At 34.0% G+C, this 72,089-nt stretch overlaps 5 protein-coding genes and 1 non-coding gene across 6 annotated transcripts in view; all 6 read left to right on the forward strand.

Annotated features, from left to right (window-relative positions):
* The window catches only part of LOC110719633 (hydroxyproline O-galactosyltransferase HPGT1-like), a 7,689-nt gene extending 7,514 nt beyond the window's left edge, over positions 1-175 (forward strand). Inside the window, exon 12 of the mRNA XM_021898607.1 lies at positions 1-175. This exon is cut by the window's left edge and continues 335 nt beyond it. The gene's annotated coding sequence lies outside the window, so the exon portion shown is untranslated.
* A 10,275-nt stretch (positions 176-10,450) lies between these two features.
* On the forward strand, positions 10,451-19,227 carry LOC110719635 (putative glucose-6-phosphate 1-epimerase). The gene is made up of 8 exons (XM_021898610.1): positions 10,451-11,199; positions 11,361-11,435; positions 11,753-11,809; positions 11,939-12,102; positions 12,201-12,335; positions 18,128-18,230; positions 18,391-18,490; positions 18,699-19,227. The coding sequence occupies exons 1-8, from the start codon at positions 11,047-11,049 to the stop codon at positions 18,866-18,868; spliced, it is 957 nt and encodes a 318-aa protein (XP_021754302.1). The 5' UTR covers positions 10,451-11,046; the 3' UTR covers positions 18,869-19,227.
* A 5,118-nt stretch (positions 19,228-24,345) lies between these two features.
* On the forward strand, positions 24,346-24,417 carry TRNAM-CAU. Its single transcript has one exon. It is a non-coding gene; the product is annotated as a tRNA-Met (tRNA).
* Positions 24,418-30,332: 5,915 nt separating this feature from the next.
* On the forward strand, positions 30,333-34,173 carry LOC110719636 (probable inactive receptor kinase At4g23740). The gene is made up of 3 exons (XM_021898611.1): positions 30,333-30,877; positions 31,253-32,571; positions 33,276-34,173. Exons 2-3 carry the CDS (start codon positions 31,329-31,331, stop codon positions 33,893-33,895), a joined length of 1,863 nt encoding a protein of 620 aa, XP_021754303.1. The 5' UTR covers positions 30,333-30,877; positions 31,253-31,328; the 3' UTR covers positions 33,896-34,173.
* A 2,270-nt stretch (positions 34,174-36,443) lies between these two features.
* LOC110719637 (ubiquitin-conjugating enzyme E2-17 kDa-like) lies at positions 36,444-45,879 on the forward strand. The gene is made up of 4 exons (XM_021898612.1): positions 36,444-36,643; positions 37,648-37,775; positions 44,196-44,300; positions 45,520-45,879. The coding sequence occupies exons 1-4, from the start codon at positions 36,574-36,576 to the stop codon at positions 45,661-45,663; spliced, it is 447 nt and encodes a 148-aa protein (XP_021754304.1). The 5' UTR covers positions 36,444-36,573; the 3' UTR covers positions 45,664-45,879.
* Positions 45,880-55,612: 9,733 nt separating this feature from the next.
* LOC110719638 (ethylene-responsive transcription factor CRF2-like) lies at positions 55,613-58,473 on the forward strand. Its single transcript, XM_021898614.1, has one exon. It carries the CDS (start codon positions 57,156-57,158, stop codon positions 58,260-58,262), a length of 1,107 nt encoding a protein of 368 aa, XP_021754306.1. The 5' UTR covers positions 55,613-57,155; the 3' UTR covers positions 58,263-58,473.
* Positions 58,474-72,089: the final 13,616 nt, after the last annotated feature.

A 72,089-nucleotide genomic window follows, 5' to 3' on the forward strand; every position in this document is an offset into this window, starting at 1 on the left:
CATGACACGTACAGAAAGAAAATGCCCCCCCCCCTCCCCCCACCACCCCCCCCCCACCCCCCCCCCCCCAAAAAAAAAAAAAAGATTCATTACAGTGTAATTTGTGCTAAGTGTGGGACTGATAAATCAATCTATTTTTGCTCCATTAGATACATGATCATTTAACTTCTTTTGAGGCTTTTCCTTGTGATGCTCACTTTTTATCTTGCTTAGAACTGTAATTTCTGATCAACTGAGAAGATGTTACTAGTTGATCATAACATACAGTCTATATGCAGAAGAAGATTTTATTAGGTTTTCGATTACTATTAGCCCTGATCCAGAACATATTTGTGCTGGGTAGCTATCACTTTTAAACTGTTTATGAACCACATTCTCAAAATTGGATTACAAGTGTTGCCACCGCCCTTTTGCTTGTGTGCCTAATTTTTTAACTGGTAGGTCAAAATAGAAAAGATTCCAGCATTTGGCTTCAGCAACTCACTCTTCTTATGACTAATTTGTTGAATGGTCTTTTTCAGTATTCTAAGTTTGGTGCATTTGGATTCTGTGGTGCCATTTGCTGATAAGCCAGCTACCAAACTCCTTCTGAGAGTCTATCCTTGGACATGGTTTGTTTTAAGTCATTTTACTTATTTTGGATTTTCTATTTTTGAAAGTAACCCCTCTCTATACGATAAGTCCATTATCACCAAGCTAGTCTTATTGTATTGATAGGCATGTGAAAAATTTTCAGTCACGAGTTGACCTTGCTATCGGGCTTGCCTGTGGTGGCCTATGTGCCAAGAGTGCACAACAAACCAGACCTGGGACATTCTTAAGTTTGCAGTCCAAAGCATGACATGGACTGGCTCGTAACGTCCCTTAAGGGTCCCTTGAACGTTTTATAGATAAAAATTAGTGAGATATCCTTGGTGCCAATATTTGAAAATGTTTTCGTTACTTAGGATACTCTACAATATTCAAAATAGCAACAGGCTGGTGCAGTGGTGCTGCCTGCTCATGCTCAACTCTAGTCTTACTAGGACTCTTAGGAGAAAAATCTGTGTCTACCCCTGCTCTTGAGTTTGGGCTTGTTTTGCCCATTCCCTTCATCCGCATACAGATATTATGGGTTCGTAGAGAATGCCATGCCCTCTTTCGAGCTTACCGATCTAAGGGCTCTCTTGTCCTAAATCATTAGTTAGATCCATTTCATTACCATAAGTTACATACCATAATTTAAATCAAATTATTAAATAGAATCATAATTTGGCAACCAAGGTGCAAAGCGAAGGAAAGAGGAAATGGGGTTGGTTGTTGAGGAATAATTTGCTCCTTCGTAGAAGGAATTTGTAGAAGCGGTGAATGCCGTTTTGCACGATCATGCATGCGTGCAACTGATGTATCTAATTGAATTTGGACTGGTATGGTGATGGAAGCACTATAATTCATTTAATTAAGTTGAAAGCTACATTTTACTTGGGAAATAATCAAATTGAATGTGACATCTTATTAGTTTATTGTCAAGGGGAACGGCTATATGGATTATGGACTAATGTTATTCCATACAAACTTAGTCCAATTACTATTATCAGAAAATGGGAATATTTTTTGTTGATGTGCACTTTCCAAGTATGAAATACATGCTACGGAGTACTCTTTTTTTTTTTTAATTATTCGATTGTTGCATTGAAAGGTTGTTATGTAGTGAATACAAGAGCGCAATTAAGAGTGTGTTCGACATAACAGGTTGTTAGAAGTTAGATATTTCAAATTTAGCTTACCGAACATCGAAGAACGGGTCATGAAGTCGGATCTTTCACCGTACTTCAATTTTTTTTATGTATTAGCTGAAATATTCTCCAAACAAATCTAAAAAAAATGTTCCTATGCTATCAGGATACCTAATTTGACATCCAATAGTTGATTCCAGATTTATCTTAGAAAATTCGTCTCGTCACCCCTAAAAAAGGAAAGAAAATAAAGCACAAAGTGTAGCTTTCAGTGGACAGTGCCCATTTTCATAACATTAAGTTAATCTGACCACAAAAGTAATTTGTGTCTGGTAGTTAAGTCATTACCCTGAGTCACTGCATACGTGTTGTAACTATTAAGCCTAATTATAAAGCATGGATTAGGCTAATCACAATTAGAGTAATTATTTATCTCTCAACTGACCAGTTTCTTCTCAATAGATTTTTGCACCTAAATGGCTAAACTTCTGGAAACTTTGCTATCATCAATATATAAAATAAAATAAATTAACAAATATTGCTAGCATGAATCTTGAGATTTAGCCATTCCATTCTCTTTCAATATGCAAAATTAATACTCGTATTTTAAATTCAACTAGGTTTTTTTTTTTTTCCTCAAATTTAACAAGTTTGGGTGAAACTGTTTTACACTAATTCATTATGTGTCGTTAACATTTTTCAAAAAGAGAAAAATAAAAATAAAAACTCCCTTCATCAAAACAAAAAATGTTTATACGTTCTTAAACATTGTTTACACTTTTATTTTGAGAACGATCCATTTTATATTTACATGTAATTCTCTTCTCCTTGCACTTCTCATCATTTCATTCAATCAAAATAAATATCCTCATCACATCTATTTTTCTGATAAAATAACAATAGATAACGAAATAATCATTTATCAACCCTTATATACCAGTAATATCGTGAGAAGTCGAAAGAGTTATCAGCTTATCACAATGTGTCAATGTTCTAATAACTTACTGTATTTCAACACACAAATAAAAAACAATAACAATCGTAAGTCTACCTCATCTAAGCTATCATCTTTTTATTTAATTGGATTAGATATTTACAAGTAGATTATTCCTTTATTAGATTTGTTGCATCTGGAATTTGGATTGTAAGAGATGCAGTGAATTGTTGATTTGTATGGAATGTTCGATCTCCTTTCTTAAAAAGATTTCTTACTGCATGGTCTAAAATTATTAGATTATCTTTTTATCTCCTTTTTTATTATTTTTTTGAGATATACGTATTTTTCAGTTTTTCTCAATAATATTGGTCCCCTTCTTGTTCTTGTTCCATTGTTGAAGCGCATTTATCGCTGATAATTCTTTTGCAATTATGTAGCACGGGTCTATGCACGACTTATTTTGTCTCATCCTTCTACAAAAAATCCTACTAAGAATTAATAAATGCAAACTAAACAAATATGAAGTACTTCGTAATTTCGTATATAATATAATTCGTAAATAATACAGAGTAATATGAGAGGAAATATATCAATTTAAAATCTACCTCTCTTCCTTTTTATTTTCAACAAAAAGATATTTGAAGTGAGATAAAAAAAAACAATAAAAAAAAGGTATGTAGTTGTTACTCGAATTAATTTTTGTCATTTATTTGAACTTATACGCCTGTAATCCTGTATAAATTATTTATGGGGACTACAAGTACTATTTGCATTTTTTAAAATAAAAATGAAAATAAATATTTGTGGAAGAAAAAAGCCTTTAGACAATTTCAAGGGCCAAAATAATAAATATCAACATGACTTAAGTAGCTGGATGCAACAACATTAGTTATTGAAATCTGTTTTTATCATTTATGTTTATGTCATCAAACCTTAGACCAAAATATAATATGCAACAGACAATTAATAAGTAAAATCAATTACTCAGTAAAATCTAAACCCAGTGATTGCAAATTTGCAATGCATTCTTGCTTAGTTCCAGATCTGCCGACTTCACCTAATAATAGTACGTAACATCTAAACTAACAAACTATATAAGGGACCATTTATGTTTACAGACTTTAGTACGAGTATACATTCTAGGAGACGGTAGTAAAATGGGCCTGACCAATAGTAAGACTAACTACCATAGCACAAAAGACGAGGACAGATGGATCATATATGTACATGTTCAAGTGGATATTTTACGATATTAATACTACGTATTGTTTCTGTTTTTTATTAATTGCAATAAAATTTTAATTTTCTTTTTTAATCTTCTTGAATGTGCAGTACGTGATAGTATACATATACAGTTATGCACTATAACATGTATCGTATTATTTTTAACAACTCTTTGATTTAAGAACTTGATATTTTAGACAATTGAAGGGCGTATCAAATTGCATTCCTGACGTCCACTTTAGCATTGACTACCCTCATCGATCATGAGTAGCCAACAATAGCATTTCTCCCATATTTGACTCTTGTTAAGATGGTATTAATGTGCTAGGTAACCGAGTGGCGGATTGGCTCGCAAATCAAAATGTAATCCAGAACAAAAAATTGAAATTGAGTTGATTAAAGTCCCCCCTAACTCTTGGTAGTATTATGCATGAGGATATTGTAGGTGTGGCTTGGCCACGTTTAGTTCCTCTGTAGTTTGTTTTTAGTTTTGTTTTGTTGGGGCTATGCCTATCTTTTGCATAAAAAAAAATTAAAAAAATAAAAAATATACGGAGAAATATCTTTGAAACTAATACTCAATACTGAGGATTGAATTCTGTTTACATCGGTAAGTTTTTTTTATTGCCTTTCATTCATCCATTCATTCATTTCCCACTAATGACAATTTGGGTGGAGGGGATTTCCTTACCTTCTCCCCCTCCCTCCCCACCCACACACACACCCACTCTCCCAAATTGTCTAGCCTACTAATTCAGACCAAGTTGATCCTTCCGATTCAGTACAACTCTTCATCTTATCTACCCAAAAAGAATAAAAATTTAAAATACAGAGATTTATATTTATGAAAGTACTTGTATACCTTTCAACTAAATATTACTAGGATTAGTAGGATATATGGGTTGAGATGGAATTAAACAAATTTATATAAATACAAGTAAAAAATTAAATAAATAATATCGTAGAATGAAGAAAATAAAGGATGTGTATGAATGTATAATGCATCTTCCCTAGGATTCTCACGCGTATTTTTAGCTTGGTCCTTGGTGCTTTGTGAAGGAATTTACAGGTAAAATGTATCACATGATCCCACCATATGAATCCATATCTACATTTGTAGGATCTTTCACATTTTCTTTCTCACAAATTTCCAATATCAACGGTTTTGGACCTTTGTTAGACTTTTAGCTATTGTGTTATGTGTAGAGACACCAGCACAAATACAAATATATATAGATTATATAGTTTGTACTTTTATTCATAAACCACATATATTTTCTTAAAATACATAAATTTGAAAATATAGAAATAAAATATTGGCTTCACCTAAAATCAACATAGTCCTTCCATTTCAAACCCAAAATGTGTGGTTAATGGTGTTTGTCAACTAGTAACCCCCAACTCCTTGATTGATGAATAATATCTAACCCTATTAGGCTTTTATTGAATAGTTATGAAAAAAGCTCTCTATTTTCTTTCATATTTTTAAAATAAAAACACGTATATTATGGAAAAATACTAAAGTCGCATCAATTTCTCCCTAGGGCTTAATTTTAATAGTAGGAAATTAGGATTAATAAAAAAAAAGTGGATAATCAGTTTTTTTTTTTTTTTTTAATGTCCGAATGAGCACAATACCATTAAATTGGGTGTTCAAAAACAACTGGTCAAGATCAAACCGTAGGAAACTAGTTCGATATCTGGGTTGAGAGATTAAATTTTTTGATCTTTGATTCGATTCGATCCTATTCAAAACCCTTTAAAAACGGATCTTGGATTAGAGTCATCATCATTTTAGTTTTTGTTTAATATTATGCATAAAAACTTCTAGATCGAATGCTTAATTTTAACCTTCATTATGTTAGGTATATTTATATGTGTGAGTTATATACTTATATGACACTCTCTTTATTTTTACCAAATCTAAAACCAGCACTATATGGGTTTTGGATTTGAATCGGTATTACCGATCCAGTCCTAGTATGGTTCTTGCGCAATTGGCCCAATTTTCGAATCTATTTTCAATTTATGTCTACTTTATTCCAATTATAGACTAATAGAGATCAAATATGTGACCTATTGTACGTTAGACTACTAACTAGCGATAGTGGTTGTTAGCTTGTAAATTAGTATTTGATGGAAGATTTTTTAAGGAGAAAGAGAATATTATAGATTTATTAACATTAACTAATAAAAAGTAATGATAACTCTTATGAAAATAATTCTCCCAATGCTGAATCTTCCTATACGGTTCACCACCTCCACTTATTATTGAGTTTGACCTATCCACCGACTCTTGAAGCAATAATCACATTGATATAATAGGATAGTAAAATAAGGATAGTACAAAAGAATCAAATTTATTCTGTCTATTCGTAGGAAAAGGGTACAATTTTGAAAACTTTATGTAATATCAAACTATCAAATTAAATTACTCCTTTTCTATTATATTATGCTTGTATGCACATGGTTGTAAACTTGTAATATATATTGAATTAAATTGATAAGCAAATGCATATAATAATTATGGAGTTCATATATACTCTCCATAAAAAAATCATAAAATAATTTACTCACACATTATGTTTGATCCAATAATCGACACCTTTATTCCAAAATAAGTTTATTAATATTCATCAAATTAAAATGATACTCTTTTTTAATTACTCCGTTTTTCTAAATTGTCCATTTCCTTATTAGTATCCCATTTTACATATCTTATTTTTTATTAAACTATTAACCTACGTACTAACACTTATTTATAATTTTAATTCTCAACAAACCTAATTTACATGGCCAATATATACTATACCCAGTTCAACTCATGCATCTTTCTAAAAAGTATTGTTTGTTAAATTGCACCAATATAAAAAACAAATCAAAGGGAGTGATTTTTGTCTTTGTTTATTTAGCTTACGTGATCTATCGATCTAAAAATGACACGAAATAGCGAGCTAAAGATCAGAAGAATGGATCATGTATATTTACCCATAAACTTGGCATGGAACGACACAAGCATGCACAACGGCACAAATATGCCCTAGCCATCTTTGATAGAACAACATAGGAAATTATTAACGAAATTTGTATTTTATGCAAGTATATCTCAAATTTGAATACTAATATTAGTGTGGTGGGGTCATAAGGAACTAATTCTTTGCCATATCCATCTAATATTTGACTGGCCGTTAAATAAGGAAAATCTCATATCATCGTCACATATCATTAATTATGTTTAACATGTTTGCTTACATGCATACAACAATGTCTTTTATAACCCCCTGATCAAGTCAAATGTATGTATAAAAAAGTCAAGCACCTTTTCTTTTATTCACACTATTTTAAGTTTTTAACCTCATTTCAACTTTTAAAAGCCAACTTTTCTTGCCTAGTCTCCCACGGTACGTATGACATACTCAATTTAGGACATTCCCGTCAAAAATGACTTTTCTAGACAGTAAATAAAAAAAAAAACAAAAAAAAAAAACAACTTGACAAATCCATATCATCATATTTTCATAAATAAAAAATAATACAGAACATTTTATGGATGGTGTTAATACCCTCAAATACTTTTTGTTGTTTCCGTTTTGATTTTTTTTTTTTTTAATCTCATAAAAATAATTAAATGAGAAGAATAAAAAGGATCAAGAAGAGTAATAATGAATGCAAGAACAAGAATATTACTAGGGAGCCAAGTAAATCCATAACTGAATTATGTATTGTAATTTATTTGATTTCCATCACTTGCTATATAAAGCCCTTTATTTGGGCTTGAAATGTGGATGCAGCGGATTTGTTAAAACCTAAGAATATGTTTTATACTCTATCAGTGGCCTCCAAATGTTAAAATTTTATACTCCGTATATTGTAGAATTACTATGTAGGTTACTACTAAGTTGGGAATTGTTTACAAATAAAATGACTACATGCACACACACCTAAAAAAAGGATGGTAATCTTGTTGGTTGGGAATTAAATTTGGGATCTTCCTCTTCTCCTCGAATGCCTTGGTAACCTAATTATTTACGAAAAATTGATCAAGTAATATTGTTATATTAATGTAACCTTCATATGATTCACATACATGGCGGTATTTTTGGGAATGTTTAGAACAAATGTACAGTGTACCCTAATTAAGCATTCATTTCCATTTATTGGCTAGGGATTGGAATGTGGTAATTGTTGAAACTTAAGTAGATAATGGACTTTACACAACCATATAAATTACACATTTTTAAGTAATAACAAATCTTTAGGTATATGAGCTTAATTGTAGTTAGAGAACCCATTTAGTTACAAAGGCTGTTTTAGATCAATTTAGATCCTTCTATTGATCTATGTATCAAGTAGTACACTATCAGACACAGTCATCTTGACATATGACGACTTTCAGAAGCTTGGATATATGACATGTTTGGTTAGCACGTGGCATGGTCTTATTAGATATCAAGGCCTTGAATTAGGGTTTCAAGCCATGCAAAATTATGCTGTAACATACTAACATTTGCCACATGTCATAAATTGATTGAATCACATGAAGTCGATGTGGCTAGGTGTCGCCATGCAATTAGAATATGTGGCACCATTATATGGTTTAGCCACATCATTACCAGTCTTGCTTCAACATGTATGTTAATACAACCAATTTCTTTTGTCCAAATATTTGTCATTCTATAAATAATATAAAATACTACGTACAATGCTTCATAAATTTGATGTAATACATATTATTCTTCGTACGTAACTTTATGTTTGTACAAACTTTAATAATGTAATTTGTTCAGTTTATTATTTTGAATTATTTTTAAATAAACAATGTTTAAGCAAGATCAAACAAACAATTTCAATTAAAATCATTAGTCAAAAAAAGTTTCAATGATTTCATATAACTTAAACAAAATAAGTTACTGCATTTAAGAAAAAAAATTCACATAACTTTAGGTAAGATTGTATTAATTCATACATGTTCAAAAAGATCAAATTTGGCTAAATGAAGACACGATAATGTTGATAAATAGATAATAAAAATGGACTATAAAAAAAACACATATTAGGAGTAGGAGTTACACATATATTAGGAGAAATCACAAATTCATAATTTATAACCCGAAAGACATTAATCCAAAAGAATTGCATTAGTAGATTTTCATATGAATACCAAAAAATAAAAAAAAAATAAAAAAATAAAAAAAAAAAAACTCATCAATGAAAGATCAATACTTACAGTAATAATCAATTATAGTTAATAACACATTAGAAAATTAAAATATTAATATTAGCCTTTCTTTTTCACTCGATAGTACACATTGATACAATTTTAATCATAGATATCGTTAATGATACAAAAAAATTCCATAAATAATCCACACAACTAGCTTTAGCCATATAAAAACAATACATATATAAGAGATTTTATAAATTCTTTAATTCTGCGGCTACCTGCAAAAATCCAAAATTTTAAAAATAAAATAGTTTCACAAATCACAAATAGGAAGATAATTAAGGATTCTCGATCATTAGAGAAAAAAATATTGTTTGATTACACGTCGGGTATATCCACATATCCCCATTATCCAAGTAGGATCTCACAATGACAACATAGTTTATATCAAATAATCTACAACTCCAATCATTCCGAACAACCAAACAAAAATTTCATCACCAACTCATCATACTAATTAATTTAACAATATGATGTAAAATGTTTATGTTTCATACTTTTCTCTTATTCCCTTTTGTTGTTTTCCTAAGCTAGCTAATCAAATGATATAAATTAAAGTATATTAACCCTATAAATGAATCCTATAATTCTCTAAAGTTGACCCTTCGAGTATCCACTTTCTAATTTACTATTTCTCTTAATCAATTGTTATTACATACTCCCCTGTCCCACGGTATCTCACCTAGTCATCTGTTTTCTTTGAGCACGTTTGCAAATGCACACCTTTGACCATTAATAACTTGAAACACTTTGTATCTATTTTTAAAAAAAAATTATTTATAAAAATTTAATATTTATAAAGTATACATTAAGACCAATTTATAACTATATACTAAAAGTGAATAAAAATGAGACATATCATCATCTCATTAAAAAATTTCACGCCTAAAATTACTTCAATTCTCTTTTTTGATTATTTTTGTTTATTTTAATTTATTTTAATAACCTATAATCTTTTCGTTCCATATTGCAAGATACCGAGTACGAGTATATATTAATATTCAAGGTTTTTTTAATTTAATTTTAAAATATGAGTATAATTTTTTGGTAGATTATGAATTAACATTATAATTCATTATAAAATTTTATAAAAATTGTGCGTGGTATGGAACTAATCTAGTATAATGTAAAAAGTCAAAACATGTAAAGTATTATAAATCGGAGGAAATAATAAAAGAGAAGGTCATAATCAACCCACAAAAAATGATATGAAATTAAAAGGGTTGGGGGAATTCTAATGTGCAATGATAAGAGTTCCTGACCCTTCTTAACCTTCCTCTATATATATCTTTCATTTTACACCAAATTTTTTATATATTTTTCTCATATAATTTTTATTCTATGGACTATAGTTTTCGTAAGAGTCTCGCTAAATTCAAGCTCTTCACAATTCGCACAATTCAGAATTTGTGATCTTTGGATCTCCTTTTCTTGTGTCAATTTTTTTTTTCACACACATAATTTTGTGCACAATCATAATATCCTATCTTTTTGCCACCTGTACACCAATAATTATTTTTGTTCGCATTTTCATTAAATTTTTATTTTTAATTTTTGGGGTTTTTGGGTAGTATTTATAGCATTCAAAGATTTATTTTTAGTCAGAAGAAAAATAATTAAAAGGGTTTGTTTTTAGTTGGAGTAAAAGTTAGTTAAAGTGGTTGTTGGAAGTCTTTGTTCTCCTTAGAAAAATTTATGTACAAAAAAGTAAGAGAGAGTCCAATTTTCTAAACTTTATTTTAATTTAATTGGCGGCTTCCCTTATATATATATATATATTCAAAGTTCAAGGCTTTACTTCTTATTTCTATCCTCTGAAAATTTTCCACAAAATTATTCTCTCATTAAATTCAATTCCTCTGCCTCATTATTCATAGTATTTTATTTTGGCTGGTGAATTATTTCTCCAAAGTTTATAAATATACAACTTGTATCATAAACTTTGCATGGTATTATCTCTCTTAGTTGTTGAGAAAAATAAAATGACTAATTGTGAAGAAATTTCCTTGGATTCAAGACCTGCATCATATGAAGAAATCAAAGACAAAAATGGTATTACTCAAATCATTCTTCAAAATCTACGAGGCGCTTCCGTTCGAGTAAGTCAATATATCTCTATTGTTATCAGTATGTTAATTCCTCCCTGCGTCCCTTAAAGATCTTTTCACTTAGTTTTCATTTTTCATCCATTTTTTCAAGTTCTTCCCACTTTGCGCGGTTTTATTTCTATAAATCAATATTGATTTGGTGTTTGATTTAGATAAGCTTGTATGGTGGTCAAGTTCTTTCATGGAAGAATGAACAAGGAGATGAATTATTGTTCATGAGCAGCAAGGTATGCCAGGCCACCCCATTTCTCTTCAATTATTTTTAATTTATTTTATTTTCATTGAAACTTCTGATATTTTTCATTTGATTATTTTTAATAACAAGGAAGGTTCCTGATAATAATATCTTTGATTTTTTCTGTAGTCTAAGAAATAATTAGTACTAATTATCATATTTTAGACTTTTCGATATCAGTTAGAGGCCAGGTGGGGTTGTTGTCAAGAATTGGTCGAATAGTATTGATTTATAGGTAATTATATATATTAATCATATGCTTTGCAGTTAATTATTTATAATAATCATCCTTAAATTTGACTGATTCAGGCTACGTTTAAGCCGCCAAATGCAGTTAGAGGGGGAATCCCCATATGTTTTCCTCAGGTAAATTAAAATCTAATTACTAATTTTTATAAAAGCTACAAAAACAAAAAAATATTATTAGACCAACATAAATTTCATTGTTAGCTGATTACTGTAATTTTGTGCATCTACCCTTGGATTGATCTGAAGTTTGGAAGCCGTGGCCTGTTAGAGCAACATGGATTCGCGAGGAATAGAATGTGGGTGATCGACAATCAGCCTCCTTCACCACGTACTAATAAATCGAAAGGCTGTGCCACGGTCAATTTGTTGTTAAAACCTTCTGATGAAGATCTTAAAGTGTGGCCTAACAAGTATGTACTAATGAGTACCTAGTAATATGTTACCTGAATAAGTCTTTTAACAATTTTACTAGTTGATTTAAGGTCTAACAACAAATTCTCTGTTTCAGATTTGAGATTCGAGTCAGGGTTACACTATCCGAGGATGGCAATCTTATATTAAGATCGCGTGTTAAGAATGCAAATGGAAAGCCCTTGAGTTTCAATATTGCATTCCGTACATATTTTGCAATCTCCGATATCAGGTGTTTCGGCAAAAAATGAGCTAACCGAGCCTTGGAGGGGTGTCTGAGAACCTCGAATTTGGGCCTTGAATGGACCTGCAAAATGAACCCCGAGCCCCGGGGGTTGAACCCGAAGCGGAGCCTCCGACGCCCAAGTTAGTTGCCAAACAATGCATATTTTGAGAGGAGTTTAGGGGAGAGAGTGGAGGAGTATGGTCATCTTAGATGATAAGAGTGACCTCCTTTTACCTTATGCCCTTTGAGGGGTATTTATATGAGTACATAAGTGGGTTTATGAGCCCTAAAATTACATATGTGGGCCGTTGAAGGCCATATTGATGTATTTGACTTATTTGGGGCCTTTTATACCTTTTTTATGCCATTTGGGCTTATATGGGTAGAGTTACCCAAGACTAAAATGGGTATGACCATTTTAGTACCCAAACAATTAGCCCCCGAGACCCAATTCTATTTGAAAAAATGAGTTGGGTTTTGTTTCAATTTCCCAAATAATTCGTTCATAGAAATTGAGTCGAAGGACTTTATTTGTTCAGGTTTATGCAAGGCAACACTCTTGATCCGAGGATTGTAAGAGTTATTACTCTTGATCCGAGGACTGAAAGAGTTCATCCGAGGCAACACACTCTTGATCCAAGGATTGAAAGAGTTAATTACTCTTGATCCGAGGACTAAAAGAGTTCATCTGAGGCAACACTCTTGATCCAAGGATTGAAAGAGTTAATTACTCTTGATCCGAGGACTGAAAGAGTTCATCCGAGGCAACACTCTTGATCCAAGGATTGAAAGAGTTAATTACTCTTGATCCGAGGACTGAAAGAGTTTATCTGAGGCAACACTCTTGATCCAAGGATTGAAAGAGCTAATTACTCTTGATCCGAGGAATGAAAGAGTTCATACGAGGCAACACTCTTGATTCAAGGTTTGATCCGAGGACTGAAAGAGTTCATCCGAGGCAACACTCTTGATCCAAGGATTGAAAGAGTTAATTACTCTTGATCCGAGGAATGAAAGAGTTCATATGAGGCAACACTCTTGATCCAAGGTTTGATCCGAGGATTGTAAGAGTTTAATACTCTTGATCCGAGGATTGTAAGAGTTAATTACTCTTGATCCGAGGATAGAAAGAGTTTAATACTCTTGATCCGAGGATAAAAAGAGTTTATTACTCTTGATCCGAGGATAGAAAGAGTTTATTACTGTTGATCCGGGGATAGAAAGAGGTTACTCTTGATCCGAGGATAGAAAGAGTTTACTCTTGATCCGAGGATAGAAAGAGTTTACCCTTAATCCGAGGATAGAAAGAGTTTATTACTCTTGATCCGGGGATAGAAAGAGTTTACTCTTGATCCTAGGATAAAAAGAGTTTATTACTCTTGATCCGAGGATAGAAAGAGTTTACCCTTAATCCGAGGATAGAAATAGTTTACTCTTGATCCCAGGATAGAAAGAATTATTACTCTTGATACGAAGATAGAAAGAGTTTTACTCTTGATCCGAGGATAGAAAGAGTTTATTACTCTTGATCCGGGGATAGAAAGAGGTTACTCTTGATCCGAGGATAGAAAGAGTTTACTCTTGATCCGAGGATAGAAAGAGTTTACCCTTAATCCGAGGATAGAAAGAGTTTATTACTCTTGATCCGGGGATAGAAAGAGTTTACTCTTGATCCTAGGATAAAAAGAGTTTATTACTCTTGATCCGAGGATAGAAAGAGTTTACCCTTAATCCGAGGATAGAAAGAGTTTACTCTTGATCCGAGGATAGAAAGAGTTTATTACTCTTGATCCGAAGATAGAAAGAGTTTTACTCTTAATCCGAGGATAAAAAGAGTTTATTACTCTTGATCCGGGGATAGAAAGAGTTTTACTCTTGATCCGAGGATAGAAAGAGGTTACTCTTGATCCGAGGATAGAAAGAGTTTATTACTCTTGATCCGGGGATAGAAAGAGGTTACTCTTGATCCGAGGATAGAAAGAGTTTACTCTTGATCCGAGGATAGAAAGAGTTTACCCTTAATCCGAGGATAGAAAGAGTTTATTACTCTTGATCCGGGGATAGAAAGAGTTTACTCTTGATCCTAGGATAAAAAGAGTTTATTACTCTTGATCCGAGGATAGAAAGAGTTTACCCTTAATCCGAGGATAGAAAGAGTTTACTCTTGATCCGAGGATAGAAAGAGTTTATTACTCTTGATCCGAAGATAGAAAGAGTTTTACTCTTAATCCGAGGATAAAAAGAGTTTATTACTCTTGATCCGGGGATAGAAAGAGTTTTACTCTTGATCCGAGGATAGAAAGAGGTTACTCTTGATCCGAGGATAGAAAGAGTTTATTACTCTTGATCCGAGGATAGAAAGAGTTTATTACTCTTGATCCGAGGATAGAAAGAGTTTACCCTTAATCCGAGGATAGAAAGAGTTTATTACTCTTGATCCGGGGATAGAAAGAGGTTACTCTTGATCCGAGGATAGAAAGAGTTTATTACTCTTGATCCGGGGATAGAAAGAGTTTTACTCTTGATCCGAGGATAGAAAGAGGTTACTCTTGATCCGAGGACAGAAAGAGTTTATTACTCTTGATCCGAGGATAGAAAGAGTTTACCCTTAATCTGAGGATAGAAAGAGTTTATTACTCTTGATCCGGGGATAGAAAGAGGTTACTCTTGATCCGAGGATAGAAAGAGTTTACTACTCTTGATCCGAGGATAGAAAGAGTTTACCCTTAATCCGAGGATAGAAAGAGTTTATTACTCTTGATCCGGGGATAGAAAGAGGTTACTCTTGATCCGAGGATAGAAAGAGTTTACTCTTGATCCGAGGATAGAAAGAGTTTACCCTTAATCCGAGGATAGAAAGAGGTTACTCTTGATCCGAGGATAGAAAGAGTTTATTACTCTTGATCCGGGGATAGAAAGAGTTTTACTCTTGATCCGAGGATAGAAAGAGGTTACTCTTGATCCGAGGACAGAAAGAGTTTATTACTCTTGATCCGAGGATAGAAAGAGTTTACCCTTAATCCGAGGATAGAAAGAGTTTATTACTCTTGATCCGGGGATAGAAAGAGGTTACTCTTGATCCGAGGATAGAAAGAGTTTATTACTCTTGATCCGGGGATAGAAAGAGTTTTACTTTTGATCCGAGGATAGAAAGAGGTTACTCTTGATCCGAGGACAGAAAGAGTTTATTACTCTTGATCCGAGGATAGAAAGAGTTTACCCTTAATCCGAGGATAGAAAGAGTTTATTACTCTTGATCCGGGGATAGAAAGAGGTTACTCTTGATCCGAGGATAGAAAGAGTTTATTACTCTTGATCCGAGGATAGAAAGAGTTTACCCTTAATCCGAGGATAGAATGAGTTTATTACTCTTGATCCGGGGATAGAAAGAGGTTACTCTTGATCCGAGGATAGAAAGAGTTTACTACTCTTGATCCGAGGATAGAAAGAGTTTACCCTTAATCCGAGGATAGAAAGAGTTTATTACTCTTGATCCGGGGATAGAAAGAGGTTACTCTTGATCCGAGGATAGAAAGAGTTTACTCTTGATCCGAGGATAGAAAGAGATAGAAAGAGGTTACTCTTGATCCGAGGATAGAAAGAGTTTATTACTCTTGATTCGAGGATAGAAAGAGTTTACCCTTAATCCGAGGATAGAAAGAGTTTATTACTCTTGATCCGGGGATAGAAAGAGTTTTACTCTTGATCCGAGGATAGAAAGAGTTTACCCTTGATCCGAGGATAGAAAGAGTTGTTTTTTTTTTTTTTTAATCATCATCATCGTGAGGAAGATTGATGAATAATTTTATCATCGTCATCGTGAGGATAGTTGATGATATTTTTTTTTTTGAGGAAAATATTGACTCAATTAAGAGCCATTTTTCTTTGCTGAAGCAATTTGATAGATGGGCTTTGATGAAAGTGGGCCTGAAGCCATTTACTTGATAAAAGTATTAGCCGCAGGTAAGAAAGCTTCTGGCCATCTACCCTGACAAAGATAGTTTTTTTTTTTTATGGCTTATAGCTCTTTGAAAATGGTCAAAAGGTAAATTTTTCTTCTGACTTATTATCATCAGATTTGGTGTAGGTTGAGGTCGGGTACAATTTGAGCCAATTGCACTTGACTGCCGAAGCTAATTGCTTTGGTTGCTCTAGCATTAGCTCGTATGAGCTTCGGTTCAGACAAACCATCTTCGGCAGCACCCTCGGCTCATATGGTTGTGAGCTTCGGCCGGGAGCTCGAATCTCGGCGAAGGTAAACCTCGGCTGGGCTCGGCTTCGGCTATGGCTAGCCTCGGCCAGGAGATAAGAGGTGAGCTTTGGCTCGACAATGGTTACCGACCTTAACTTGGGAGCGGTAAACTGTACCACCCTTGGTTTCTGCTGAACACCTTCGACTCGCCCAGAAACGCCTTCGGCTTGGGCTGAAACTCCTTCGGATAGCCTCGGCTCGATGAGCTTCGGATTCCTTTTGCTTATCCGAGCTATTTGCTTCGGATTTTTAGATTGGTGATAGTTTGAGCTTTTTTAAGCTTCAACAACGGTAGACAACCTCGGATCTTCTTCGGCTGCTACTTTAGATGTGATGTGAAGAGATTTGGCTCACTTCACAATACTAGCCTTGACCCCATTGACCTCGGCATGTGTTGCCTAGGATGAAATGGTGAGTCATTCTAGTGGTGGAGTTGTGAGCCTTGAAGCTTGTGATGAAGACAATGGCAATTTCCTTCGGCAAGCATTGAATTTACATAAACTTGATTGATTTTTTATGTATGTTTCATGCCACCTGATGCCTCTTCAACTTGGTGGTGTGAATGAAAGGCTTGCTTTTGTGAGCTTTCCATTAGAGCCACGTAGATCTAGCTTTTATTCTTCTTCAAGAATAATTAAGGTTTGACCATATTCATGGAATATTTCCCAATTTTTTTGTAAAGGCACGAAGTATCTTGTTAGTAGTGGTTAGATTGGCGACAAATCAAAATGTTTATCTATCATCTCCACCATTTGCAAGAATGATTACCCCTTTTGACAGGAGTAATAATTTTGGGTTAAATTTGCTAGAAATTTTGACCCTTTTTCGTGTTAGAACACAGTAGCCATGAATTAGTGGATTTTCATGGGTAGTAGTACTCGTCTCCCCACAGACGGCGCCAAATTGTTTCGGAAAAAAATGAGCTAACCGGGCCTTGGAGGGGTGTCTGAGAACCTCGAATTTGGGCCTTGAATGGACCTGCAAAATGAACCCCGAGCCCCGGGGGTTGAACCCGGGGCGGAGCCTCCGACGCCCAAGTTAGTTGCCAAACAATGCATATTTTGAGAGGAGTTTAGGGGAGAGAGTGGAGGAGTATGGTCATCTTAGATGATAAGAGTGACCTCCTTTTACCTTATGCCCTTTGAGGGGTATTTATATGAGTACATAAGTGGGTTTATGAGCCCTAAAATTACATATGTGGGCCGTTGAAGGCCATATTGATGTATTTGACTTATTTGGGGCCTTTTATACCTTTTTTATGCCCTTTGGGCTTATATGGGTAGAGTTACCCAAGACTAAAATGGGTATGACCATTTTAGTACCCAAACATCAGGTAATACCTCTTTCTTTGTCGATGCTAACACTTTCCCTTTTTGTTCGTTTTGAATTAAGTCAAGAAACCATTTTATAAAGCGTGTCACTACTCAATGTTAACATATAGGGTCAGGTCTTGTTAGAAAATTGAATTGTTTATGTTATGCATCTAGCTACAAGTTGTTTCTATGATGTTCGAGTCTGATGATCAATTTTCGGGCTAATGATACAGTGAAGTTCGAGTGGAGGGGTTGGAAACTCTGGACTATCTCGACTGTTTACAGGACAGGCAGCGATTTACAGAACAAGGAGATGCCTTAACATTTGAATCAGAGGTGCATAACATAACCCAGATTACTGATATATAACATATATTGCATTATTGGACTTATTGAGGTACTAATTAGGAATTTTTTTGACAACACAAATAAATTTAAACCATACTGCCTCTCTGTATATACAGAATTCAAACTAATGAATTATATATTCGTGCAGGTTGATCGAATTTATCTGAGCTCATCAGATGTAGTCGCGCTTTTTGATCATGGAAGCAAAAGAACATTTCAGATAAGAAAGCAAGGGCTTCCTGATGTTGGTAAGTTTTATTCTGTTAAGTCAGTTTTGTTTACTACAGAGTAGCTAGACAAGTAGTGATTAGTTTTTTTATGTAACGAAGATGCATTGCATAATTGTAACATTATTGGCGTTACAATTGCATAATTATAAGCTTTATAGACGGAGTACTAGCAAGTAGTACTACTAGATACAAGTTTTGCTGACAATAACTAGTAAATATCTTTCAGCGGTGTGGAATCCGTGGGAAAAGAAGGCAAAGGCATTGGCAGATCTAGGAGACGACGAATATAAGAAAATGTTATGTGTTGATGGATCCGCAATTGAGAAGCCCCTCACCCTTAAGCCAGGAGAAGAATGGAATGGACAATTGGAGTTCACAGTACTCTCTTCATGCTAACAAAGGAAAAAACAAAGACTTTAGATGATGATGATCAAATTTAGAAAATAATCATAAATGTTGCTTATTTTTCATGGCAACATTTTGTTTATATATTCTGACTGCTAAGTATTATCTGCAGGTTCAGCAAACCATTTAGAAGAGATAAAAAAAAAATTTCCTTTTTTATTTTGAGGGGGGGAAGAAGTTTTATTTATTTACATTCTATTTTTTGGTTTATGCGAGCATATTTAATTTGTTGAAGTTGGCAAATTGTAATTTAATTACACTGTATTTTGTATATCATTTATGCTCTTTGATCCAAAAAAAAAATAACTTCATGGGTCAACGAGATTGTAAAACTTGTATTATTGCTTCTATTAGTGATGTTTGTACTAACCAACATACTATGTTACACTTTTTTTTTTTTATGATTTGTTGTTATCATTTAATTTGGGAGTATGTGACAATATATTTAGCTCATCTTTCAAAAAAAAAGAATAAGATGAATATTTCATTGGCTAGTGGCTCTTTCTTGTACAAAGGAAAAAAGCATGAAATAGGAGCATAATTTAGGGGACAAAATTAGAAATTTTTCAAGGGTGATAGATCAAGATCAAACACAAGTATTGAATATAACTTAACTTACAGACAAATCAAGTCTTTATCAAGGTGAATTTATCCTACTTGCGTTATTATCTCATACATTCAATCTATTGTTCAAGGAACTTTTAAGATTAAAATATACTTGAACATAACCTTAATACTTCATAGTGTTTTGAGCACCTATTCTCTTAAGTATAAAACATGATCAAGGTTCACTCTTGTATAAAAGGAGTACGGTTTTAGAACTTTGACACTAACTGACCCAATTCAATCAGACTCGACCAATCCAAAATTTATTCTCTATAACCACAATAATTATATTTAGCATGACTCAAATCCAATTACACTTGAAACAAATCCAACCCAATGGCCCAAATTGACATCTCGGGTTGTGTAGCTTTATAGATTCTATTATACTTAAAACAATTTATAACCTAAAGTTTCAATGTTAGCCATGCCATCAAAATAGCTAGATGAAAGACTTCTGTATTTCATATTGCTATACCCTTGTAGCCTTGTAGGTCCAAACAAAAAAAAATGCTTGACAAACAAGGGTGCTAATGAGCTCTCAAATAAGTCGGATAAGAGCACCTAACTTGGGCACATCGACCGGCCTATAAGCTAGTAGGTCATTCTTGAGTACCAAGTATTATGTAGAAATTAGACCATCTCTATGGGTGAGACTCAATTTTGAGTATTAAAATACAACATGAGTTGTTTTTCACACTCAATGGTAATACCCAAAGCCACTTCTCAATTTAGCAACTCATGTGATATGTAATTTCCCAATTGTGAGACTCTCTTAACTATAATAATGTCATTTTCTAATATGTCCCACTACATCCAATTGAATAAACAATTTTAAGTTTTTATAAAAACATTAACAGTTAAGTCAATATAAAATTGATAAAGGCCCACTTTTTTTGTCAATTGAGACTCAAACTTGAGTATCTAAACTTAGCAGCTTTTCATTTGACTATCTAAGTTTAGATACCAACTTATTGGTATCCTTTAAAAAAAAAAATACTCTTTCTCTCCTAAAAAAACTCCAATGAGTCTCACCATTAGAGATGGTCTTACAACATGATACAATAAGAGACAAACTAATGATTTTATCATTTACGTCTGAGGATTGGATTGTCGCTAAAATTTAATTGTAATATTAAAAATAAATAAATAAATAAATAAAATAAAAAATAAAAAAAATCAAACATTGCAATTAAAATGTATTTAAGAACTCAATCAAAGAGCCAAAAGGATTAAAACCTCGATTTTACATATATTTAATGTCAAGGGGTATCAATTCTACTCACTAAAAATAAGAGGTAGACCACTTATAAACACGGGTGAAATTTCTACGATGTCAAAACTTATGTAAGTTATATGTGCACATTTTAAACACGATCTTTACATTTTGTAGCAAACCAAACAAATTACTCCATGCCAATAACATGACAAAAAATAGAGAAAAAAAATTGATCAATAATACGCGTGTGAAAGAAGAGGTAGACCACTCTTAAGCATAGGTGATGTTTCATTTTAAAATCGATTGTTTGATGGCGAATAAAGAGTACTAATAAATTGATTATTACCTCTCATCTCTATGATTGATTTCAAATTACTTACACAAGTAACATGTGCATTTCTCAATCTCGATTTTTTTTTTAAAAAAAAAGGTATAAAAACTTATCAGTAATTCTCCAATCTACTGATTATGAACAATAAAGAATGTCTCTAAATGGGAAGTACGTCCCACGAGAAGAGACTATAATGAAATTATTAAAGAGCTTATTAATTAGCTTAGGAGAGATAATTTAAATTCAACGGTCCATATATAATTGTACATTCAATTGAAATCCATGATTTGTAACTTTCTTGGAATGTCATAATCATGGTGTCTCGAGAATAATTACATATGTCCATTTCCTCTTTTTTTTTTTCTTTTTTTTTTTTTGTTGAAAATGTCAATTTCTTATGAATTGGCAATATGAATTTGAAATGTACAAGTAAACTTCCATTCCTCACACTCTTTAAGCTTCTTCCCTTTAGCTTCAACCCGATTTACGTAAGTGTCTTCTGGGCTTGCGAGAGGGCTTTGACTACTGCCTTTCTGGTTTCAGGAGAAAGACGTAGGAGGTCGTACATCGAAATGATGGCAGGAATAGAATTGAGTCACCAGGTCATAGTCGAACGATTCGTTCAGACTAGGTGGATTGCTCCCTCTGGCGAGCTCTTTTCTTTTGTAGCTCCTCGCTGCTCTAGTAAGTATATAACTCCTATTAATGAAGCGCGCAGCACTCCGCGATCTCAGGGCTTGGAAGACCCTTCGCCAAAAGGCGTCGTTGCTTCTTTTTGCGTGACTACTGATAGTGATGACCTACTTCACTCCCCACCTTCTTACATCCGGCATTCTTCGGGATTTCACTTTATCTGTCAATATGACCTTATAAGTTACTCCATAAATATTGGTTCATATCTTAAATTCGATAACCAAGTAAAATTGTTCCACATACTTGTAATCTTATCTCTATGTGCCATTCAATGCGGAGAACCTTTTTTCAACCATTAGGGGAATGAATACCTTCTAGAATGATAAATTGTGTTTTGAATTTCAACCATAGTTTCATTACTCGGTTTAATTAGTCGTTTTAAATAAAGTGTAAATGGTATTTTCACCAAGAAAAAAAAAAAAAAAAGTGTAATGGTATTGCTTAAGTCAACTTAACTTTGTATCATTTGCATCATGATTATGTGTGAGGGTGTGACATTGTAACTAGATAGTTGCATTACTCTTTCTCTTTTTAAAATCCGGCTATATTGTAACTAGATAGTTGCACTACTATTTCTCTTTTTAAAATCCGACTTTAAAATTTTTGACTATAAATTTTCATTAATATTTAAAGGAAATATATTTAAGTTAATCTTGTTCATCTATATAAACTTTCAATATATTAGCAATTTTATAAATTTAACCCATACGCAGTTTAATATATGTTAGGAAATAAGGGTGTAATTGTGTTTGATTAACGCGGAACAAGTCAATGAAAAATAAGAACGAGAAAAGCAATAAAGAAGATAAACAAAGAACACAAGGATTTACGTGGTTCGGTCAAAATTAGACCTACATCCATGGGTGGGGGATTCGAGAGCTTCTTCACTATAATAGAGAAAGAACGAGAGAATAATACAAGGAGTCCTAAATCTAATGGCTCAAAAGGTATGATCGAATTGATCAACTAAAGGGTCCTTCTATAACATAAGAAAACCCTAATTAAACCCTAAAATTGTTCTCCAAGTATACTCAAATAGCCGTCATAGAAAAAATATAATTTTAGGAAATTATCCCTTAAATTATTTATGCTAAAACCAGACCAAAAAAACTGAAATATCAACTAGGCATGGGCGTGCCTAGTCGCGTACTTCGTTAGCATATTTTCAGCAGCGTCAGTTTTTCGTAACACGATCATAACTTTCTCGTTTCTTATCAGAATTGGACATATGACCTATCGTTGGAAAGCTCTTGAACCAATCTATCACCTCTAACTTGAATCGCCTCAAAATCACTTGTATATTGAGAGATATATGCATTCAAAATTTGCCTACTAGATCTCGAGTCACAATTTAACAATATACTATGATCAAATAAGTACATCAGAGATCATGAAAAAGGAAATACGAAGTAGTATAAGTAGTAATGGATGAAGAATAAAATATAAGTTCCAACATAAATGATGAATCATATATATATATTTGGTAATGGTCTCTTTAATCCATAGTATTTACTTTGTTCCAATTTACTTAATATATGGTCATTTGCACAAGATTTTATGCAAGTGAAAAGATAGAGGGAAAAAGATGAGTGGAAAAAATAGAGAGAATATTTGTAAAAGGTGAATATGGAGCAAGTTAATTGGGACACTCACAGTAGAAAAATGGATCAAATAATTTGAGACGGATGTAGTGTCATTCTAATGAAACTAAGGAATTTTAAAACTTGATGGTTGGATTATGTTTTATCCCTCTCTAGATATGAAATCTCTTTCCAAAACACTCATTTGTGATCCTTGATCCCTATTTTCCCCCCTCTTTCATGAGAGTATACTTTCCACTAATTAATCTTTTTATTATTTAATCTAAATTTCATCCTAAATTTTTTCGCAGGATCCAACACATTAGCTAGGCTTGATAAATGATAAGCCAATACACAATATATGAGCTGAGGTAAACATATCAAGTTTTGTTCTCGAAATAATTTTCTACGTTTCCTTTTTGGTTGTAACATACAACCGATTGTTCAATATAAATTGCATACTTTTTTTATAATGTGAAATTGAAATCTTCTACCACTTCCATACACTTAGGGTGGATTCTTTCATCTTTCTTCTTTCTTAAAAATAAAAGTTTCAACTTCAACAAGTTCAGATAAGTTCAATCAATTCCAATATGTTCCAATAGATTTACTCTCCAGCAAACACTAAAACAGGTCCAATACTCCAATCAATTCCGATCTCCCAATGATTCCATGTCTAAGGCTTGATAGCTTACTTTCACCTCTCCCGATAATTGGAAATCACCGTCATTGGAGTAAATTACTTGCACCCCTCATAATTCGTTATTTGGCAATAAAATAATTTTGCGCGCACACACATACACATAACACATGTCATAAAAATAAGAAGAAAAAAATCAAAGTAATAAATGAGATTTGGAAAGGTAGGGGCCAGTTCACGGGTAAAAGATTTCATATAATGGACCTAGTGGTCCATTGCCTATTATATCCGGTTATTAGCCCAAATCTTACGGCTTGTCTATTTACAGCCCATAATAGTCCAAACAATGTGCTCAACTGTTGTATTAGTACTTAAATTAAATCAACGAATTACATCAATAACATCAGAGTGGCGCAGCGGAAGCGTGGTGGGCCCATAACCCACAGGTCCCAGGATCGAAACCTGGCTCTGATATTAAAGAGTAGCTTCCCTTGCCATTTATTTTTTTTCAAATTTTGCCCTCTCTTTAGTCAAATATTTTGTGATCATATTGGACCAAGAAAAAAAAAAAAAAAAAAACATTCCTTTCTCCTCTGTTTAGACAATAATAAATATCTAGCGATCATTTTGGACACAAAAAATAAAACTTCTCTCTTCTCTTTAGTTAATAATAATACTACATATATTGTGATCATTTTGGACAACACACACGACACAACTCATTTTTAAGACCTTAATTTCCTCTCTCCTCTCTATAAGTTACAAAAACCAAAAGCCCTAAATTCATACAAAATTTTACATTTCCTAGCCGATTATTTATCTGTCTATATATTTAGATTTTTTTCGTAAATAATAACTAGGGTAGAAAGTTAAATTCAAAGTATATAAACATCCATCCTCCTATAAATTATAGATCCCCTTGCCAATCTTCCTTTTTCTTTTGTTAATTTTAATTTGTTTAGTCAATAATAACTTGTGTTTATTTTGGACGGAAGCAAATCGTGTTTTAAACTCAGTTTTCTCTTCTCTATGAGCTACGGAAATTAGAAGCCCACGAAACTTGTTTTTTAGTCCCCTAATTTTCTTCCTTCTTTAAGTTACGGAAACAAAAAGAAAAAACTCGAAATCAAAGTATGTCGATAACATCAATCCATCCTATAATTTATAGGTGCACGTGCATTGTTATAAAATAATGCATGGCTTGTTACAACAAACTACAAGTAAAAAACAACCAAATTGCCAGCCAATTTTCCTTTTCTTTTAAAAAAAAAGGCCCAATAATTTGATATCATTTTCGTCTTAAAAAATTGCCAATAATTAGTAGGTTCCAAATGATAGAGTTTGGATCGTCATAAATTATTGTCACTTCTAATTGACACACGAGTGGAATTAGGATGTTACAACTCAATCACAATGGCCCACTTGGCCTTTTCATTCCTTGGGATAAAATTTATACTCCACCAAGAATATAAATATAATTATCATTAATATAATAAATCAATTAATTATTATATACCCAATATAATGATGTCAAACACTTATCAACATCGTAACATTGACATGAGTGGTTAATATTCTTCAATTTGTTGTTGTTTAAAACTATGAAAACATTGTTTCGAAAAAAAAAAAACATGATGATAAGCACTAGCTACTTTTTTAGTTTATCTACTGCATATCATGATATCATCTAATACAACATTATTAGGTAATGATTTTCAAGCTTTATTTATAACGACTATCGTTCTCTTCTTGTTCTATTCCCCTTACCAATAAAGAGGTATGGTACTATATTTTCTTAAACACTACTCTCTTCACCTAATTTTTATTTAGTTAAACAGAATAGATTATTATGTATATCTTAGGAAAAATAATTTTTCAAATGAAAAACTAATTTCAATTATCATAAGTAAATTTAACTTATCAAAATTAGGTGTTGTTAAGAAGTAGTACTTGATGCACTAGTTTTTTTTTCCCCCTCTCATAATCAATCATTATTTATGTTTCTTTGCAAAAATGTATTGATTCAATATTGTTTTCTTAGAAAATTATACATCATATTTATTATATACCAATATTGGATATTGATTTAAAAACCTTTTTAACTTTTATAACAATCATTGTTCTCTTCCCCTTAACAATAAAGAGTAAGTACTTTAGAGGATGTGAAAATGATATTATTTCTATTCAGTGTTTTTTTTAATCAATGATGTCTGATCTTGGCCTAGTAGTAAAGACTAAAGACTTGTATGTTTATGATAGGTCTTTGAGTCCATCTCAGGTCCGGCCTCCCCTAATTGCAATATCTTTGTGGCTCATTTGCACACAAAAAAAAGCCATTTTCTTTAAATTGAGTATTTAAGACATAAGTACGAGTGAATTTTTCTAAACATTTATAAAAATTAATGATACAACTTTTTTTATAAGAATGTCTTACCATCATAAGAGTGTAAGATCACCTTATAAGTAGGTCGAGCCAAGGGAAGAGAGAAAAATGAGATAGGTTACATGCTTGCAACGAGTATTCACAATAGTGATCAAGCCTATGATGGTAAGGCGGTACAAATGTTTCTTAATGCATGGAGGCTATTGGAGCCACCAAACGGATTTCAATTAAAGAACCAACTTCATACTTAAAATTTCTTTCAAAGTATTAAATCAATGAGCTTAAATACATGATTTTTAGGATACAAAAGAGCGAGGATTCCAATTAAATAATTACTAGATATATGACTGATTAGTATTCCATTTTAAAATAATTTGACTAACACATAAAACAAGCATATAATCCAAGGTTAATGTACATGTGTTGCTTAAATCATACAGAGTATGTCAATATATGATGAGTGTGTGTGTGTCACATACGTACACATAATATAGTTTTGTTATAAGTGTCCATTTCATGTCATATATGCTTTCATTGTGTTGCCAACTTGCCATAATCTTGATATAGAGATGAAATATAAGCATTCGCATGAATTGTAAAAAAAACATTATCTAAATTAATAGAAATGGCAATAGACCAATAGTTAATTAGGGGATGCAGAATGAATTAAGCTAATAATTATATAAGGTTAGTTTTTTTTTAATATATGCGTACTCATTAATGTTGGGTAATTGGAGTATATATATAAGAAAAAATATACAGGTACATTATTTTTTAACAATACATAAAAAGAATAGGCAACTCAATAGATGATTAATATTGGTTATTGGTTAAAGTGTATGGTAATAATTAAGTATATCTATGTATGTATGTGTTGCTTTGATCATACAAAGTATATGAGCAATTCTCATATGAAGATAACAAAAGTTAAGAGATTATAAAATACTTACATCTCACTTTCATAGTTAGAATTCCTTATGGTGCATGCAATTACGAGTAGATTTTATACATTGACCAAACAATTCAGAATGAAAAACAAATTATGTTTGTTAAGTCAAAACTCAAAAGTCAAGTCGAATGACTCAAACAACTAAACAAGTACAATAATCATACAAACATGACAAATATAATCATACAAACATGCTAGCTAGGAAGAATCGATTCGTATAGCTATATATGCATGGCATGTATATGATGTATTGACGTATAGTATGTATGGTTAAACACTAAAACTACTTGCATAATCTCCAACTTCAACTAATCTTTTGGACTGAATTGGAGAGATATAATTAATATGACATTAGTATGTGACACCTAGCTAATATTATAACATAACACAAGCTGTATTTTGGTTTAATCTTGAGAAGACTATACCCTAACTAACTTTTTGTATCCCCTTTTAAAATAATACTTCCTCCGTTCCTTTTTACTTGACCCGCTTTGACTTTTACACTATTCACCTCCCCTTTTTTGACCATCTTTTGTGAATAATATATAAGGAAAAACATATTCATGTGGGATATTTTTGAATTCGTCTTAATTCTCCATAAGTAAAATTTATAACTTTTACTTATGGAGAATTAAAGTTATTGATCGTTAAAGTTTTGCATTGGCAAGCGTGATAAAAGAAACAGGTCAAGTAAAAAAAGAACAAGGGAAGTAAAAGGTTTGGAGATCGAACTTGTAGCTTGACAGATATATTAATATATTATACAAAGATTATCAAAAAAGAATACATGTTATTTCTTAGGGTGTGTTAGTTACATTCACTTGACTTTTACTTATTTGAATTGAACGTGTCTTATTTTATCTAAACCTAAATTATATAAACTTAATTATAAAGTTCGTAAAATGAATGAATCCACAAGACCACAATTGATGAAATTCTATCCAATATATAAAAGTAGAATATATACATCAAATAATTTGCTTTCCTTCTCCCTTGATCGATCAGATCCATTGAATGAAGACACGAATTGAAGAGGCTAGCAAATATGGACATTTGTGAAGCAAAAGGAGATGAAAGAAAATGAAAATGCCCTTAGCTTATCTAGTAAACCAGTTGCATGATGAACATGCACCCTGTTGCTCCCAAGGGTTCCATCACACACAGTTTTGGTGTTTTTTCAACAAAAACGGATTGTGTAGCACTTTGTAACTATGTTGATGTTTGTATCTACTAAAGCAATAATAGATGAGTGTTGCACAAAAACACTTTCGATTTGATGGAAGTTATGCAACGTACTTGTCTATGATACGCTAATTGTTGATGCCCTTGTATATATTATGAAATGTTTATATTTTGAGACAAAGAAAGTATCATCTATTACTACAAGATACAATGTGTGAAAGAGCTTGTCTCTAGAATACAAATGCTAATTTATAAAATGTGTTTGGCCCAAGCTTTAAACTTAAGCTAATTTAATTTGTACTTCTTAGCTTTAAGCATTTGTGCCTTAAGCCTTAGTTATTGAGTAGGAGAGTATATATGTGAATGTAGTTCGATGATGATGATGGATGGAGTCATTCGAGATTCATCCTACCTCGATCCCTTAAAGACAAGTACGATATATGGATTACCAGTTTACCACAAGTCCACAAAGTTTCAAACAGTAGCCGTCAAAAATAAATAAATCAAATCCCAATAAAACAAATATGAAATATAAATTAAAATGTATTCCACAACTATTATTCTGAAACAAAAGCAGTACTTCTTTTATGAAATGTGTCAACGACAAAGGTTCTTACCGTTAGTAGGAAGAAAACGGGCTAAGTAAATGGACCACATGGGAGGTTCCTCATTGCACACAGCCCATGGACAACAGGTTTGATGGGCCCTGAAAAGATTTATGTAATTGGGCTACGTGCGTTTGTCCTTAACTATTTGGAATTAAATCCCACAATGCTTGTGCTAGTAGGCCCATTATATTTACATCTTTTTGTTTTGAAGTTTAAACTTAAAAAGTACAGTAATACAAGTACTATTATTAACTCTGTCAAAAAAAAAAAAAAAAAAAAAAAAAAAGTACTATTATTAAACATTCTTTGTAGTTTATTGATGAGTCAATGTCTTTATGACCTGTCTTAATCTTGCCGGGGTTGGTAATTTTTTTGCCCCAATTTGGTTCCTTAATAGTTGTAATTTATCCAACGGTTGATAATTCGTCTTAGTATGATCTACGGTTCACAACTACCTATACGATAGTGCCCTATTTAAGGACCATTGCCATAAAATCCAAACATTAGTTACCATCTTTCTTGGGCAAAACAAAAATTTGGACCTACTTACAGTTCCTTCTCACATGGAACTTTCATTACGGAGGAGTACATGATAGGATTTTCATGTTCATCTTATCGTTAATTTACTGTATTTAAAAACTTGTTTTATCATCTTAATTAAAAATTTAATCTATCCATCTAATTTAATTATTCAACTTTTTTATAAGGGATTAGGAGTCATTTTACTAACATACTTCACTCAATCAAGACTTGTTTTTATTAATGATTGAAGAAATCTTTTTAAAAATAAATGAAAATTTTTAGAGGTTACAATAAACACACGCTAAAGAGCATCTCACATTTCACTAATTTTATTTACCACCTTTTGACTCCTCTCTAGCTCATTTTTTTTTGTTCCTCACATTGCTACAACATTGACAACATCTAACAAGGCAACCCGTCCTGATTAGGAGCCCTTGGGTTGCTAAATTGACCACCGTACGTGGTATTCTTTTGTCCAAAACACACACACACTCTCTCTCTCACCTATTTTTGTACTCGTCCTATTATATACCACCAACATCAGTCACATGTCAAGCAACAAGCAATAATTGACACTTCCCTTGCAATGGGAATGCTCTTAGAATTGCTCTTAATAGTTTACGAACTTCATTTCAATTCCCGTTAATCAAAAAACCTACCTTACCCGAGTTAACATAAAAATCAAGCCCTAAACTTTGCCCAAATTTTACCTACATGGACACCACTTGTGCTAAATTGACACTCATGAGTCATGATTGCTTATATTTGAACCGCAATAGGAAATTGCTTTTATCATTGCCCATATCACCATATGTACATTAATGCCACTTCTACTCATTTATTCCACCAACATGATGCCAATATTGCCAAATCTGCAATAAAATTATCAGCCATACCCTTTTGTAGATCTTGCCTGCATATATCCATATTTATTTTCCTTACTAAAATGAAATTAAAAAAAGTCATATTTTGACTTCCCCTTTGAACTATTTAACCACCTTTTTCAGTTACTCAACACTTCTTCCACTCCACTCACTCATTTTCTCTCTTTTTAAAGGAAAAATTCTTCAAAAAAAATCATTCTACTTTCATTGCAAATCATCATTAATTCATACCCAAAAGTCAAAACCCAACTTTAATTTACCCATTTAGTCACATTAATTCATCATTAATCTTGTCATTTCACCTCACATTAAATTTGTCTGTATTTCGCCATTTTTATGCTACAATCCGAGTTATCTGAGTTAACTCGTTTCTGACTCAGATCTGAGATAATGAAGAAAATGCAAGGTAATGTTATAATGGTATTTCTATAAAGTACAGAGTAGCTTCAGATTCGATTCCCTTTTATTTTACTTTAATTTATTTTTTTGTTTGTCGTTTTATTTTATTTTATCACTTTATTTGTTCTTCTTCAAATTTTCTCGATTTATGCACTTTTTTTTTAGAATCTAAGTTGTTAATTTTCATACTTTTTAGTTAAAAAATGACTCCAAAAGAAACAAATTCAAACACCCTGTAACTTTTTCTGCTTTTTTGTTGCTTTTTTTGGGTTTTGAATTTTCTTTCTTCCTTATTTTGCTTGTTTTTTGTGTTTAGAAATTAGCGCGAAGTTTTTTGAAAGAATCAATGTTTAACGGCGGACATTGTTTAAATGTTGTTTAGGTGTTTGAGGTGAAGAAACAAGCAAAAATTTAGCAACCCCAGAAAAAAAAACCCAGCGAAAAACAGGAGGAAAAAAATGAGGGTAATTTCAATTTATTATGTAGTGTTTTTAGTGATGTTTTCTGGGTTAATTTGTAATTATAATGGGGTAAATGCTAGTTTACTTGATGATGATAAGGAAGCATTGTTGGATTTTGTGAGCAAAGTTCCTCATTTACATGTTCTTAATTGGAGTGAGAGTACTTCAATCTGTAGTAATTGGACTGGTATTACTTGTAATGCTGATTCGACTCGAGTTATGGCGGTCCGATTGCCGGCTGTAGGGTTTAATGGAGAGATTCCAGGTGATACTATTAGTAGGTTATCAGCATTGGAGATATTGAGTTTAAGGGAGAATGGTATTAGTGGTAAATTTCCTAGTGATTTTGGTAGATTGAAGAATTTGTCTATGTTGTATCTTCAGTTTAATAGTTTTAGTGGACCTTTGCCTGATGATTTTTCTGCTTGGGAGAATCTGAGTGTGCTTAATTTGTCGAATAATCGGTTTAATGGGAGTATACCGAAGTCGATTTTGAGTTTGAGCCTGCTTTCGGCTTTGGATCTTTCTAACAATTTGATTTCTGGTGAGGTTCCTGATTTGGGGTTGCCAAATTTGCAAGTGCTGAACTTGTCGAATAATAATCTTACTGGCATTGTTCCGAAGTCGTTGCAAAGGTTTCCGAGGTCTGCATTTGTTGGGAATGATCTTGGTTTTGTGAATTCTTCGGTTGAGCAGTCAGATGTGTCGCCTATGCCTGGTGTAAGGCCGAAGCCAAGGAATTGGTGGAGGCACGCTTGGTTCTTGGCAATTGTTATAGGATGTGGTGTTCTTGGGATTGTAGCATTCGGGTTTCTGTTCTTTGCTTGTTGTTTGAGAAGAAAGGATGATGATGGTTTTACTGGAAAGTTTCCGAAGGGAAGCATGTCCCCTGAGAAAACAATCTCGGGTAGTCAGGATTCAAAGAACAGGCTCGTGTTCTTCGAGGGTTGTAATTATGCTTTTGATTTAGAGGATCTGTTGAGGGCTTCTGCTGAAGTTTTGGGGAAGGGGACATTTGGTATGTCCTATAAGGCGATTTTGGAGGATGCAAATGTTGTGGTTGTCAAGAGGCTGAAAGAGGTGAGCGCTGGGAAACGGGAGTTTGAGCAGCAGATGGAATTGATTGGGAGCATTAGACATGAAAACGCAGTTGCACTTCGAGCATATTACTACTCAAGGGATGAAAAGCTAATAGTGAATGATCACTGCAGCCAGGGGAGTATCTCTGCAATGTTACACAGTATGTTTCTATCTCTCTCATATTTCCATATGAAAGTCTCCTGTGCAACTCTTTTTTTTCTTCTTATATGTGACTTTTGATTGATGAATCACTATTTCCTATGCAAATTTTTTGTCCTAATAAGCTTCGAAAATTCTACATTTCCTTGGGGGGGGGGGTGGTGGTGGGGTGTGGCTGTTTCAAAGATGTTAATTTCAGATTGTTCTGGCTGTGATTTGCTCATCAGGAATTATCTGTAGAATGTGTTACAGAAACAACAGAAAGACATAGCTATAGCCTTAAGATACAAGGGTTATTGGTACTTCCTTTAAACGACTGATCAAGTTTGTGGATTTTCTTATTAGTTTGTCAAGTCTTTTTGAAAATCTAGTTTAAAAGATTTCGAGAAATCGAGTTGTATGAACTAGCAGCTGTATAGTTTATTACCTGAACTCAGTACAACTACTGTGCTTAGCTTAAAAGGGGGTCAGTCCATCAGTCCTCCTTTCAGCCTGGGGTGGGGTTGGCTGATCAAGGAAAATTAAATCTATAAACTTATGCAATTTTTCAGCTGATAGCCTTGGTTCTAACTTTTGATGTTATTTCAGTGGCTTATGTTTACTTGCCTCTAATCCTTTTTCAGTTTTGCCTAAACATCCTGCTCCTAGATTTAAGTTCTGGTGATCATGATACATGTTTTTTCCTCACATTCTATGTTTTTATAGATCAAAGAGGAGAAGATAGGATCCCTTTAGACTGGGAGACACGGTTGAGAATAGCCATAGGAGCAGCAAGAGGAATTACTCACATCCACTCAGTCAACGGAGGAAAATTTGTGCACGGCAACATTAGGTCTTCAAATATCTATCTCAACTCCCGGAAATATGGTAGTGTTTCAGATTTCGGATTAGCAACAGTTATGAGCCCATTAGCTCCACCTATTTCTCGAGCTGCCGGTTATAGAGCTCCTGAAGTGACAGACACCCGAAAGGCAACCCAAGCATCGGATGTCTACAGTTTTGGAGTATTTTTACTTGAGCTTCTTACTGGAAAATCACCAGTCCATGCAACTGGGGGTGATGAACTTGTGCATTTAGTCAGGTGGGTTCATTCAGTAGTCCGAGAGGAGTGGACTGCTGAAGTCTTTGACCTTGAGATCCTGAGATATGCTCATGTTGAAGAAGAGATGGTAGAGATGTTGCAGGTTGCTCTGACATGTGTGGCCAGGGTCCCAGGACAGAGACCCAAAATGCCAGACCTGTTAAAAATGATTGAGGATGTGCGGCAGTCTCTTGCCGAGGCTCACCCTGAAACTACTACAGCCGCATCAAGTCCACCACATTAGCTATTTAGCTATGTTATTTTTATTCCTCTTTCTGATTCAAATTTCTTACATCTAGTAATCTGAATCACAGTTATTTTACGGTTAGTGGCCTAAAACATGGCCAAAGTAAGATGGAACTCATGGAAATAGTAGGGTTGTAGAAGAGCAATATGTATTGCAAGACTTTTTTTTTGCCCATTCTGGCTTTGTGATGCTGATGATTGTTGTAATACTAATTTCAAGCTGTATTGAAATGCCTCTTTTGTCATTAAAATTACTGGATGGTTTCATTACTGGAATACGCCACTGCAATGTAGCCAGTAACTGTTCCTCACTTGCCTAGTTCCTCTCATCAAGCTTCAACTACACTCCGTTGCCCCCTCGCCTCTTCCTACATCAATTTTTACTCTGCATATTGTTTCTACATTCAAATAATGCATGATTTGCACGTTTATATTTGCTTTTGTTGAAATTTGGGGGTTTCCTCTGCCTCCAATTAGGAGGAGTTTCTTCTTTTGAAGTAAGAACACCAAAAATGTTTGTTTATCAATATATCGAATTTTTATGCATGTTATGCAAATTTTCATAACATGTCTTAACTTGTCAAACTCTGATTATAAAATCTCATTCTTATATGGAAAAATATTTTCGTGCGGGATAGTGTTAAATCTATCTCAATTTGTATATTTGTTGAGATATCAAATGTTTATACAAGTATTAAAAAATACAATCATTGACATAAAAGTGGTTAAGATTAATGAGATAAGTGCTAATGAATACAATGGTAAGCTCCTCCCTCTGGTTGGCTGGCTTTGAACACTGATGGAGTGGCAAAGGGAGTGCCAGCACGCCAGGCTTGCTGGTGAAGGAGAGGTGATTCGAGACTACACTGGTAAGCTTATATATGCCTTCTCGCTTAATTTTGGCACTTGCACAACATTCATGGTTGAGTATGGGATTGAGCGAGCAGATCGACTTGGAGCATCTATGTTACAAACCCGACTTGATAATCAGGTGGTGGTCATGGCGCTTAATAACTTAGAGGCTGCTCATGGTGTCCATACCATCCATCGTTGCAGGCGTATGCTAGAGGATACAAAGTGGCATGTAGGAGTGCATCACATATATTAGGAGCCAAATCGAGTTGCAGATTGACTAGCATATCAAGGCGTTATTCATAACAACAAAATCGAGTTGATTTCAATTCCCTCCTTTGGCCTTAGAACATATTTTACATGGTGATGTAGCAGGGGTGGTTTTGCCATATTTAGTTTCACCGTAATTTATTTCTTTGTTTTTTTCTTCGAGCCTTTGGCCCTAGTGGCCTCCAAAAAAATGTGTTACCAACAAAAATTGAAGGGAATAATGATGATAATTTAATATAAATATCTGATTTTGGTAACACTATCAATTAAGTGTGTGACGTGTTACATAGAAAAGCAACTTTCTTAAATGATCCATTAATTCACTTAAATTTTGTAGCACTAACACATGTTAACTTAAATTCAATTGAAGTACTTCAAATATACACGGTGCGTATTCATTGTTATTATGCAACCGACGCATGCAAGACGAGCTATCTTTTACCACACGTAGCACAAAGTAGGAAAGTGAAATATTTTGTGTTGGATGATGCATTAGCTAGATTGATCTCAATTAGTAAATTTAAGATATCAATTCTTTTTTTTTTTTTTTATCTTATAAGCAAAATTACTTTTAATGGCATAAAAGAGGTCAAGAACAATGAGGTTGTTGCTAATGAATACTCCCTCGTCCTTTAAAGATTGTCTGAAACCAAATTTTACTTTCTTTAAATGAATCAAAGCAATTCGTGCACATGGTTGGACACAATTATTGATGATGAGAGAGGTTGAAAGAGCAGGTAAATTTTTTTGCCAAATAAGGCGTACAACAATTTTTTTAGGGACATTTAATTTTGACACATGAAACAATATTTTTGGTACCGAGGGAGTAATTATCAAATTTTAAAAGGAATTAACAATAGTGATTTGATGGCAAAATCTGATTACGCAACATTGCCATTATGTGTGTAACACGTTATACTGAACACTTGTAAAAAACTTTTAAAAAAGAACTCTTTATTCACATAAATCTGTTGCATGTTTATGGAGTACTCTCTCCCTCCTATAATAATCGACCCATTTTGATTAGTGTATGAAAGACAATTAGTATCATGTAAAATGTTTTTACATAGATATTAACATGAAGATTAATTATACATAGACATGTGTCCAAATTGACTATGTCAATTGTTATAAAACGAAGAGAGTACTTAAAATTAAACACTATACAAAATATTTCAAATACACAAAACGAACCATTGTTGTTATTATACAGACGATGCACGCAAGACGAGCTGTTATTCACCACGGGTAACACAAAACAAGAAGGTGAAATGACCGGTCCATGAGCCTCGAAGAAAGCCTTTTTCCTTTTCCAACATATAACTAATCGACTAACCATTTGTCATACGCAAAACCCTCGTTTAATACTTTCCTTTGGCAGGAATTTGATCTCAGGTATAACTACGTATTTCCTCCGTATTCTTATTTAAATACCCCCTCACCTTTCTCACCTTTTTCTCTCTCCTACCCTTCCTTACGCTAACTCTCTCTTCTGTGTTCGACGATTTTGGTCTCTCCAATTCTAGGGTTTTGCGAAGCTCCTAGGATTTTTTCATGGCGTCGAAGCGAATCCTCAAGGAATTGAAGGATCTTCAGAAAGATCCTCCTACTTCTTGCAGTGCTGGTAATCCTTCTATTTCTTCCTCGATTTTTATAATTTTTCGGTTTTTTTTAGTTTCTTAATTTCTCGACTTTGTTATTTTTCTGTTGAATTTGTTGTGAATTCGAAGGGAGATTAGTTGAATTGATGATTTCGTGTTTATCGAGTTATGAATTTGAATTTTGTTGCGGTGATTTCTGTTTTATATGCATTGGTAACTGAAATTTGTTCACTTTTTTGTTGATTAATTGGATTTTTCATCGAAGTTCGTTGATTATCACTGTGTGATGTGATTTGCATGCAATTGTAGCTTATATTGGTCGTTTGAATTAGTAACAATCTTGTTTGATTGTGGTTGATTACTTGATTCTGCCTTGTGAAACTCATGAATGGATCATTTAGGTAATCTAATGTTGGTTTTTTGGTTGTATAGTTTACGTGATCCAATTAGTGAAATGTTTAGGCTGGTCTTGTGGTTATCGTATGTATTCCAGGGCGGTAAAGTTCATCTAGTGTTGGTTTTTCGATTGTATAGTTTAAGTGATCCAATTAATGAAATGTTTAGGCTGGTTTTGGGGATAAAATACGTAAGTATCAATCTTCCGTGATTTCACTGCCATGTGTGGATTTTATGCTGCCTTGTATTTTAATTTTTTTATAACCTTACACAGGGAAAGCTTATGTGTTTTCCGTATTGTACATTATAAAATAGGGGGCTTTTTTATGTTGCCCTCTATCAGTTTCCTTAGTTCCACACAATATGTTTCAATTTTACATTGTTAGATATGAAAGATTTGCAGCTTGAAGAGCTTTACAGAAGAAGAAGTTTTTATACTTCTTTCTTTGCCCTCTGTCAATGCACTTCATGCCATTGTCAGCTGGAGGTTATTAAATCAACATCTTTTGGTTGCCAGTGGAGCTATCTGACTTTGAAGCTTTTTGCTCTTGTGTTGTACTCATAAGTATATTGCTTATTTTAGGTTCATTTGCTAAGTAACTTCTAATCTTTTGTTGCTGTTTGTATGTAGGCCCAGTTGGTGAAGACATGTTCCATTGGCAAGCAACAATTATGGGCCCAGGTGATAGTCCATATGCTGGAGGGGTGTTCCTTGTGAACATTCATTTCCCTCCAGATTATCCATTTAAACCACCAAAGGTTTGATTCTTTCTCATCCCAGGATAACCTCTGTTGTGACTATGAGGTAACCTGTTAATAATGTTGATACTATATGATTTAAGAAAAAAGCTTTGAGTTGGTAGTCTTGGTCTTGGTACCATATTGTCTTTGTCTGTTTCCCAGGAAAGTTATGATATTGGAAACCTTCAGTCCAAGATTATATTTTGTGGACAATTTGTGCATGGCCTTGGTTTAAGACTTTAGGTGGCATTCAGCCTTTTAAGATGTGCAAAAATCTGATTTAACTTACATTCATTGTTTTGGCAACTTTGCTTATAATAGTTCATTTGCTGTGTGTGAAGTTGCCTATGTATCTCACAGCTATTTTAATTTGTTTTTTTAACTACTCTCTGGTGACTTGATGGCTCCCTAAAATCTGGATTTTTCATTTTTAATCCACACAAAGGCTTTTGTAAGATAAGCTTTTATTATATCACAGTATGTTTTACGGCCACTTTTATTAAAGTTGGTCATCTGTCACTTTATACCTATGGTTTACACTTCAAGCCTAGTAAACCCCTAAAAAGTCTTCTGCTTGTTCCTTTTTTTTTTTTGGTTTTTTTTTTTTTTGTTGTTGTTGTTTTGTTTTTGTTTTGTAGCTCCTTGTAAAAGAAATAGTAACCCCTCATTACCTTTTTATGCATCTAACTGTAAATGTATATCAAAGATCGTAATAGGTTGGAATTTTTCATGTTAAGGTTATGCGAAAGGTTCAACACTAGTAACTAATCACATATATGGTGATTAAGAAGTGCTATTTTTTACGTGACAAGATGGCTATGATCTTGTGTATAATTTGTTTGGGATTGCACATTTATGCTTTGGAGTGGGTTTTGTCAACTATTTTGAGGCATTCAAATGTTAGTTGTGTCGGGTCTGGAAGGAATTAGGGGAAGATAATTCTTTCGATATATTATGGACACTTGGCCATCCATGGGTTTATTAATTGGAGGAAATTAGTAGGGTATTTCGGATTTTGGCTGTCTTATGCCTTGCTTCTACCTGACAATGTTGTATAGAGTTCGTTGCATATAAATATGGAAGATTTGAAGTATATTAGTGCCACAGCTTGGGCATTCGCAAACAATTGAATGCACTCAAACAATATCTGTATCGCTATTCTCACGTCATCATGTGAGGTTTCGAGTGATCTCTGAGTTTATCTTTATAGGAGTGCTGTTTTATATACATCTTTTTTTCATTGAAGTTATATTTTGTATATATAACATCACGTTGGCTATGTCATGATCACTTACGTGAAGTTCAAATTTTATCTTTGGTGATGTCATGGTTTTTGTGGTTTAAGCATTTACTAGCAATGTTTGATGTTATGTGCCCTAGAGATCTATATGAATATTTGAAATTGAAGGCTAAACAAACCTTAGTTATTTAAATTGGTGGATTGAATTATTTGAGTCAAGAGCACATCTGGTTGTTTGGTTTAAGAGAGATGATACTGTTTGGGATACTATAAACAATAAAGTTATTGGGAGGAAAGGAATAATTTTGGATGAACTTTAGTTTATTAATGTTGTTTTGAAATTTGACCCACATTAAGTGACTGTATGAGGAATCAAAGTTGAAAAAAAAAAGTGAAATTAGCAGACTAACTTTTGATGGATTGTAGGGTAGTTTAGAGCAGTGCTTATCATATACGCTGGAACTTAACATTAGGTTAGTTGAGTCATTTTTTCCAGAGCAGTATATGATTATTATGGAGTTTATATTTAACAAGGTTTGTTAAAAGAGAATAAGCAATTCGAAGGGTGATTGAGGTAGAATTTTGGTAGTGGGATTATTAAATTGTCTTTTAGATCCTTATGTCTTAGTGTTGATATGATTTATATGAAGTTTATATTTCAAAGGTGTTAGAAGAGTTTGGAGGAACTTAATGTGATGAAGAAGAAAAGGATTTGAGATTTGCCTTTGGTTAAAAAGCAAAGTGTCCTGTCATAAGCCAATTTTCTTAAAGGTATAGGAGATTAAGATATGCAAGTGCTATTGTGGGTGGTATGTATTGACTTTTGTACACAACTAAATCACAATTTTACTGTATGATGCTAGGACTGAAGTGAATTTACATGTTTTGTCAGCTAATTATGGCCTTTTGGACAGTCTTGTTTTGGATGTAGCTGTTGAGTATAAGGTATTTTAAGATGGGTTGAGGTGTTTTCTGTGGGTGGTATGTAATTGATTTTTGTACACAGCTAAATCACAATTTTACTGTATGATGCTAGGACTGAAGTGAATTTACATGTTTTGTCATTTGATTATGGCCTTTTGACGGTCTTGTTTTGGATGTAGCTGTTGAGCATAAGGTATTTTAAGATGGTTGAGGTGTTTGCTTGTTAGTGGACAAGGTGTAAGCTTGTTAATATAAGGGATTTTGGTGATTGGTGATGTTTAACTAGGGTATAATGATTTACATGACTTTTTATTTTACACAAAGTTCATTTTGCAAAACGTTTCAATAGTATTATTTTTTTTGAAGAAAAAAACAATTTTTTTTATCAAAGATGTTTAAATCCGAAGTTGAAACTAATGGTGCTGGATGTTTTGAGGGGTTTTCTTTTTGATATGGGGATAGTTGGTGATTGTGAATATATAAGTCAACGAGGCTTTTAGAGGTGGGCATGGGCCGTGCCGGCACGGGCACGGTGACCCACGCGTGGGCCGTGCTGTGAACAAGTTTTTTGGAAATTGGCATGGGCACGGCACGACGTTATGGCCCGTGTGCTAGCCCACAAGCACGGCCCGCAGGCATATATATATATCAATTCTTTAAATAAAAAAATAAAAAAAATATTAAAGTGGCGGCCCGCTGCCCAGCACGGCAGGCACGTGGGCTGTGCCGTGCCGTGGGCTAGGATGTGCCAGAACGTGGCCCGGCCCGGCCTGTGACCTGGTCGGCACGACACGGCACGAGCCACCACCAGGCACGGCCCGCTGTGGCCCGACATGGCACGATGCCCACCTCTAGCGGCTTTATTCATGCAGTATTTCATTGTGCAGAAAGTTTCAGGAGTTCTCGTTGAAAGATATTTAAATTATACAAAGTTGAAACTCGGAAGTGATTGGTGTTTGTTGTGTAAATAGTAGGTTGCCATCTTAAGCTGGTGCAATTAAAAGAAATATGTTAACTTTTAAGTGATACTAGATTAGAAAAGCTGCAGAAGACCCAAGCTATTAGAGATTTGTTGCTGACTTGCTGGCAATATTTTATTGAAGTGGAAAGTCTTGTTAAAATCATGTTTAATAGTGAGCTCCTTGTGGCAAACACGTTTTCTAGTTCTTTGGCAATTTTGTTCTTTCTAAATCTTAAGTTTTGGTGTATTGTGCTTTTTCATCAAAATTATGCCTGGGCTATTGAATTTTGATTTAAGACCTTTTTTTGTCATTTGGTTTATCTTTAATTGGTGATTCCTAAGATCAATTATGGGGAGCAACTTAGATGATAACTTGTTAATTTACATATTTGGTCCAAGAACCATCTCACAGTGAAATATCTCCAGGAGCCTTCATCTTTAAGGAACCTTTCTTTGTAGGCATAACAATATAAGAAATAAGATTTTCTCCTAAGATGTAGGAGTCCTTCAACTTAACTTGCCTATTGAATCATTTATGCTTCCTTATATGATAAGGCAAATGACATCCTCGGGGTTGAGACAAGTCCGGCAGATCTCTTATTGTTGACAAATCATTGGGTGTCACATCCATAAACTCACCCAAAAGCTTGATAAGATTAATATATCTCAAAGGTGGAAAGTGTGGGGCTGTGTCCTTGATTAGACTTGTGATGAATTTTTGGTGGATTTGTTTAACATGAACAATTCTAACCAGCTTTCTATTATTAGAGATTGTATAAAGAATTTAATTCTCCCTCATATTATGGCATCCTTAATGTATACAAAGCAACATAGGAACTTATGACTTATGACCTACATCCATAATTATGTAACTCCTTATTTTTTGGAGACGAAGCTTTAAATTGAAGAGGAACATGATATCTCTCAGTCTCAGCATAGTCAAATGAGCTTTGTCAATCCAAGTTGGCTTCCTAAAAGGATAAAGTGTGGGATAGAGTTTGAGAACAGATGATTTACATTAATAGGGACTTTAACTATGTCTAAGAAAGATTTTTATTAGAACAATTTACCTTGTCCTGATGGCAGCATTCTTCCAAAAATATGGGTCATTAGAAGAATATAAAGTCATCGCATAAGTTTTGGCTTCGTTTCTCTCTGTCTCATCATCTTCACTATGAGTATGTCACCTGCTAGCTCTAGTATCTTATTAATCTGTATATCTTTTCCTTGTTTATCTAATCCTACAAAGAGGTCATGGTGAAGGATATAAGAGGCTGAATGATGCTTTTCATCACGAAGTATGATTAGCTTGAGGTGATAGGTCCTAGAGTTCACTAATCAACTATTTTATGAGTATATCATCTTATCTTAAGATAATGGAAATTTAAGAGATTATTCGGTTTTAGGAAGGTGATAGCAATGATTACCTCTTGGAATTGAATGCGACTGAACAACAAAGCCAGCTAGAGCAGGTGTCGGAGTTTGGGGTCATCCAGTTCTGTTGCATGCCAATGTGTTGTACAAGTAATAAATGTGGGTTTTGAAGCAAGCTCTGTGCTATGGGCTGAGTTGTTGGACTGTTGCGATACTAGAAGCTGGTTGTTTCAAATTAATGTATCAGTATCTTTTTCCTGGGGAAGATGGGACATCATGCAATTATTAGTTGATTTCAGTTCACTGAAGTAGTGGGTGATTTTTTTTTTTTCTTACTGAATTTCTCTCTAAGCTCCTGGCAATAACTCTTAGCAAAAGTGAATTATTTCGTCTAAAAAAAATGGACTCTTTGACTCAGTACCTGATCTACTGTGCTGCCCAATCAACAAAAGCGAAAGGATCATGATTTATTGATATTTAGCTTTGTTGGCAAAATCTTATATGAGCGAAACTTGCAGTAGTTTTATAGAGGTGGCCCACTGTACCAAGGGATTTTTTTTTTTTTTTAGACTTGGAAATTTCTTGGTATCTGGAAGTTGGTGTCTTAGCCTCTTAGGGAGCAGCTGTTATGTCTTCCTTGGATTTATCTCTAGGCCAATCAGGTAATAAGTCATTTGATCCACCAGGGTAGTTTTGCAACTGAATCCATAGGTGGTCCCAGAATACTTCTACCAGTATTAGGAGATGGAGGCTTATCATTAGATCTGCAATTTTTGTGGAAATTTGGATAAGTGAAATTTTAAATTGCTCTTATGCACTTATGCCTGATAATTTCTTGTCAAGCAGTAGAATATACTTCATTTTTTTTTTTTTTTTTTGTGTGTGTGTGTATGATTTTATTTTAATTTGGACTTTTACACTATATACACTCTCCTTTGACTATCTTTTGTGATTTAGCATGTTTGTTTTTGTTAGACTCGTCTTGATTTAGGCTTATAATATAGGATAGTTTCAAAATATCATATTATTTTAATTTTACCGCATGACACAATTGATGATAATACTGTCCTAAGATACGTGTTGGCAAGTTTTAAATGACAACTGATGCAATTTAAAGTAAACGGAGGAAGCATATAGCAAGCCATTATTAATGAAAGGGGAAATACCAGGTCGCTTTTATTTTAAGAAGAGCTTCCTGTATCACTAAACTGTTTGGCAGGAAACTACGGTCATGAAATGGGAGCTGCTGCATAGCAACGTGTTTGCACTATTTAGATCTCCTAGCTTGAGTTAAACCACTTTTGCTACAAAAATCTTACATGCTTGCAGGACTGCACAGCCATTTTGTGGCACATTCCTAAGGTTGTGCAGCCTGCAATCTGGGCCCTTTGCTTCAGCTCAAGCCCTCGAATGCTTGCATCAGCCTTTTAAGTTGTCACTCTATAAATGAGTGACAATTCATTCCATTGAGCCATTTAAGCTCAAAAGTGTCTAATGTAAGTTGAGGATACTTTTTCATTATCTTAAATCAAAAGTGTCACGTGAAAGTTAAGGATAACCTTCACAATTTCTGACTACTTCCCAATTCTTAAAAATGACAAGTTGTTGGCATACCTCTGTGATCTCTTCTAGGTTGGCCTTATAATCTCATATGGCTAATGACTGTCTTATAAGCTGTGTTGCTCTATACCTTGCTTTGTGACCCTTTCTGCTTGAATCTCCATTGATTTATCTTTTAATTTATGCCAAAGGTCTTTGGTTGAAACTTGGAAAACATATTATATTGGTTTAGTAATTTATACAGTACCAAATTTTTTTATGATGGCATTTTTGTTGATCTGCTTAAAGCTGGTTGATATATAGAAGTCAAGGATTGGCTTTTTCCTCCATTCACACAGTTTTCTTGCTCTAAAATTCTTGTTCACATTATTTTGAACAGGTAGCATTCAAAACTAAAGTATTCCATCCTAATATCAACAGCAACGGCAGTATCTGTCTTGATATCTTGAAGGAGCAATGGAGCCCTGCTCTAACCATTTCCAAGGTGCTTATTTGTGACACTATTTCATTTAAATATATTGTCTTGTTTCTGGAGCATTGTGTTTTTATAAAGGTCTTGACAATGATTTTGTTAGTCAGCATTATCTTAATAAAGCCATGTAATAATTCTGGATAAATTTCGAAGGTTAAAATAAATAGAGATGTGATCCTTGACCTATAGCTAATAGGATTCTAGACTGATAATTATGTCTACCAAGTTGAGTGGTCCAGTGTTCTTACACTGAATACATGTGTAAAGTTTGCCAGCTGGTGACTGTTTATTGTTGAAATGCTGAGAACTACCTTGACTTTATAGGTCAATGTTTTTGTCCTTGATCCTTAATAATGTCTGTAGATTCCATCTTAATTTATGATTATTAACTTTCATAGGTACCTTTTTTTCATTGGACAAAAAGAGAAGTATTTAACCTATTTTTTGTAGAAATTACTTGAATTTGTCCTAATATGAGTCCAGAGATGTAGCTGATCTGCGCAGTTGAACATGGACGCTGGATGCATAGTTTTAGTGACCATAAGCACATTAGAATGCACCAGGAGAAACTTTGGTTAACATGATCATATCAATTATTAGTGTAAGAAATCTAAAATGTAACAAAATGGAACAAATGTTCTCCACTTTAAGAAGTGGCATTCTAAATAGTTGCGACTTCTGAGCTTGTCATGGGCAGAAATTGTAACTAGAACAATGTCTAGCAAGTAAAAGTTTACTGTAAGGCCACTCCAACTACCAGTAAGAGTTACTACCTGTGTAAAGTTTACTCTAAAGGCGGTTTACTTCAACTAATGTAAGAGTGACTGATTTATTCTAGTTAGAAACTGCTGAAAAAGAAGTTTGAAAGTGGTTTATTGTAGAATCTGAAATGGCTGCAATCTGCAAATATGGTAAATCATAAAAAAAAGATAGTGCATTAAGAATTGCAAATAATGAGACTTATCGAGCTGAGCAACATAAATTTTTGTATGGTATCTTAGTGCACTAACTTGCTTCGCTTGAGTCATCATTGTCCTATTGAGTGGATTCAGGTGCATCTCATTGCATCATGGAGGTACTTAATTCTACCCCAAATAAAGCTAATATCTTTTATTGGCCTTTGTAAATTTTAGAATAAGTGTACAATTGTTTTAGCACAATAATTTTAGTCATTTGGCTCTAATTTTTTGATAAATAATTGGCTAATGATTAATGAGGTGTATGTGTGTAGGTGTTGCTCTCAATTTGCTCTCTGTTGACCGACCCAAATCCTGATGATCCTTTAGTCCCCGAGATTGCTCATATGTACAAGACAGACAAGGTCAAGTATGAGACCACTGCCAGGAGCTGGACACAGAAGTACGCTATGGGTTAGCATTAGATAAGTGTGATGATGTGAAACTTTTAATCTGTGTGTACTTTATTAAGAAGAATGAAACTCAGCACTCTGTGCTTGTTGGAACCTCTGCAGCCGCTTTTGGTTTTATGCACAATCTATCCGTTATCAGTATTAAATGTTTATGCATGATTTGGTATTCAGTGCCACTGAATAAATCATTCTTACCTCCAATCTTTGGATGGTTTGGTCCAATACGATGCAATGCATTTCTTAATTATCATGTGCAAGAAATTCTCTGCAGGGCTCATGCGAAGTGGTGCCTTTATACAACAAGGTAAAGAGCTTCTTTCTCTTATGCTACATTCCTACAGTATTAATATATGCCCGTGAGACTAGCAGTTGAGTTGGATGATATTATCATTATACATCAAGTGGCAAGTTGCCATTTTTCCTCTCTAGGCGTTTACTAGCGTGTGTAAACCGAGTTTCCTCTGCACCTGAAGATGCTGTACTAGTGGGAGGCATACGACGTGCGCCCCATGGTGATATTCCATTGCTCCATATCTCTCTTAGGTTTTATTGAAACTCAGAAATAAACACTTTGATAGGCACTATATTAAATTAAGATACTATATGTTGGTGATCATTTAAGGTTTGGTCCACCCAACATATTAATAAAACATTATTATAGCTGCAACTTAACAACTATAGTCAACTGTGTCCATGGCTTCCACGACCAAGGCAGTTTCTCCTGGTACATGTGACACTGACACGTAGCTGTCTCAGTCACTGGCTTGTTGCTGCTTGGAAAGTTGGCCAAATTCTTGGGACTAAGGAGAGCCTGAGGATTTAATTCTGAGTATATTAATATTAATTAAATGAGGAGATTTTTTTGGTGTAATGCGTTCTTTTATAATTGAGGCATGGCAAATAGTTATGGGCGATAAGAAGGAAATTTGTCAAATGAAATGAAACTGTTTATAGATCTGAAACATGATCAACATTCTGGAGTTTCTACTGTCAGTCTAAGATATGTAATGCCTCTTAGCAACAACTATACCGAGAATTTAGTCGGTCTGAAATTTACAGGGTTTGGGTGTTGTGAAGCTACGTCCCGCGGTAGGAGTCTGAGTCCTGCCGAAGTATTGATTCAGTTAATGACAAATTCTATCGAAAAGACCTCTGGCTTGAGTGGCGGTTCCATGGTCGTGCCTTGTGGCACGGCAGCACCCGTACTATTGAAATGGTTCGTCAGTAGAGGCTTGCTTAGCACGCGTCTTCCTCAGGGCCGTTTAATGAAGTCCTTCCTGGTCTGCTATTGTTTGGAGTGAAAAACATTCAACCTTTGTTTTTTCGGATGGTATATTGGTAATTAAATGGACTTGGGCTAGGTAAGTTCCCCATACCATTTGGCATTTTTGAAGTAAGGTAATACACAATCCTTATTTGTTTCTTTGGTGTAGAGGGAGCTTTGATGCCCTCAAGAGTAAGATTCAAACGGAGTTTGATCTCAAGAGTTGAATACTATCTTTAAAACTTTAGCTAGTTAGTATTCACACGGCAAATGTTATGAGCTGATTTTTGACATAAGTTTGATTTTGGTTCATGCAGCCAACCCCACTTATGGGATTAAGGCTTGATTTATGGATTGATTGATAACAGTTTTGTAAATTTTTCTTACCCTATTACTTTAGGAATCGGCCTAACTTGTACATCCAATATTATTAATCTCATATTTTACACATGAAAAGTTAACAACACACGTTTTTTTTTATTGAATAACTGTGTGCTCAAAGACAGACTTATTAACTAGGGTGCTTTAAATTAAAGCATTGCATGTTTAGGTCGCTTTAGTATACTGTTTAATTTTTCTATTTTATTTTAATGGGATTAAAAAGGGAGAGAGAGCTAAAGATCTAGCTAAATGCAAAAAGTGCTTTTAGAAACATCTGAAAAAACACTTTAAATATAGACTCTTTTTTCCTTATGAATTAAATCAATTAATGTTAAAGTTGAACAAATTGAATCAAGCCCAATGTGATAAACCACTAGAGCAACTTTAAACAGGAATAGAAATACAAGAATTATGATGTAGGTCAATGGAATTTTTACATTGTCTTCACTTTGGAGTAACTTTACTTCCTTAGTGCCTTTCTAATTTAGCAATTTTTCACCGGTAGTTATAATATTAACACTATGTTCTTCCCATCATAATGTAATTATTGGGTTTTCTTTCTTTCTTTCTTTTTTTTTTTTTTTTTTGTTTTTTTTTTTTTTACAATCTTCAATAGGAAATATACTATGTTTAGGGATCTTCTTTAGTTACTTGATATGTGCTATGTATAGGTTTAACCTCGTTTGAAAAGTTGACCTAATTCAATTGGAGAAGAATATACTTCATGTAATACTAATGCACAATCACAAAAGGTTCTAAAAGGTTAGTTTTGGAATGTACTTCAAATCCAAATATTGGTATTGATTGTTATATAGACCTGATTTGCGAATAAACATTAACAAAGTAGGATGTAAACGTAACCTAAGATCTTGTTCCGAACTTGAATAAACAACAAATGCAAATGAATAATCATTGAATTCCACTAAAAACTAAAATTAAGATGGACTACAAACTTGTTTTTTTAAATTTGATGACTTGATTCAGACCCAAAGATATTTTTTCCACAAACAATGTGCAAAAATTTGCAAAGGTAAAACCTTTTTTTATTTTATTTATCTAGGTGCCTTTGATAAATGTCTCTATTTCATACGAATCATACACTTTTCAGTTTGCAGAAGAGATAATAAAAGAAACCATGCATTGAATTCCATGATGAATTAGAATATTAAAAATGCTTTGATTCTCGCAAATTTGGCACCGATTAATCATCTGTTACACCCAAAATCAACCTACTACTACAATATAATTACAGATAATGAAATAAAATGACAAATCATGTTGAAGAATTAGTAAAAGAAATTAGAGAATTAAGTAGAGAAATGTAGAGTGAAGTGTGGAGACTTATTATACGTGGCGTCATTTTTAGTTATCTTATCACCCTCGATTAAACTACAAAGTGTTAATTATAGAAAGTGCTAAAGTTGTGGAAATGCTATTTTAGTACCAATTGTTAAAATATACTACGTATTGGTATCAAAGAATCTATTTCACGTGGGGAGGTTTGTGTTTGTGGTTAGACCGTAAAAGGCGCACAAAAAAAAAATAAAGACACAATCTAATCTTTTGGTGAAGTCTATTTGCTTTACTAAATTTGGGTTTTACTTTAGTTGCTCTGTTTCACTGTAACATGTCTATCCTAGTATCCTAGAGAGGGGAGTTGAGTTGTGTAGGATAGTTATATTTTTTTTATTACCTGTTGAGATTTGGAGAATCTCGTAGAGTGTTTAATGTAATCTATGGAGTATTATAGAGTATGGAAAGTACTTGTAAAAGTATTTGTTCAAGGGTTATGGATTCTTCTATAATTTCATATGGGACGTACCTGATTAGAGTGTGTTTGACAATAACTTTTGGTGATCAAACCATTGTGTTTGGCAAATTGTAGCGGTTAAAGTTGAGCCTTGAAAATGTTGCCTGAAAACAGCTAGTTGTGTCAAACACATACATTAATAGAACTAATTTGAGAGTTGACTTAACGATCCTAATGGCTAAAGTTGGGCATATAGTAGGGTGGCCCGACTTGTGCCTACTCCAAGCTCGAGATAACTGTGAAATTGATACAACACATCAACACTCGTAGTAGGAGCGACTCATTGAATGATGAGATTACAGAGTATAAGTTAAATACATACATGAAAAGGCTTAGTTAGGTCTATAATTTGTGTCATTGGTTATGCCCTAAGACGTCGACTTTGTAACAAGTAACCCCTAGCAACTAGTATGATAACTAATGTCCACTGTGACCACTAAACTAAAAAAACATAACTAAACATAACTCTAATATTATACAATACCTACAATTAGAGGCGGATTTTCTCTATGGCTAACAGGGGGCCAAGCCCCCCAAAAGCCTAAATTATAATTGTTCTTCTTAATTTTGGGCCCCTTTAATTTGAGACAAAAGTATTAACTCATACTATATCACTCTTAATTTGACTCGGGGACAATTTGTTCAAGATCTAGCACTGTCTACAATAAAAACAATACAAATTACAAACTGCACTCATTATGAACATAACTCTAATCTTGGCTAATTAACCTAAAAATCAAAACCCAAAAGAAAAAAGGGGACATAATAGCAAGGCATTTAACTAAACATGCATTAAGTCATTAACGATATAATTCATTTTGTAATCAGTCTTATAAGCTCTTCTAATGTTGAAGCGGCGAACCTCAACAGCTAAATTAAATAGTAATACACCTGGAGAGTACTACTAGTCATGGGTTTCAATTATACAAGTATTAACTAATCCTAAATTAAGGGGAAAATAATTAAATATGTTTACAAAACCTAATTTGTTCAGAACTTAAGGCAATCAAGTTTAATCATCAGCTTAATTTACAGTGTTATTTCCAGTATCTTCAAATATCAAATTAGCTGCTTGATAAGTGATTAGCTCAGAGTGGCCTGAAAGTGCTCAATTTGTGCATGGCACGTTCAATATTTTAGTATAGACTTTATTATTGAAGACCGCCATTCATTCGTCAATTACTCATAAAGATTTTAGATTTATGGGATTATGACATATATACTCTCTAGGCATTTTTCTCTTCGATTCAATATCCGCGAACTTAACTTAATTTTGCTAAACTTATTACGAAGTATATTATTGCTAGAACTTAGTTAAGAACATAGTAATGTTGTATTTTTGATAAGTTTTTCTAACTATTTCTTACATGATCATTGTTTTGGTTACATATTGAAACAACTTCAAAGTATAAACAAGCACAAGTCATGGGGTGGTGACGGTTTTTTGCCCTGGAACTTGGGGTCTTGCATTAACCATTAATGATGGTGAAAAGACGAGAAAGGTGGTGCTTAATCAACAAAGGGATTCATTGCTCGTGAATGATATCAACTACAGTGTATTAATTTGAAATCGAATTATGTTTACATCATTACTCCTTATGCCTCTTTAAACACCATTAAAATGATCAATATATTCTTATCAACCACAATTATTATAGAAAAGTTTGAAAACAACCTTAAAGTTGGAGAATGTTATTGTAAGTTAAATTATCAATAAATTAAATCCAAACAATACACGTACTCACTAAAAATAAATCCACCACTAATAGACAATAAAGAGATATCGTTACTCCATCGTGTTGAGTCGAATTTCACTATCACCGACTTTTATCATAAATAGATAATTTAGCCGATGCATATATCAAGGAGTAATTTTCTCATCGAAGTGGTCATATGTTCTCTTCTTGTAATTTGTGGCTCAAAGAGGGGAGAAGACCTAGGAGTTGATGCTTCATTGACTTAGTCATGAATCATTTAAGCCAAGCCACTACTGTTAATTGATTTACTACATTGATGGTACAAGTACTAGCAAAGCTAGCAAGTGGGTAGAAATTTCGTGATTTGGAAAGTCATAAATAAATTCTCGTACTCCTAGTTTGTACGTTGATTAATAATTAGTTCAAGTTCCCGTCAAAATTAAAGTAATTAATTAGTTCAAATTAATCCTGTTGATGAGTAATTAATTAATTATTCTAACCAAAAAATATAATGTTACCAAGTTTTGTGTAGATTATAATGATAGTACTTTCTTGGCTGTTCCGTTATTAATGTTTCTATGCAATGTATTGTTAGTTTGGGACAGAGTCCAAGTAATCAGCCACCAAATTTTAGCTAATCCATATGTTCTAAAGCATTGGTTATTGGACTACTTAGTAAAATATCAAGTACTTTTATAAACCTAATCACACTTGACACTTAAGCACTGTTCTTTTGAGCTGCTCTACTCTGTTCTACTATGCTGAAATCTGCTCTGTTCTTCTCTGCTGAAATCTGCTCTACCTGCCCAGAACCTCAAAAGAACAAAGCCTTAGTACTTGAAGCTCTTGTTACTGGTCTCTCAAAGGTTACCATTTTCCTCTCTGATTTGGATATATATTGTCTTAGCCCTCTTAGGTGATATTATGTAGTTGTATAAGTTTTTCAAGTTTTTTAGTTGGTCTCACGAATGAGAGAGAGCAATTATGTAGCCCATCATCGTATTAGGCTAGTTCCTTTTGGTGCTGAACAGGTATGGCAAAACCATGCTGCTACTCTCATAGGGAGGTTTTCCCGTTATTCCGTACGTAATTGTGGACATTTTGTCGATGAAATAAGGAACTATATCTAGTTTTGTTTCTACAAAAAAAAATTATTGTGCTATAATTATACAAAAATAATTTATAAAATAGAAATTTTCAATATAAAATATGCTAATAAGCATTGAATGCATTTCCTAAAAATGTTCAAAATTAAGAATTTATAACAAAAACGCACGTAGATCAGTGTAATTGATGCTTATATTTTCTAAAAACATGCTTAGCTCAATGCATAAATACTAAAGTAGTAAAGAATTTGAGCAAATTAACATTAATTACACAGATCTACGCGTGTTTTTGTCATAATAAATTGCTAAATTTATACTTCCTTCGTCTCACAGTCCAAAGCCTATTTGAATTTTTTCACGGAAATTAAGAAAATTGTAAATTCCTTAAAACTAATGATTAGAAGTACATATGTGCAAGTGGGGTTAGAGAGAGAAAGAAAAAGTGGTTGGGAAATAATGGAAGAGTTAGAGAGATAAAGTGTTGAAAACTGATGTCAAAAGTACAAAAAGAAAAAGAAAAAATATAGCAACTCGTCAAAAAGATGGTAATAATGTCAAAAAGTGACCTTTAAATCGAAACAGGCATTTTTTTTTTTTTGGTGGTGAAAGAGAGGGGCAAAGCCCCAAGAAAATAAGCACACAAAAAAAAACTAAAGAAACAAATCAAAAAGCAAAATAACAAAAGCAAAAGAAAAAAAAAAACAGAACACTAAGCAAAGCAAACGAAGACTTCATACGCCCAGTAGCTTAGTCTTCATTCCCTGCCTTATTCGGAACCAAATGCGGCCAAACCACTTCTCCTAAATCCTCCAATAAAATAGCACGAAGATTCTTAAGGACCGCCTTTAAAAGAACCCATTTACAATCCAACGTCACTCCGTGATTAGCTAGCCAGTCCGCAGCCCGGTCCGCCTTTCTATAGCAATGACTAATTGTAATCTCCCAACTCCTTTATGAGATGAGAGCTTTGTATTTTTTAAGAATATGGATATAAGGTGAGTTAGAGGGGATATCCTCTACTAACGTTCGAACTACGACCTCCGAGTCAATAGAAATCTAAATTTTTATATGACCCCATCCCACTGCACGCTACTTGCAACCCCCCTTTGCACAGTTAAGAGTTCAGCTCTTGTACAGGTACACACACCACAATTCATCGCAAACATCTCGTAAATTTCACCTCCACTCCCTCTAATTAGACCACTAGCTCCAGTTGACCCTGGGTTACCCTTAGCCGCCCCATCAGTATTTAACTTAACCCAACCCACTCTAGGTTTTTTCCACCTCACCAACACTTCCTTTCGAGCCCTTTGCTTGCTACCATGAACTTCATCATCATACTCAATGGCTTTCTTGACTTCACCATGAACATGCATTGTATTTTAATTTATCCAAAAAGAAAAACAAGCTTTGTATTATGAGACGGAGAAAGTATTATTTTAGGAAGTGTATTTAATACATATATCGTTACCCTTAAAAAAAAAAAAAGGTTGTTTTCGGGGTTTTCTGTGTCCCTCGGGAGAGTTACAATTCCAAGACTGGATTCCGGACACCTGTACCTGCAAAACAATGGAGACTCCGGTTGGGTGGAGTTCCGCCTCTGACGATCAAGTTAGAACGTGTTCGGATGATGTAAAAAGTATGGAAAGTAAAGTATCTTCTCGGATTCCAGTATCAGGAGTATTCTCTCATTGGAGAATTAAATATCTGCAATTAATGACTGCTCTGTTTTCAATGAATGTTTGTGAATATCCTCTCCTGGTGGGAATATCTCCCTATTTATAATGTCTTGGAGTTTGTGCCGCTTTTCTAGGTTACGTAAACCTAGGAATTGTGGGCTATCTCGGGAATTGGGCCTTAAAGACCGTCTCTTTTCCAATCATTGGGGATGCCACGTGTCAGCAGAGGAGAGGTTCGTTTTGAACCTCTCTAAGGGTGACACGTGTCACTATCTTATTGGGCCACGTGGCCTTGGGTATTTTTACCCAAAACGGCGGTCATAATTAGGGGTGAGCAAAGATCCAGGGTACCCGGAACCGGTTAGGACCCGCCGGGTCCGGACCCAGAACTGGTCTCACTGGTTCCGGGACCGGGTCCAAAATTTCGGACCCGGTTGTAACCGGTTCCGGTTCCAAATCCTAAAATTTTGGACCCGGTACCCACTGGGTACCCGGTTATATATGATATAGTATGTGGATTGTTTGTGTTTTTAAGAAACTAAAGAGTTATGTACAACCTATTTTAATTTCTAAGCCCAATTGCTTATAAAACTCTCAACCCACTATCAAACAAAACCCTAAAACTTCTAGAATTTTCTCTCCGCTTTACTATACCGGTTACCTTAAAAAAACAAAAATATATTGAACGTAACTAATAAGTAAAATAATAAAAAAAAAATTAATATTTAATATAATTAAAATAGCTTAATGTATATAAAAATATAAATATTAAACGCTACAAGTAAAAATACACCAAAAAAAATATTATGATTTGTATTATATTTCAACACTTATATATATAAGTGGGTATCCAGAATCGGAACTGGTACCCGGTGGAACCAATTTCAATTCCTAAATTTTAGGACCCGATTGTACCGGTTCCAATTCCGGTTCCAAATTTTAGGACCCGGTTCCAACCAATTCCGGGTCCGGATCCTAAAATTTTGACCGGGTACCCGGTTTGCTCACCCCTAGTCATAATGGTGTCATATGCTCATATTTTCTTGAATTGAAAATATTAGGATTTTTGTTTGTGGTTATACACAAGAAGAAAAAAAAGAGAATACTTATGTGGGTATTTGTTGGAATCATCTCGATGAATACATCATTAATTTTCAATTGTTATAATTTATACCTATAGATAATTAAAAGTATTATTGATCAAAGATTTGTACCAGTATATGTATTTAGTATAAATGGATCACTTACTAAAAATGGAGGGAGTATTACGAAAACCTTAGAGTTATCCTTTTTGTTAAGTCAATACACTGAAACAACTAATATTTAACAAATGTATATCTGATTTTAAATATTTATTTGTATTATCTACTCCATACAAGGTATTTTTAAGTGAAAAATATTTAGTTGCAGTATAATTCATTCAATACTAAATTTTTAAAAAAGTCAAAACAAAATTTTGCACTCCTAATATTCCTTGATTTAAATAGTAGAGCAGAAAAACAAATAAATAAATAAATAAATAAAATAAATTAATAAAATAGTAGAGCAGTATTTCTTCTATTTTTTAGATGTATCTTTTTTTTTAAATAATAAATTTTAAACTAGATGCATCACTTTTTTTTAGTAAATAAATTTCTTTTATCTCTTTTATATCATTTGTGTCTTTATTTTTCCTTTTTTTTCTCTCTATCTATCTCGTCTATAGAAAATGCTTAAAAACCTCTGTTTTTTTCAAATGATACATTTAAAAAACGGAGAAAATATTAGAAACCGAAATACTACCTTCGTAGTTAATTAATTGTTCCATTTCTTCATGCACGAAGTTTTTGAAGAAATAATATAAAGTAATAAAATATGAAGGGAGTGGAGTTAGTAGAAGAATAAAGTATATGACAGTTAAGAGGGGAGAAAATCTAAAAATATTAAAGTATAATAAAGAAATTAGTAAAATATTATAAAAGATTAAAAAAAAATTATGCAAATAAGAAAATACAGTCGTAAAAGAAAAGTAAAACATGTAATAAAATATGGAGGGAGTAAAAAGTAAGGACAAGTGGGTATATAAAATGGGTTAAGGTCACGTGATATTGATCCTAAGCTCGTACCCCGGAGAAGCTCTGAAAATTTCACCACCCAAAAATAGTGAAATGAAAAATATTTAGGCTGTTATGTGAAAGTACTCAGCTTATAGTTGAAGCCATTGAATTACATAGTCTCATAGGACCCACGCATGCGACGTGCCAGTCTCTCCTTCCATCATCGGATGCGGCGCCTCGCAAAATATCTCGGAGCTTCACCGGAAAGAAAGACACTTTGCTCTCTCATTAATAAAAAAAGTAAGAGAGGCAAAGCAGCATAGAGAGCACACTAATCTCACCCAACCCCACTCCCCTCTTCTGTAACCCATTATCCTGTCACTACTACCACTTCAATTTATCAACTATGGAGTACTAACACACACACGTACCCATCACTATTTTACTCCCTCTGTTTTCGAAAGATGTACGAGTACTTGTTTAATCCTCATCAACGATTTTAAGGTTAAATCGTAAATTCTCATTAATGTGGTATATAAAAAGTACTGTGTATGTAAAAAAAAAAATATACAGAGTCGTATGTACAATTTTATTCAAATCGTTTCAATATGTAATATTGTCAATTGCAAAAGCACGTTGAAAAGTGTAAAAAAAAAACCAATAAATATAAAAAAAAAGTAAAAAAAAAATTATGCATCAATTTTACTTTACACTATTCACAAATACTATTTCAAATTCCTGACGATGTTGTATAAAGTACTCGTATTATGTATATACTTGTTTATCAATTCAAATTCCCAATGTATAATTTTATGATACTCGTATGATTTTACAGCACTCTATATTATTTATACTCGTTTATATTGATCAACATTTTGTGTTAAATAAAAACAAAAAAAAAAAAAAAAATTTAAGATCCTATAAAAAAGCACTACTATTCAGTAAAATGAACTTGTTCGTCAAATTTACAAGCGATACAACAGTATTCCGTTATTTTCTCTCTCCTACCCACATACCCTCCTCTTATCTCCTTTTTCTTCTTCATCCTCAACACTATACTTAACTGTATATCTCTTCATTTCATTTCAGTGACTCGTGCTATCAAAGTAGTTGGAAACCAAATATTCTTCTTCTCTTTTCCCTTTTTATTTTCTATCCTTTCTCAGTAAAAAGAAAAAAAAAACTCAGCTTTTTCTCTCTCCTCCCTCTAAAAAACACCTTTCTCATTTTTAGAGAGAGAAAACAGAGATTTTGTGCTCCGTGCTTATTGTTTACTTACCCAAAGATTTTCTACATTTGAATTGCTTAGCTTCACATAGAAGCGGTTGTTTACTTTCCAGTTTCCACTACTTTATATCATCTTCTTCTTATTTCTTTATTCCTCCATTTCTCAACGATTCTCTTCTTCTCTCCTCGCTTTTATCTCTATATCACGCCCGCTTTGCACGCCCTCTTCTTTCTATTAAATGTAAAAAGGAAAACCAACGCAATAAATCAATCTAAGTTCGTGAAAAAATAGAATATCATGGAGTCGTCTCCGAAGATACTCCAGCCTGTTAAGTTTACTGAGCATAAGAATCAAACAACTCTCCACAAAAAACCCCGAAATAAATCGTCTGAGAAATTTCATCATCATCACTCTGTTTTTCCTAAAATAGTAAGAATCTCTGTTACCGACGGAGATGCGACTGATTCTTCTAGTGACGAGGAGTACTCCGACGACTCTCGACGACGTCGCGTAAAGAGGTTTGTTAACGAGGTTAACATCGAGCCTTGTTCTTCTTCTTTTTCTTCAGATTTTTTAAGGGAGAGTGAGGAGGCTGCTGTTGCGGTGCGAACAAACGGTGTCGTTTCGAGGAGGCCGAAGAAGAGAGGGAAAAGTTCCTCTTCTGTGAAACACACTAATACTTTAAATGTGAATGTGAATGGAGGTAAGAAGTTCAGAGGAGTGAGACAGAGACCGTGGGGAAAATGGGCGGCGGAGATTCGAGATCCTCTCCGCCGTGTACGGTTGTGGTTAGGCACTTACGACACCGCCGAGGAAGCTGCTATGGTCTACGACAACGCTGCTATTCAGCTCCGTGGACCCCACGCGCTCACTAACTTCTCCACCCCTAATTCCGACAAGGAAACTCAGAAACAACCTCAACAAAAACAACAACAGCAAAAGAAGCTTTCACTCTCCACCACGTCATCCTCCATTGACGACGACGACGACGGGTCCCACCACCGCCCATCCGTTTATTCTCCGACTTCAGTTCTACGCTTTCAACCCGAACCCGTTAGCCCGAAGGAGGAGGAGGTAGTAGTGGTAGTCAAAGAGGAGGAACAACAAAATGTTGAGTTATTGGGGAACCCGTGTTCGTCACCTTACGTGTCGTGCGTTGATTCGTTGTTTCCAAGTGGGTTCTTTGATTTTGAGAATACGGTTCCGAGTGTACCCGACTTGTTTGAGCAAACGGCTTTGGGTTGCGACGGCGGACAGGTGTTCGGTGAGGATTGTAAGTATGGGATGTTTCTGGACTGTGCCGATGATCGTCACGATTATTTCGGGTTATCGGGTTGGTCTACTAATGATTATTTTCCAGATATTGGAGATATATTTGGGTCCGACCCACTTGTTGCTCTTTAAGTTTTTTTTTTCGCCTTAATTAGTTTTTTTGCCTAATAATTTGGCAAAAAGAAGGTTTTGTAAACAGTAATGAGTGAGGAAAAAAAAAACGGATTTTTCACCAAATACCACTGAGTTCTTTCGTAATTCACAATATACCACACAAAATTTTCTAATACACCAAATATCACTGAGTTTTAGGGAAATGTCACAACATACCATTAATGACTAACGGACGTTAACACTGTTAGTCATTAAGGCTAATAATTCCACGTGGCAGCTTGTGATTGGTTCCTTTCTAAATTATTTAATTAATTATAAAAAAAAACCAAAAAAATAACAAAAATTAACAAAAAAAAAACAAAAACAAAAAATAATTAGAAAAAAAAAAAAAAAACCTGCTGCCACCACCAAATACCAATCTCTCAACTTTCTTCCATCTCCATTTCTTGATTGTCCATTGCAGAATATCAAGCTCCAATTCCCAGAAAACCATCAAACTACAATGGGGCTATTTTCAATGGCATTCACCGGCGGCAGTTTCATCCTTCTCGGAGCTTGGGAATCTCTCTCCTCTTCCTCCCAACCATTGCAACAACCACCGTCGATTCTCCACAATTACCCTTAACTCCGCCGCATCTCTCTCTCTCCTCTTCATCATCAACTCTCTTCTCTACTTTCTCATCTCCATTTGAAGGATTCTGATGGAATTGAGAATCGTTATTATGATTTAATGCTTGTTCCGATTGCAATTTGTGTGTTTTCTACTATGATTGAATTGGTTTCCCCAAATTCTGGAATCCCTAAATTAGGTCATGGGTTAGGGTTAATCTTGAAGGGGACTTGGTTTGTGCAAATGGGGTTTTCGTTTTTTTCGGATTTGATTGCGAATTGGTTTCCCCAAAATCTGGAATCCCTAAATGGGGTTTTCGTTTTTTTCGAACTAGGTTTGTGCAAATGGAGTGTATTCGTGTTTTGAAAGAAGGTTTGTTGCTGAGGGTAATTACTCGAGTTACCGGCTTTAATGGATTCTTCCGCCATGGATTTAGACGACGAACTTGAAGATCATCACCAGCAGCAACAAGACGACATCTCCATTCATCAAATTCATCTTACGCAAGCTCCATGGGTGGGGTTTCAGTCGGGTTTTGGGTTTAAATGGGTGGGTGGGTCGCGACGGGAAAGAGGAGGGGAAGGGAATGGTCGCCGGCCGGCCGGGCAATGAACCAGGCGGCCAGCCGGGGGTAGAGGTCGGGGCTAGGCTGGTGGCAACAGTGGTTGAGTTGGAGGTGTTATTTTTTTTTTAATTTTTTTTTAAGTTAGTTAATTAAATAAATAACATTAATAATCACCAATTACAAGCTGCCACGTGGCATAATTAACGTTAATGATTAACACCGTTAACGGAAATGGTATGTTGTGACATTTACCTAAAACTCAGTGGTATTTGGTGTATTAGAAAATTTTGTGTGGTATATGGTGAATTACGAAAGAACTCAGTGGTATTCGGTGAAAAATCCGAAAAAAAAAAACACTTAAAGGATGAGTGAAAATATGAGTTCGAGTTAGCTATTTTAGTATAATTTTTTTATTTATATTTGTTGGTTTAAATTCGTTCATAGTATGTGTTTAGTATTGTACGTAGTCTACTACTCGTAATTAACAACAAGTGTATTTATCGTAATAATGTAGCTCCGTCATATTAATCTGGACTTGATATATTTTAATGCTAGTTCTCTTCTATTTAGTATTTAGAAGGTTTCAATTCTAATTGAATTACTAATTCATTTGCCTAACACGATTTCGATATACTTTGTACATCATAGTACAAAAATTTTGAATTAGTTTTAACCGTCTAATGAAAAAAATGAAAAAAAAAAAAAAAAAAGGGAGACTCAAAGAATGTTTAAAAGTTGGAAACAATGCAATATAATTACAATTATGTCATTGTCTTATGAGTCGTTCATCACCTAAAGATAGTTTAGTGATAGATTGCGTGCACATAAAGAAGTACCATAACAAAGTTGATAGTGATAATTATTGATACATATAAATGCATTTGGGAAAAAAAAAATTGTGGAAAATATTATTGACTTATCAAGAATTGTCAAGTCGTCAACTCATTAAAAGATATTCTTAGTACATTGCTAATGGAAGATGTGGTGAAAATTCTCCTAATAAGATTGATGTTTATGTCTTGGTCTTGAGGTGGAAAGGCCACTTAATATAAGTAAAGCCGCCATAATAATTAGACAAAACAACAATAATTAAAAATCATTCCATACAAATCCATGTCTTATTCCATTCCCTACACTTGGAAAACATGGTTTATAAAAGGTATATTTCATTTGATTGCATTAGGGGACCCGAACTTTCAATAAGTTTCATATTTAAAAGTCAGAATAAAGTTAAATGAAAATCTTTAACTTAAGAATAAGTATCATGCAAGAGAGGATCATATTAAGGATATATAAATACAATTTGAAAAAAAATCTTTAATTATTTCGAAAAAAAAAATCCTTAATTTTAGAAAGTGTTTCACTATAACAAAAAATAGTTATGTATACATTTATCCACGGTATAAAAGTATCTCGTATAATTTTTTGTCGAAGTCCAAGTATCATACATTCATACTTGTATTTTTTTATTTTTTTTGTTGGCCTTTAGAGTGCATAGTTGAGGTTGCACCCTCTAGCAAAAGTCTCAACTTTGCCTTTTATGCTATAGAGCACAAAAGCACTTTATATTTCATCTCTTTGCTTTTTCAATGGAACCAATACAGGCCATCAATCATCAAGTAAAATTTCTATCTTATAAGAATAAATTCCTTTGCTAAATTTAGGTCATCTGCAAAAAAGAACTATTTCACCTCAAATTCTTAATCCCTTGAATTATAAACGTGGGTTTAATACACTGCAAACTAAGGAATTAACAGAATTAATAATATGTTGCCACTTAATGTTTGCATGAAATTGATTCTGATAAGTGATGCTCACAAGTTGCTAATTAGATTTAGCCCCACTGCATCTTCCTTTTTCTTTTTTTAGTTTATTATTAATTCCTTTTTTGGTGATTGATGGGACCGCCCCTTTAAGCAAATCCCTTCCTCCGGTTTTTTACTCCGTAATTACAACATTGAGATTTTCACAATTGTTATTGCAATTAAAAAAGTTGGTAGTCCTTTCATCTAATAATAATCGAGTGGATAACAAATTTGGATAACATCATTGAAATACATGCGAACTTGCAAAGTGATGGATATTTTTACAATCTTAAATTGATTATGTATAAACTCATTTTCCTTAAATGGACTGTCCACTCTTTATTTGTAAGGATTCAGAAAGGATGATTATAACTAACATATAAAATGATTTGAAGTCTTAAATACAATTATCACCCCAAAACTCTACTTACTAAACTAATTAAAATACGCGATGTTCATGATTTCGACAAATAAATTAACATAGATTGACATGATTAAGGGCAAGGGCGCATGTTAGGATGTTAGCATGATTACTAAATGAGGGTGTAGTTTCTCTTGGAGCTAACTACTAAATCTGGGAGGTGAGAAAAAGCATTCAAATAGAGAGGAAAAAGCCTGGAGATTGGAGGCCAAGAAAATGCTTTAATGCTTTAGCATTACTCAAGACAATGTAGTACAGAAAACTGTTAGAAAGAAGAGCAGAAAATTTTACTAAAATAAAATAAATATTATTAATTATTATTTTTATAGTGGTCAGGTGAGATACTCAGGTATGCGGGGCTGTTTTTATCAGGCTACAAAGAGGTCCCATCTTATGGGCCCACTTAACTCAGTGCTTCCCCCAACTTGTGATTTGCCAAATTTGTTTAGTGAGATTTTATTTGGCCCAAACTTCCTTTTTAGTTACTGGGAATTGGGGCATGGCCTCTTTCTTCTTCTTCTTCTGGTTTTTTTACACCATTTTTCTTACAATATAAATGAGTAGGATATCCTTTTTGAAAAACTGAATTCCTACATTTTTGGTACTACAATTTCCTTTAACTTTTATTTTTTATTCTTTATGTAAACCAATTGGACCTTCATACTTTGTACTTGTATTAGCTGATACACGGATATATCTAATCTGCATAAACGGATAATCTTTACAATAAGTGTAAAATCTATAAGATGAAGATAGTACAATTGAAACTTAACTTATCCTTAAAATAGCATCATGAAGTGAGAATTTTCTATAGGGTTAAAATATTTCATACTTGTATTATATACCTTTTACCAAGTGACAAGTAACGAGTTATCTTGAAAATTATTAAATATTCAATCCGGTTTTATAATGACTCGCACCAAGTGAAACTAAAGCATTTATAAAACCATTTGAAATTCATCTTCACATCGCTAGTCATCATTCCTTTTTTTCTTCAATGTCAAACAACACACTCATGAAACACCAATAAACGTGCAAATAGGAGATTGAATAGTTAAAAGTAGATTAGTTAGTTTTTAAAGTTATCAAAGCTCATTAAAGTCCGCCAAGCTTTGTTAGAGATCTTTCGCAAGGAAAAGAAAAGGAGATACTCTTACACAAAAGCGATCATTGAATAAACTAATTTTTCAGTCAAAATCCGAAAAACATAAGTTACTTAGTCAAATCATAGTATCATACCCAACAAAATCAAATAATTAAACAAAATCCAATGTGGCCATCACAAAGATAATCTAGTTGTTTCGAAAATCCCACAAAATCCTATCCTATAGGATGACAACAATTGAAGTATCTTCTTAAAAAGGAAAGGAAAGGAAAGGAAAGGAAAGGAAAGATATTTTACAAAAGCATATTGCATACAATTTTATTGAAAAGTCGCTATCAATTTTAGCTGTTTAAGGGAAGCAAGTCACGGATATATATGTACACATTTTGATATGAAATGGTCACACTAGAATCTGGTTCACTTATCCCAAGTTTTGTTAAAGATTATATGATATACGTAGCATATAAAACCACCACAAAATTGAGCAAATTTTAAACAAGTTGGGAGAATTTACATGTTAAAAAACCACCAAAAATCATCAAATTGGGTGCACAAAATACCAAAGAATTTATCTGATAATTCTTAATAACACAATAGCATTGGTACCACATTAATTTTATTTTGACATGTATATGTATTGTAACTTGTATGACTGCAAAAGTGCAAGGCAATCAGCCTTCTCCGCTGACTAACTATGTCCTTTCCTATGTTTTTATTTTTCTATGATTTTGATTTGATTAACCCCTCTTTTGTCTTTTGAATCTCTCAGTGAGTTCAAGGTTTAGGTTTGTCAAAATGAACCATACAATCAATTATCAAATGATTCATGATTAATAGACTACATATAATTTGCCTATTTAATTTTTTTAAGGAAGGGAATGAGATAATAATTAAGCTCGATTGTGAGTGTATTCAATGCTAATCCTAATGCTAATCTCATGTACTATCAGTTCTAATCACAACCTTGAACTAAAGTATCTAACATTTCAAAAACAGACCAAGTCCAAACCCATATCCGCCCAAAAGGTAAATATAGCACAAGCCGTCAATGACATTGTTAATTATACTAAACAATATGCCTTAAAAACTATGGAGTAGTCATTTTCTAAATTTTTTCAAAGGTAACTACTTGAAAAAAAAAGGTAAGAGGGTAATTATCAACAAGGCCACTTGTCTAAGAAGTATTGTACAAATAGTTATGCTTCCGTTCATTCAAAAGGGTGAGTTAGTATTAGTAAGGACCATTCAATAGCAAAGCAAGAGTTTGTGCATGAGCTGGATTTGGCATCAACTAAAAACTAAAGCACTCTATGTTGTAGTCATGCATATTTGCAAATGTGTGTATCCCTATCTACCAGCGAGAGGCCATTTTGTTAGGGGTGGTGGGAACCATCTCTCAAGCTTGGTTGAGGTTGTATTTGAAGTCCTTTTCTATAAGATCCTTATATTGTGATTCTGATAAGGGCACCCTATGACCCATAAAGAACCCATATCATGTTAAACTAAGTTAATCTTAATAACATAGTTAACCTTAATATTGGACTCTAAGAAGGGAGGATTAAGTAGATGTGAAATTAATGAAAATAATTCTATATACAATTCAACAACCTTTTCCATTAAATTAAAATAACATCTTTTTTCTTTATCATACAGTACAATATAACTTTTTTTGTCTCTTATATAAAAGCACATACCTTATACTTGAGTAAAATCTTTATAGTACAATTCATAAATCAAAAGAACATTTCAATAATTACTAAACATAAGAACATTTCACCCTTGTTACTAATAAGAGTACTATAACCCTAATCAAGTCTAACTACATAACAATATTCTCGAATAATATTTTTCATCTAATTAAATTAGCTGCTTAATTGATTAAGTAACCATACTTTATAATTAAGTAACCATACTTTATACTAAGTAAAACCTTTATACTTGTACAATTTATAAATCAGACAAACACGTATATATATAATAAGTTATTGTAAACCTGTCTTATACTCGAGTACACCTAATAAAAAGAGATAGAAGAGGAAGACAATAGAAAAGAGAAGCAGGACCACTAGTAATGTGTGATGACTCTAAAGAGGCCCCCCTGCAGAACACATGCAGCAGCAAGGGCCTGCAAAATGGTTCTGCAGCAGCAACACCACCCCCTTCGTATGAGTCTGGAGTACGTACAGCCCACAATATAGAGCTGCACCCAAGCCACCACCTGTTTGCTTCTTGACAAACTTCTCACGTCATTTTCTCCCTTGATATCCTAAATTTTTATAAGCCTTTTTAATTAATTTCAAATTCCAAAATTATTTAAGAGTTAGTTATATTCAAAGGGTAGGTAGTAGTCAAATATTTTTCTAATTTTGTTAGAGTACATGCAAGTCTAACGTATCTATTTCATGACTTCATTCAAGCCAACTAAGTGCAAGCTTGTCTAGTATTGTTTGGAAAAATAAATTTGATTAGAGCATATAAAATTGTACTTGTAGTAGAACTACTCTTGAAGTAGGTGTGTTGAAATCATTTGTGCAATCTTTGTGAAATCATTTGTGCAATCTTTGTACTGTACAATAGAATGTACTATGTAGATATTACTTTGTATTAGACACATGCTGACATGCATGTAGTAATTATAACTATCATTTGTAGTTATGTATCTTGATTACAGATTATGATTAATATTGTAAAGATAAAATTCTAAGAAGTATGATTGGTTTAAAGTTTTTTACACCTCAAATTACTTCGTAATGACACTTGTCAATTATGAAAAATAATATATATAACCAAAATTTGGAAACATGTTTCAAAATAATCCAATTCATCCAAACTACAATAATTCAAATAACCCTGCCCAAAGTAATATTTTAACGATTCATGTTCTCAATAACTCTAGATGGTGGGAGCACTGTTACCTTCTCTTTAAAGCATTTAATTCAAGAAAGTCTATTAGTTAATAACCGTTCTTGACCTATAAAACAATAACAATTTCTCGTTCGTAGTTTTACATGGAGTTACAATATAGACCTCTTGTCGTTATAATATTGTAACAATAATTCTTGTTGACACTTTTATTGTACTAACATAAGAATTTAAAGTATCAATAAGAATTATATTTGTTTTTGTCCACAATTATTGATTTAGAAGCCCTCGTTTAATTCACCTCTTGTATCAATGATTTCTCAATCGACGAGATGCTTTAGGTCCATTTTAAGCTTTGTCCTTGCTTAGGAATAGAGCACGTGGCAAACGGGGATTGAAGAGTACTTGGTGGGTTGAAAAGGAAAGGCATATTAGAAAACTGCAAGCAGCCTAATGGACATAATGGTTCATTGGGTATGTAAATACTTCATATAAGGTGTAAATTGTACCAATTCATTTTCGGTAATTATTGATTCAATGCATATTCAATTTTATTCTGTGAGTAGTCTAAAAATTCAGATGAGACAATCAAAAACAATGGAGAAAGTACTAATAATTCAATAAGGAAAATTGCCGTAATTATTCCCAATTTTGCCTCATCCGCCAATATTAATTCCAACTTTGAATTAATTTTTATTAATTCGAACTTTATAATTCTTCTGCTCATAACACATGCCCAGGTGACTGGTGACTATTGAATAGGTAATTTTTTTTTAAATATTTCACATACACATGTCAGCATGTGATTGAACAAAAAAAATTAAAAAAAAAAAACCAAAACTACCTTCACCCCCACCGCACAGCCACCTCCCCCTAATTGCGGCAATGATGTCCCTTCCCCCCTCTCACTGATTACGGCAACCATGTCCTTTCTCCGGCTGTCGCGATCCGCGCCGCTTCCATTTCTTCCTCCCCCACCGCCGCCGGAGGAAATCCCGCAAAATCCCCAAAATCCCAACCCCCAAATCCCAAACACTAACCCTAACATTATAGGCAGCGGCAATTCCTCGAGGCTTCACCGTCACCGCCAGCAATTCCCCAAAATCCAGCAAGCGTCGTCCTCGAGGCTTCGCCGTCACCAGCGACGATGGTAAAGGGAGGAGAAAGATAAAAGGAAAAGGAGGACGATCTGGGCGGCGACGATGGTTAAGGGAAAAAGGGAGGGTGGTCGGGCAGCGCTGGCACCGGGGGAGGGGAAGGGGGTCTGGGCGACAGCCGGCGCTCGGGGAGAAGGGGGTTGGGATGGCCGTGGGTGGCAGCGGGCAGGCCATGGCCATGGGTGGTTTTTTTTTTTTTTTTTAGTTTTTTAAAAAAATCCTACGGTGACACGTGTCTTTTAACCAGTAATATTAAGTTAGATGACTGGTTGGGAGTGATATGAACGGACGAGGTATAAAGTTTGGATTAATAAAAAATAATCCAAAGTTAAGATTATTTTAGACGGATGAGGCAAAATTGAGGTGAATCATGACATTTTTTTCTAATTCAATACATGAAACCTCTTATTATATTTCTTTGGCATGCTTTCGATTTGCAATTCTAATAAAGCCAGATAAACATAACCTTCAACAATGAGAGTTAGGACGGGGCTCACAAATGTGCAATCAACAATAAAATTATGCGGATTTAATACACAAGAAATAATAAAGAAGAATGATAAAGACTACACAAAGAATTTTACTTGGAAAACCATCTTTTTGCAAGAGAGAAGTACAAATCACGAACTTTGCCCAAGGACTTTGATCGATGTATGAGATGATGATACAAGTTCTCAAGATCTCTCAATCTAAGCCTAATTTAAAAACACAAATATTCTCTAATCTCTCTTATATGAGAATTACACTGAGCATTATTTTCTTAACGAACTTAATTTAATAGGCTACATATATTAGGGTTAATAATCTCCTAACCCAAATAGACTAGTCGTGTGTTTTTGAAGATATAGCTACACGACTGTGTATAGCGCACTACACGGTCGTATAGTGTAGTCGTCACTTGTGACTTGTTCACAAATCCCACGATCGTTCCTTTTTCCAAACACACCCTCAATTACTAATTAGTCTACTAGTGTTTATCAAACATGCAACTAACTTCATGAACATATATGTAACTATTTGAAATTACCGATGATTTCATATTGATTTCCACTAGAGCTGATCAAAGTCAGCCCGACCCGATTTAGGGCAGATTTTTTCGCCCGGAATCGGAGTCAAACCCGCCTGATTTTTTTTGGGCGGGCTTGGAAAAGCGTTTTTATGTTATTTTAGTTGGTTTTTTTTTTCCACCCCAAAAAAGCCCTAAAAGCCCGCACGGTCCGACCATTCAATTTGAGCATATAATATCCGGCCCGAATCCAGCCCGAATCCAGCCCACCCTGGCCAACGATCACCTCTAGTTTCCACTAAATAATGGTTGTTTGTTTAGAGAAGGCTAACAATGAACCAAAAAGGATTGAAGGAAATGAACTGTAGTCCACTTAAATGAAATCACCAATTTACCCTTCATCTCACAATTTATCAGTAAACTAGTTCTCCATTTAACCCGAATCTTTGAATATTAAATGAAGTGAAGTCTGCTTAAATGAAATCACCTTTTTATGAAGACCTAGTAGCCCTTTTATCTCAAACAAAAAACAAAAACCTAGTAGCCCTTTTCGTTCCGTATGCCACTAGAATTGAGTACACTCCGTAGGTACACAAAACAATCAAAAGACATAACATAAGAGTAGAGGTGTCAAATCCGAACCAATCCGAAAAAAATCATCCGTTTTGAATTGTAACCGATTTGATTTGATCCGAGAAATTCGGATCCAAATCCGATCTGTAACCAACCCGAACTTAATCCGAATCCGAATTTAATCCGATCTGAACTTGACCCGACACCGATTTGACCCGACTTGAACTCAACCCGAACAGGATATGACCCGGCTTGAACTCAAACCGAACCAATTTGACCCGACTTAAACTCAACCCGATCCGAAAATGAACCGATAAATAACCGATTTCATCCGAACTGTTATTAACCCAACCCGATTTTAAACCGCTCCGATTTTAACCCAATTATAATTTTAAACCTAACCTTTTATTGACTTTTTTTTTTCAAGTTCTTATACTACTATATATTTACAAATTTACTAATTATTGATAAGTTAGAAAGTCTAAAACTCTAACAACTATCTTATACAAATCGAATTAGTAATAAAACAAACTAATAGTACTCATAGCATCATGAGATTAAACCATTGAAGAGTAGTACCTTAAAAAGAGGACATTCTTTTTTTTGTATATCACCATATGTGACTATCATTTATCAATCTATCAGTTTTTTATCACTAGTTTATTACTATTTGTCTCACTTATGTACGTAGGTATGATAAGTCATCGATAATTATTCAATTTGAATTTGGCTCCAAGATAAATATTACACAAGAATTGATTGATTGAGAAAACTAATTATTCGCATTTCGTAATAATTAACCCGCAATATGAGACATGACACATGAATGACTTGATATCGACCCAATTGTAAGGTAAAAGTTCAATAATTACTCTAGCATAAAAATGACTTTATTTATTTGGATATTGAATTTGGTCAACTCGACCAAAATCTAGACAAACACGGAAAGAATTTGAATCGGAATTGACCAAATACTGAATCAACCTTATCTTAATAAAACCAAACTTGACCGAACTGAAATCATCAATCAACCCGACCCAAATTCATCTGACCTGAAATTAACCCGGTCAAATCCGTTTTAAACCCGATTCGAATGGATCCGAACCGAACATGAACCGCTTTGGAGTTAATCCAACCCATATCCGACCTGAACTCGATAGATCATGACCCGAATTTGACTTGACCTGAATTTGACCCGACTTGACCCTATTCGAGTTAAAAGAATAATTTTGACCCGAACATGTCCTGTCCGAATAGATCCGACCCAAATACACCCAAACCAAACTCCATCCAATTATCGAAATTGACACCTCTACAAAAAGAGTGCAAGTGCAGGGTGTAAATGGGAGCAAGCAAGGTCCCATAAATAAAGGGGTCATTTTCAGTTTACCTACCGACAACAATATTACAAGGTTAATATTGAGGGACTTTATGAGATTTTTCTATCTATCCTTTTTACTATTATTATTTCTGCTTCAATTAAATTGTGTCCCCATTATTATTCTTATGATTTGATATCATATATAATCTCATGCATCTTGCCTGGCATATTTACGTACTCACATACATTTTGTGATTGTTCTTCATATCCTGCCCTCTAAAAGTACTACCCCAATTCAATTGATTACCTTAGCTTCCTACCCGAATAATATCTCTTTCATTACTCTTGTAGGCCTAGCTATTTTAGTGACATGAAATCAATCATAATGTTACATTTATTTAATTGGACATGTTGTTTGTTACTTGTCACTTGTAACGTATTAATTAAGTCAAGTGACGAGGTTAAATACGATTTCAGGTTATTTCAGACATCATAAGGAAAATAATTCAAACCAGACTAAAACAAAATAAATCAAAACTAGCTATAAATATATGATGACACACCATTAGAAGTCAGAGAAATTAAGACAATGTAACAACTTGTTATTGACGAAGAGTGAATATATAAATGATAATAGTCACTGATCACTGGTGAATATAAGGCGGCAAAAAAGCCATGATCATGTTTCCCTCTCTATGGGGTGAACTATACACGAACTCGTTATTAAAGGTGCAAATATCCCTTTTTTCCACCCTTGAATTCCTACCTATAATTATAGGTGCAATTTACCACTTTCGGGAGGAAATTTATGATTAAAAAAAAATAAATTCTCAGATGAAGCAAAATAATTAAAAGCACGTTGTATTTCTCAGATTATCTGCAGGTGGAAATGTGACAGAAACCATTAAACATACACTCAATTTGGAATTTGATTTTGAGTTATGTTGGAAATTGTTAATATCAGAAAACCAACATTTTTTGTTGGATTTTAATTTTGCAGTTGTAATAATAATTATAATAAGTATGGAATAGTCCGTAATAATTGATATGAAAACCTGATATGCAAGCAGCAAGCATAAGAAGTTAAGAACCATGCCCGGACCATGCCTCTTTGGTCCACTACTGTACACCTTTCTATCAATTTTAACCATTTTTCTGCACAAATCTCTTATCTATATGTAATAAAATTGATTTGTTTTAAATTAATTGATAGTCTTATATGTCATGAGTTTGGCTTGTCCACAATGTCTCAAGTGATCCCCCAGTGGGATCACACAAGATTCTTTACGACTTGACATGCTTTACATTAGCTACTACTCCCTTCATCTTTAAATAATTAACACGTCTGACTGTTTTTCTACTAAGATATATTTCACTACTCATATACTAAGGTATAGAGAATGTCTTAGTATATATACTAGATAGTGTAACTGGTAAAATATTACGAGATGATATTCAAGAAAATAGGGTGGAAGCCTCTCATCATACTCTAAATTGAGGACTTTTGTGGCTCTCCGACGTCCATAAATCTTGCATAAGGTATAGAAAACAAGTCTACTTCATAACATTGTTGTTTGTTAACTTTATTTTCACTTAACTAGTAAAAATTATAAGGAAAATTCTACATAGTTCCCTCAAGTATTTACTTTTTCACGCCGTGCCCCCTCATTTTAAAAATTCTACTCTGTAACCTCAAGGTCCATTTATTGACTACGCTGTAACTTGCCGTTAACCCTCCGTTACATGAAATGGTGTTACAACATGAAATGAGTCTGTAAATACTTGGCTTTGTGGCATTAGGGATCTTGGGAACTTTAGCAATAACGGTATATAAAACCTCCCTAAGCAAACTGCCAGAGTTTAAGAAGGAAAGGATAGCATCCAATACAGCTTCTCCTACTCCTGCTTGAATCAACATATTGGGGTGAAGCAACTAGCAACTATAGACCTAATTCAAAATGGAAACTTTAATTCCCTTCCTTCTCTTCTATCACCAGCACCCTTTGAAAGTGAAAGTAGCCTTTCAATCCTATCCTTCCTCTAGCAAAATCTCACCTGTGGGTTTGACTCTCTAATTCACTAGAGGAGCAACAGCAGAGACACTTGTTCGACAACCCCGTTTCTCTACGTTGCTGACCAATCGAAGGTGGTTCTATCATCCATATAGGAATGAAAAGATTGGACTGCTTTCTCCCACTCATCCCTGGCCTAAAGCCCTAAAGGAAAGAAGCTCCTACCTATTCATCCGTACACTGGCGGGAAGTATACATTTATTCTCTTATTCCCCTTCTCTGTTGACTAGATGAAGCTCAGAAGGAAGGAATTCACTAAGAGAGTGGGCAAGAGCTAAAGAAGAAGTCCCTGTCCTCTTAACTCTAGGGAGCATATGTCCCCGCCTAGGAAGACTTCTTCTACCGTTC

Source organism: Chenopodium quinoa, unplaced genomic scaffold (genome assembly GCF_001683475.1).
Source record: "Chenopodium quinoa cultivar QQ74 unplaced genomic scaffold, ASM168347v1, whole genome shotgun sequence".
Lineage (NCBI taxonomy): Eukaryota > Viridiplantae > Streptophyta > Magnoliopsida > Caryophyllales > Amaranthaceae > Chenopodium > Chenopodium quinoa.

Coding starts and splice junctions, on each gene's coding strand:
- LOC110719635 (XM_021898610.1), top strand. CDS start 11,047: ATGGTATTATCTCTCTTAGTTGTTGAGAAAAATAAAATGACTAATTGT. Junction 11,436..11,752: donor TATTGTTCATGAGCAGCAAG/GTATGCCAGGCC, acceptor TGACTGATTCAG/GCTACGTTTAAGCCGCCAAA. Junction 12,336..18,127: donor TTTGCAATCTCCGATATCAG/GTGTTTCGGCAA, acceptor CTAATGATACAG/TGAAGTTCGAGTGGAGGGGT.
- LOC110719638 (XM_021898614.1), top strand. CDS start 57,156: ATGGAGTCGTCTCCGAAGATACTCCAGCCTGTTAAGTTTACTGAGCAT.
- LOC110719636 (XM_021898611.1), top strand. CDS start 31,329: ATGAGGGTAATTTCAATTTATTATGTAGTGTTTTTAGTGATGTTTTCT. Junction 32,572..33,275: donor TATCTCTGCAATGTTACACA/GTATGTTTCTAT, acceptor ATGTTTTTATAG/ATCAAAGAGGAGAAGATAGG.
- LOC110719637 (XM_021898612.1), top strand. CDS start 36,574: ATGGCGTCGAAGCGAATCCTCAAGGAATTGAAGGATCTTCAGAAAGAT. Junction 37,776..44,195: donor ATCCATTTAAACCACCAAAG/GTTTGATTCTTT, acceptor TATTTTGAACAG/GTAGCATTCAAAACTAAAGT. Junction 44,301..45,519: donor CTGCTCTAACCATTTCCAAG/GTGCTTATTTGT, acceptor GTATGTGTGTAG/GTGTTGCTCTCAATTTGCTC.